We start from the raw sequence: 60948 nt of genomic DNA on the forward strand, positions 1-60948 counted from the left end.
AAAAGGATTCCTGAAAGACGAATAAATACGATTTGTACAACAAAAGGATCGTGCCACGTGTGTGTTATGCTGTGAAAGCGTCGCGTGTCGTACATCAAGACATCATCATCATCATCATCATCATCAAACTAAACAGCAGGTCACGTTTAAAACCTCTGATGAGAAACGTGAAGCTATAAAGAGGGCCGTTTCTGGCTTTGAGGAACAAACTACTTGTTTTAGTCAAATCATTGGAACCAAAAATAAAGCCACCGAACGTAGTTATACAGAACATTGACAAAACCTTCTTTTCACGAGTGATTTTGTGTATTTTAAAATGCTGACTGAGCAATAAGTTTATCCTTTTGAAGGCCATTGTAACCAAACCAGTTCTGACACCACATACGATGTAACATTATGTGGGCACGCAGAGTAACAGTGTAACACGCGACACCACGGACAGGTTGACGACCGATGCACCAGAGCGCTAGGCTGCTGATTGATTGCTTTTACTAATTCTTATTTTTTTTTAAACTGAAACATCTTAATGTTCGTCTCTCCTGTTTTTGGCCTTTAGATGTCGATCCATTAATCCTGTCACTGAGTTTGATTTTGTTGCTCATCCTGCTTGTCCTGTTCATCACCACTTTCCTGTCACATCGAAGGTACGTTAAGGACTGAACTCTAATCCTTCACTTTTTATTTCTAAAGAAAATGCATTTTAATTTTTTAAAGCTGTTTTACTTCTATTAATACCTGTTAAAATAAAAAACAACTCTCTAACTAATGTGACTTAGTACGACTAACGAGCAGCCAGTTATTTTCTCATTTATAGAACCTTTCTACAATTAAAATGTGGTTCAAGGGGGTATTCTTAAAACAAACAGAATGTCAACGCCACACTCGGTCGTGTTCTCCTTCTGTAATCAGTGTTTTCTTTTCAAGGTTTTTGTTGAAGAAAATGTGGCCTCTGATTCCCACTCCAGAAAACAAGTTTGCAGGGCTGTTCACCGTTTATAAAGGCAACTTTCAGGTACGCAGACACAGTAAGCCATGCAAGACGGGGCCCTTTACGCATGGACTACCGGTTTACATTGGCATCACTGGGCTCTTTCATACTGCAGATCATCTTGGCACCTCGGTCGTGTATCTACAACACGGAATCTTAAAGCTACTTAGCAAATTTGGTTTTTAGCCAAGCAATATAATTTTAATTTCAACTCACATCTCTATGGTCACTTATCCTTTACGGACTATCAAGATGACGTGTCCCAGCTGTCTTGCTTTAACATCACATGCTATAATTTGTGACATGTACGCGTATGTACAGCGCCTGTGTGAAGACGGACGCCCAGCTAAGCAGGCACCATAAGCACCAGTCTGTGTTCATCATAAAGCTGCTGCTTTTAGAATTCTGAAATAAAATAACAACCACAGTGGACAGATGGGCAAGATTTCCTGTGATCCATGGGACATTTCATTGATTTTTCTCACAAAAAACCAAATAGGTAGAGAGTTATTCTGCTGCACAGCGAGAGCAGACACAAGCTCCTTAGCCAAATGCCAGGTTTCATTAACAGGCAGAAATGTCTTCTAATTAAGAAATAGGGATGGATGGATGGATAGATAGATAATATCTAATCCTACCAACTACACTAAAATATATATCTATCTTGTGCAATGTAATTTTGTGATCCTGCTGACTATACTGAAATGAATATCTCTCTCTTATATAGTGCCTTTCTAAGTATCTAATCCTGCAACTAGACTAGAATGCCTGTCTATCTAATTTTGTGATCCTGCCGACTATACTAAAATGAATATCTCTCTATCTATTATATAGTGCCTTTCTATCTATCTATCTAATAGATAGATATTCATTTCAGTATAGTCGGCAGGATCACAAAATTACACTACACAAGATAGATAGATAGATATTTATCTTGTGCAATGTAATTTTGTGGTCCTGCCGACTATACTGAAATGAATATCTCTCTTATATAGTGCCTTTCTATGTATCTAATCCTGCCAACTACACTAAAATATCTATCTGTCTTAGTGTAGTTGGCAGGATTAGATCGCTCGATACTCACTCCACATTACATCTGTCTATCTTATCCTTGTGTTTTGCTGATGAAGTAATAAATTATTAAAATACACAAAACAGTACAACTGTTTGGGGAAAGCAGGGAGAGGAAATTGATAAAAATAAACGATAGTACTAAGTGGATGTGAACGTTGTAGCTGTATATCATAAACAGGTGTGACAGGGCATGAGATGTATCACACTTGTATGGTCAAAAAGTCTCAAGTGTAAGAGCAACTCGTTTTGTGCCGATGCTGTAAATAAAACGTAAAGTTTGCTAGAGAAAAATCTAGAAGGACAGAGCAAGTACAGTATATCATCTTGTGTAGACACACTCACTATTTGGTAAATATTTCTTGTTCTGTGTAACATATTTTTCTTATATATTTTTTTTCGTACCAGGAATGGCTTGGGCAAAGCAATGCCTACCTGTGGTGGAGTCCAACGTTCCTCTACTTTGAAGATGTGGCAGTATCGTTGGAGGTTCTCTCCGAGATCAAGCCCATCCTGCTACCCACCAGCAAACCAGTACCAGCCAAACCCTCCAAAAATGAACAGTACTTCCTAAGCAGTAAAGAAGAAGACAAAGAGCAGGGCAGCCACATATTGTCCTTTACAGAAGGCCAAGTAGCCATGAATGAGTTAAAAGACCATCAAGAGGACGTAAGGACAGCGCCTTGGCCGTTCATTCAGTCCAATGGAATGTTTCTGCTCGAGAGTGGAGACCAAGCCCCACTGGAGTCCAAAGATGTCTATGTGACCCTAAACCAAAGCATTCCTCTCGGCCACTCCTTTGTAAACAGTGCTAGCCAGCTGGATAACCCCAGGAGCCAAGATGTTCTTGAGGAAGAACGTCCTCTCCAGACTCTCTTCTCTACGGCTTCTTGCGAGGGGTCGGATAAAGACTCGGCAGTGCAGAGCAGACACAGCCATTCAGTGGACCGGGTATCTTCAGGATCGAGCTTTGACTATGCCATATACGATCCAAGTGGCGATCGTCTGTACCCCAGAACCTGGCCTACAAAGAATCCAGACTATAATTACATGACAATGGCAGATTCTGGTGTATCAGTTGACTACAGCCCCATGGATTTTTGCTCTACTGGTGTGATTCGTGAGCCCAGCCACTGTGTGTATTCCAACATCTGACAAATGTGCCAACACATGTAGAATGGAAATGCCAGCCGTGAAACTGGCTAGGAAGGCATTGATGGGTCTCACAATTGTTAACAAGTCCTTGTGGAATACGAAGCAGAAGTAGAGATGGCAGTAATTTTACGCACGTCCACAAGCCAGCATGGTGTGTCAATCATTCTGCATCATTTTTTTTTCCCCACGTCTTCCTTGTCAAGACTGACTTAAAAATATATGCCAGCTGCATTTGCCATGTTTAACGGGTACTGCCAAGGAAAGCAAGCGAAGAGAAATCCTGCTGCAGTTCGGTCATTTCAAGTGGGCCAGCTTGCAGTCACGAATGTCAGACGTTTCTTACCAAAAGGCAATTCTGAGCAAACCAAAGGACAGCGTTCAACTGTGACAGGCAGGCAGCTAACTGTCGTCGGCAGAAACCAAGCTGCACGGAGTCACCGCTTCTGAAGTCGTGTAGGACGTCCATGAACTCCGTCCAACGCTTCACCATAATGGGAGACGGCACTGGTGTGCATTTTATAAACGAGGAGACCTGATAACACCAAGACACATGGAAGGTTTGTGCAAAAAAAACTCAACTGTCGACCATTCCAAAGTTCAAACAAACTTCACTTCACATCCAGCGGGAGGGAGAAAGAAAACGAGTGTCCTACCAAGAAATGACACCAAGTTGAATTTTCTTGCAGGCCCGTGGTGTCCCGTGCAGGGCCTGAGCTCCTTCACGTAGGCTTCAGAGGACGCGGCCATTTAGCTGGGCTTCCAAATCAGAAAAGGACAAAAAAACAACAACAAACCAACCTTCTGGTGGCTTCACGACACATGAGACAAGAGTTTCAATTTGAGTTCTGCGGAGGTTTGTGTTCTCGTCTCCTCGGGCGCAGCTCAAACCAAGCAGCACCAACAGGCAGCTCAACAGGGTCCTCGTGGTTTGTATTTTTCAGCGGTTTGCCTCTTGTATATACTCTCTTTCTTTAAACTGAGCGTTAGTGGTTATTCTCTTAGAAGATCATTTCAAGGTATAATCCGACCTGAACTGTGATTTTTATAGAAGACATTTTATGTAAAGAACAGTATGCCCCTCTCGTTTGTCAACTTTATTTTTTTTGGTGCTCACATTTCTATACGCTTTGTCAAACTAAACTACATATAAATTCAGCATCCTCTTATGAAATAATTATTACTGTAATACCATCTGCTTTACACATCAATCATTACAGCGGCAGTCGGCAGACATTATTTTACCAGAGCCGCTTATCACAAGCCACATCAATAGCCATTAACTAATAAAGTGGGAAAATCCACGGGTGTCGGCTTCACCAGGCACAGAGACGCTCATTCACAGCTGGAACACCCAGACGTGGCCAAACCCCCGTGTTCAGACACGCGTGGCATGTTGGCTTAGGCACACAATGCCCACCGTGATGCATTCTACTGGCTCACTGGCACCAGGTCCGCGTTTTTCTGTCGTTTCCTTGAGGCGCCCTGTGAACGGCCCCTTGTCCTGTGTGACCCGAGTCGGCGTCCGTCAGTCTGTCTGTAACAAAGTTAATCAGATATCACCCCCCCACACACACACACCTATTTCTGCACTTGTAACACGTTGGGCTTTTTATTTCAAATGAAAAACCGGATGAATTTGTCGCCTTCAAAAACGAGTAACCTGCTAAGTTCTGGGCAGCGTTTGTAACACAGAACTTGAAAGCTAAAGAGCAGAGGCGGCCATTAATATTCCAGCACATACACAGACAGACAAGTCAGGTTAATGAGACACTTTACATTGGCGTGTCGTGCCAGTGTGCCTCGCCACCTCAGCCAGGATTGGTTCCTGCCCTGTTCCGGGTGTTGATTTGGCACACGCCTTCATGCAGTTTCGTTATAATTATTTGTACAGAACGTTATCAGGAGAAGCAGAGGCAGGTTTGGTGGGTCACACGGCCCCCTTGGGGTTTAATGTCCGGTGCCTCAGCCTCCACAGCTCAAACCATTAAACAGAGCGGTCAAGGCTGTGGACTTCACACCCTCGTGCGGTGGGTTCAACTGCCACCACGGACACCGTGTGACCCTGAGCAAGTCACTTCACTTACCTGTACGCCAATCGGAAAACCAAAAAGAAATGCAACCAACCGTATCAATAGTGTCGTAAGTCGCCTTGGATGAAGGCCTCAGCTAAATAAGTAAATGGAAATGCACCTCACCTGTCAGCGTTCACAGGAGACACGGCCAAGATAAAGACAAAGACGGAGGCTGTACTCGTGTGGCACCTGAAAACACTCACAGCCAAAGATTTAAATGTAGAGTATCCATAAGCGGAAAGTGAATTTGTCACAGGTGTATATATATATTATTTTTTTTTTTTTTACAATGATTTGTTTGTATACAGCACTACTTTTTATTTTTCTAATAAATCAATCTTCTTTTCATACATTGTTTTATATTTAAATTTCTGTTTTCACACAGCACTAGGACTTCTGCTATAAAGCAGCACAAGTACACTGGGCACGTTAAAAAAAACAAACCAAACCAAACAAATGGCACAGTGGACGGGCACAACCCAGCGAGAAGGAGCAAAAAAAATAAAACGTTACATCTGGAGGCCCTAGCAGGGCGAGCGTTGTGGATGTCCCGACGTCCTCTTGTAATGATTTACTGCAGTGGTGCACAGCCTCACGTGAATGACCTGCCACTTCTGCCTGAATGGGTTTGTCTGGCACGCAAATCCACACCTTTGACTTTCTGCACAGAACACCGCAGGCCACGTTTCATTCTTAAATGTGTGCCCTGGGGAACTTTATTTAGTGATGGCACCTGCACTTTTATTATAGGGAGGCATTTTAGGGACTCGCACGGGTGGGCAAAGCTGCTCCTCGTGTGGGTTGAGTTGGTGAAGTCGGTTTGGATTCCCTGGGGAATTTAGTGATTGCACCTGTGCTTTAGTCCACCACTGGGTACCCCGCGAATGGGTGAAGTAGGAGAACTTCTAGCCTTGTAACACCTTAGGGCCTGCGCGCCCCCCCCACACACAGCACGTTTGCCCTCTGCTGGGCCGACCCCCACTGGCTGCACACTCCTGCTCTGCCTCTGCTTGGCCAACACCAGTGAATTCATGCAGTGGCAAGGATGACGGATGCTGTCAGGTAAGGTAGTTGTACCCAAGTTTCATGTTAATTACCACATACAAGTAAGAATTTCACAGTTTCCTGTACACGTGACAACAATCCAATTTAATAACCAGTTAAGTGTCTGTGTGTCCCTGTCATTCCAAAAACATTTGAAATAAATTGCATTTGTCATTCCAACAAGATGGCACATCACCAACATTAACACTACTTTTACAAATCCTATACCAAATGGCATGTAACAGAGACATACATACTGCATGTGTCATTCCATCATAAACATTTGCATTAATACACTTTATTATTAAAAATGTTTTTGATGAGCCATCTGTTGGAATGACAAATACAGTCCATTTTATTACTACATTCACAGCATTGCACTGCAAACGTTAACACTGAGGTCGATGTTGATTAGATTTCAACCCGTCTTAGATGGGCAGCTCAGCTAGTGACCCTGTAAACCTAAAACGGTGGTCAAGAATCTACATTTGAAGTGATAGCAAGAGAGAGAAAGAAATTCCAACTGTAAACTCCCAAATAAACATGGTGGACAACCAGTTTTGAATATGATGGACAATTAATTTATTTAATGGCCACTACCGGGTACTTAAACTTCCTGCATGAAAGGATATGATAAGCAAGACCACACTTGCCTTGTATCCTGCTTGTCTGCTTTCTTCCACTCTACAAAAATGAAAAACGAAGCACAAATCAACAAAGTGTTAAGAAGAGCAGACGTCAGTTTGTAAGTTCTGAGTTTCTACACATTTCAAGCGTCAAGTCTGTGAATACACAAAGCTGTTGACTTGTCCGAGCTCACCCAGGTTGCCTTTCTGTGGCCTGTTGTTCAGTTAAACCCCACCCATCTGTTTGAGGGCAGCACAGACGCCAACGATACCGCGGGATGAATGGACGCGATAAGTCTATCTGTGTGCCGGGCACTTGCAGAAGGTTGACTTTAGATCTGGAAGAGGCACCAGGGCTCTGCAGATAACAAAAGGGCACATCCAAAACAAGAGAGAAAATACAAAGACCCGGGGACTACTGGGGAGGACACAGGGGTCCGGTGATCACCCAACTGCTGAAGGAAATGCCACTGCTTACTGCCTTATGCAAGTCAACTACTAGACAGGGTGGTCCAGATCGTCTTGGTGACTTGGATTTACGTGAGGACGATTCCAGTTCGGAACAAAGACGATGCTTCATGTCGTCAGTTCGCACACTTCTCGATGGATTTTTCGGGTGATTTTCTATGTAATAAACTTAAGTTATAGCGTAATGAAAATTGCATAATTAGATCTGGACCATCCTATACATCAAGCAGCCTAACAAAGTCAAAACTGCAAGTTTTATAATGCAATCCTTAAATTAATAACTAATACTAAACATTATTTAATGATTCTGTTTTCATAATGGGTGGTTGGAAAAACACAATAATGTTTGCCAATAAGAGAACAGATTTGTCCCAGCCAAAGACAGCGTTTTAAAAATGACTGGCAGCTGGCTTAGGACACACACAAGTCACTCTCATTAGCTAATCAAACATCAGGGCGGCATGGGGGGAGCGCTGCGGCCATCCAGGGTCCTCCCAGCATGGAGTTTGCACATCTTGTGAGTGTCAGGTGGCAGCAGAGATCACCCAGATTGGGAAGCCGCAGTTCAGCCTGGAGGGTAACGGCCCCTTTAATGGTCACCCACCGGTGTAATCCCTGCAATATCCACCAGGGAGCAGCACGAGCACAAAGCCTTGGAGCTGCATAGGGACTGTGCGGCTTGGCAGAGAAGTAAAGGAGGCACCAATAGGATGTGAAGAGGCACAAGCTCATGTTTAGTGATGAAGGTGGGCAGTGTTGGTGGTACTGACACAGGGGAAGCGGGACAGAACCCCACCTAACAGGCACTGTATGTGTTAAGGGGCCTGCCTGGCCTTTTCTTTCTCCCACCATCCCTTTTATTTTAAACTCTGATACAAGTAAACCTGTCATGATGGTGGCCTTCAGTTTAAGTTGCTGTGACATGTTGGTTATATTTTCCAATTAATAGTGGCATTGATTCACTAAATAAAAAGAGAAATGCCAAGAGGACAGCAGAAAATATGAATTACCTTATAGAAATAAATAATAATGTATATACATACTGTACACACACACCTTGAAAGCCAGTTTATTTCATTTTGGGGTCCAGGACCACCTACCTTAGCAGCAGGAGGCATAAACAGGACGGCAGTCACCGCTGGCCCAGTTAACCATAAGCGTACCGTTAGAGGAGACAGAAACAACAACAACAACACGGACATGAGGAAAACACAGAGACCCCACATAGCCAAGGCCGGGGTCTGGGCCACTAAATGCACTGAAGTGGAGAAAAAGGAAGACCAGTCCACTACCTCGAATCCTTTAAAGTACCGTGGACTGTTTAATACTCGTGTTTGCTTTAGGATAAAGACACAACATTTTATGTTATCCTTTTCCAACCAAAGAGTGCACCCCTCATAGTTTGATTTCTTTTTACATTCATAGAGTGTCAGATGTCTGAAACAAGACCACCGGTAAACATAACCGTAATAAAACGCAGGACTCCATAGATCAGCCACCTTTCATAATAATTGTGAAAAATCGGAAATCACAGTCCAGAGAAACACTGGAATTGAGCACGTGGGCTTTCAAAAGGACAAAAAAATCCAAAAGCCTTTACTCCCGAAACTGAGAGCGTGCAGCCCGTTGTGTTTTGTCCAATTAATATGAAAATGGAAAAAATGTTTAACACGGGCACCTTAGTCAAAGTAGGGGGCAGCAGGATTTCACACGGCCAAAACACACCTGCCTGTCTCCTGAAGTTGTGATGTCCTGCTCAGACACCGCCTGTGTGAACTCGGACTGTTTTCACGGGTTGTACTCCAGTTACTCCCAGCTGGCAGCTCGTCACAGACACGGACCCCGGAAGTGCTGCGACTCCGAGGAGTTGTAATCCTTCTGTAAAGTGGACTCCATGCTGCTACCTGGTGGCCTGTCGGTGAACTGCGGCCGCACAGGCACACATTGAGGCAAGCCAAGAGCCCAAGGATGTCTGCCTACCTTTTACCACCTACTGAGTGCAAAGAGAAACATCAAAGGTTTACCTAACATAAAGTGAACGTGTTTTAATTTGTATTTTATTGAGAGATGAGAAAATCCCACCCAATCCAGAAAAACGAACCATTAGAAAAACGTCAAATAGATACAGTATATGTATATGAATATATACACATACATTTATATAGCACACACACATATATAAAGTATTTTCAGTTCTATGTATGGATATAGCTTCACCGTATTAGCAGTTTTCCCCTTTTTCCGAAGACACTGCACATATTTCCATTTCTCCATTTTGACTGTAAGTAACTCTCCATCTTTTTTCATCTGCCATCATTAACACATGCTTGTTATACTTTGAAGAAAAGGAAACCCACCAAGATTTTTGACCCTCCCTTCCTGATTCTTGGTCCATCAAGCATGTGACTGGGAAGTACCGCTCGATGACTCCAAGCACCTGATCTTTCTGTGGATTCTGTTCCGGGGCTGCCTGAGAGACATTAAATGACACAATGACGTGACAGTCGGCACATGGCTCCTTCCCGGGTCCTTTGTCATGTGTGGAGGCTCTTTTTTGGGCCACAAAGCTCACAGTGTCCAAGAGCAGAGCACAAACACGAGCCGCCGCGTGGAGGGGACGGATGCTGCCGTTGGCCGTGTACAGATACTCGTCAAGTTTGTCCACAACAATGAGTGAAGGAAGGTGCTTCTCATTGTGTAGGGAGGCAATGTAGTGCAACAGATCATTCATTTTTCTTGGATAAATAAACTGAATTCTCTGTCAGGAGACATAAAAGACAAGCACAGGCATTACTGAGAAGAAATAAAACAAAACAAGCTTCGTCCTTACAGCCATCCTTTTAATGAACCAACCTACTCCAACACAGACTGAGAAGAACCAGAGTTAGGGCAGCGTGAGACACAAGGCAGGAAGAGTTCCTAGAAGGGACACCAGTTGGGGTGTTAAAAAGAAAGTGACGATTCCCCCCGAGATTGTGAGAAAGTCGATTCACTTTATAAAAACTGACGTCAAATTACCCAAAACAATTCAAGAGACTTCACCTGTGGTGTGCAGTGCTGGGAGGTGCCATGAGGAGACGGTGCAAGTGAAATGCACCTGGAGTGCCCCTGCACATATGACACAAGACCTGGAAGTAAAGACCCCTGAGCTAGACCTGGGTGGCCAACAAAGAAGGCGGGCCGCAGCACACTTCATGACATTGGCACATGGAGACGCGCTGCATGTTGGTCAAACAAGCAGGTAAGAACATTCACAATGGCAGTAACTCTAATACCATGACATTCATCATCCATCCATTGTCTAAACCCACTTATGCAATGCAGGGCCATAGGGAAGCTGGAACCTATCCCAGCAAGGACTTGGAGCAAGGCAGGAAAGACCCTACACACATCAGGGCCAATTTAGTATCACCTGACCCCTGAATGACCAAGTCAGATCAGTCAAATTTTCCTTCAGCTTTCAATTGTAGTCTTCATTTACATAATTTTAGCAGGTCGGAAGCAGTCAACGGCACACACCTGTGAAGCCAGTCGCGTAAAGTGACAAGCCCAGAGACTTGCGTCAACTTGTCTTCAATTATTGGGGCGGGTGGTGAGAACAGAAAAAACAATGAATGCTCATCTCGGGTTCAAATGTATATAATGCAGTGACAAGGAACAAGGTGTTTAGGACCTGGCAAGCAGAAGAGAAGCTCTACCTGATGTCTCATAAGTTTACATACTACAACAAAATGGGAAAAAGAGATTGTGAGTGAACTTAACGTAGCTCTTAACAATTCTTGCAGTACTGGTGCAATGGCTCCATCAGGCAACCAAAAAAAAAAAAGAGGCCTGCACTGAAAAGTTGTCTCACAGCCACTAACTTAGACATACAAGCCCAGCAGGTTTCTGTCGCTAGAAGTCGTGTAATGTGACAGTGGGCTGTGGGAGGAAACTGGAGCATCCGAAGTAAGCCACGCAGACACTGGAAGAACAAGCAAACCGAACCCTGGGAGCAGCCGGGACTTGAACCTCCGTGTTCACGTCATATAATGTTGAGGAAGGAAATCCGCGTGAATAAGGACAGGACGCCATGCCGAAGGCTTTACAGTCTTCATTCAAACTGGGCTGGTGTGCCACCCAACCAAAACAGCTGGTAAAATTCTCAAAAGCTGAAACCGCAGTGAAGTAACAAAGCCTCGGCAGAATGGCCATCTGTGTTCAGGTCACACGACACGCCGCTCACTTTATGGACTTGCGCTACCATAGAAATGCAAAGCATTTTGCAAAACAAAGACTTGTAATGCCACTTCGACGTGACATTTATCTTACAACTTTCAGACAGAATTTTGAGGACCCTAAAGTAATCCTATTCTTCAATAACGAGGTCTTTTCGCGATAAAAGTTTGAAAAACAAACAGCAACCCCGCCGTCAGTTACTTGCACTCACTTCACAGAAATCACATTACAATGTCACGCATTTCGTCCTCACCAATGCCGCCCCCAGGCCTCTCCCCGTACCTTTAAGCCGTGCGGGTCCTTCGCGCCCCTGCTTCCATGCAGCGACGGCGGGCGCGTCTGCAGCTGGGTCGGTGTAAGGAAAACTACCTTGAAGCCAAAATCCGACGCCGCCAGTAAAGCCGTCAGAAACAGCAGGGACGTTTTACCGCTGCCCTTCTCCCCCAGTAGAAGGCACGAAGACGGCTCCTTTGCACCTGCACAATCAGACTCAAGCACCGACAAGCTGGCGTCCAACGAGCCGACGCTGGAGCGGTTTAAGCAGTGCAGTAACAGCACCGCCATGCCTGACTGTTTACAACTACGTCATCGGGGAGCGACGTCGTCGCCCGGTGTCTGCTCCCGCGCTTTCTTTGCCCCGCCCCCTTAATCCGGCAGCGGCGGCACTTGCAGTTAAAGAGAGGGTTCGTTGAGGTGAGCGGGTTTAAATTTTATTTTCGTTCCATGACACTTGCCATAAAATGTTCGCAGAATTATACTTTAGTAATGCGTTATAAAATGTATAATTAATTGATGAACAGATCGGGAGATTTGTGAGGCACCATATATTGTAGAATCCCGGCCGGGGTGTAGACTGGCGGCTGAGAGGCTTTTGGACTGTCCTGCAGGGAAGAGAAGAGGTAGGGCCTTGAACGGGTGAGACAAAAGGGGGCGGGACTTCTTGAGCAGGGTGGCCAGGTCAGAGGAAATCAGGGCCATGGGAGTAAAAATGGGGGTATGGTGGAAATTTCGGGGGGGTGCAACAATATAACATGGGCGAATTTTTAAAAATGATGGGGATTTTTTTCATGTCAATTTTCTTCCAATGGAAACATAATTTCACACGTTCCACATAAATAATAACTATATTAATAACTTGGTAACTTAAATAATATGCAAGAGAGTTACCCACAAGACATCACGTATTTCCTTATTCAACGTGCAGATGGACTGTGGACAGGATCTCCTCCACATTTCTTCAGCACAGAAAAGTACCCATTGTTGGCATGGCAGGTGTCACGTGTAGTTTTCTTTGCCCTGGTCCGACATTGCTTGGTGTAGATGTCTGCAGGACCTCTACAGCAGCCCCAGCAGTTTTTTGACACACTTCTGCTGAATAATTGTTTGACTGATGGTCTTCCATGCTGATGTGTCACAAGACAGGATGAGCAGCAAGGTTCATGATGGCCCTCAAGTATGTCTTCATTCTCTCCTCCACTACTTACTCCTGGAAGATCCAGAAGGCGTCCCATAACTAACCCTGCCTTCTTAATCAGCTTGTTGGTTTGGTGGTCCTCTCTTGAAGTGGTGTTATTTGCCCAGCACAGCACATTGGCCATCACAGATTTGGATGACATCACTGGCCACATCAGAGGTGCACAGTCTGTTAAATGAACGGAGGCTGCTGTGCCCTTTCTTTTCTGGTCCCTCAGTTACTAGACCAGTCCGGCCTGTCATCGATGAGCTGGCATTCCATATTCAAATGAGAAGCCTCAGAACCAGCCTGCCAGAGCCCCCATTGTGGCGTGGTGTGAGTAAGCAGTCTTTCTAAGGACAGCGAGGTAAATAAGAGGGCAATGAAATGGGCAAAAATCCATCGGGTCGGCACTAGGAAGCGCCACAGTAAGCACATATACACCAGTGGTAAGTTACAGGTCTTCAGCCTGCCATGTCCTTAATAACTGAAGAGCGCGTATAAAAGATCTGCTTAATTCAAAGAGAAACTGTACATCCAGGCTTTTGAAAACTTGTTTTTTTGTTTAAAGTGAAAATTCCTTCGATTTTTTAATCGTTATTTTGTGAGTTGCCACCTTTCATCGGTACAATGACATAAGGAAGGGCTCTACTTAGTTTTTACACCTTATATTGCTATTTTGCTTTAAGCGCGAGTCCGGTCATTTCGACGAACAGAGGCTTCTGTGTACCTCATATCCGGTGAGGTCAGCGCACTGGCTTCCGGGCGGATACGTCTCTGGAGCGTCGTTTCCGGTAAGGTCGACGTTGTTCTATTTTTATTATGCTTTCCCTCCCCTCTTTGAAGATGGCGGAGGTCGTCGTTGAGGAGGATGTAACGGCTGTAATAGCGAATAGAGAGCCGGGGCAGCCTGGGTTGGACTGCGGCTCCCTAAGGCGTTGTCGAGGTCGCCCTCGGCTCCCGGACTCGGACCGGGCAAGGCGCAGGCTGGAGTCTCGAAAGAAGTACGACGTGCGACGGGTGTACCTGGGTGAGTCGCACCGGCTGTGGAGCGAACTGCGGCGGCGGACCAGCCTGAGCGACGCCGGGCTGGCCGAGTACCTCGTTGAGCTGCACGCCAGATACGGCCAGACTTATCGGGACAAATACGGGAGGTGCGTTTTGTGGTGTGCGGTGGGGTCGAGGGCTGGGCCACGGCGCGGTCGGCACTCTAGCGTCCTTTTGCAAGTGGCGAGCGAGGTCGGGCTGCCAGGCATGTCCTGACCCTCGCGCTTGTTTGCCCCTTTGCCCCCGCTGCCAGTTTAGGTGACCTCGTCAGAGTTTGTCACCAGCAGCGGCTTGAGGTGCGTGCGGTGCTGTCCATGGTGACCGACCACCAAGTGAATACGCCGAGAAACAGAGAATCTGAATGAGCCTTGGGAATGGCCGCTGTTTATTTTACTTTTTAAACATAGGATGATTTTTGTGAGTCAAACGGTTTGCCATTAAAAGAATTTGAAAATGCTTCTCTGTGCCTTGCATGCCTACTGGGGGCTTTTGAGTGTGCTTTAAATTTTGCATGACTGTGACCAGTGATGTCTTGGCCTCAGCTGGCCTTTTATGACACTAAAATGGAAAAGGTGAGAGCCACGCATGAAGCTGACGAGGATGGACGAGCTTGTTGGTGCCGAGTGGCCTGTTGTCGTCACCGACTTGATAATGGGCGAGTGTGGAAAGCTCAGTTTGTTTTGCCGAGTATCTGATGTGTTGGGAGGCTGAGACCCCCGCTGACTGGGAGTCACTTTGGTGCCATTTCAGCGTTTCACCTTAAGACCTTCCCTAATTAAGGTGCCACATCAGATAAGAAGGTCGTCGAGTATTCTATCGTGGCTGAGTCTGTGGATGGGCTTGTGCTGCAGTTGAACTGATGTGGGGGTAGTTGTAGTGTTCTGTATCGTTAAAGGTGGGCATTGTGCCCATGTAGAGCGATACCCCAGAGGAAGACCGTGAACAAAGTCTGCATGTCATTTCCACAGGTACAGACCACAAAGATTATTCAGCTCACGTTATTTTCATATAGCACTCCAAGTACAAGCCTTAGAGTAGGAGTACTGTGTGGTTATTGTATTGTTTGACTTGTGCTCTCCCACCACCATTGTTTGAAACACATCTGCTGCCACTTTGCCATCTGTGAGGTCTCTCGTAATCCTGATTGTACCTCCTGGGTCTTTGTCACTTCTCTTATCCCCTTAAGAAGTCCGCCACAGATATTCCCTGGAGGATGTCGGTTAAGTGTTCCTCTGTGTTTCTAGACTTGAAGCAGGAAATGCAGAGCATTCTTAATGTTTGGTTAATTTAGGAGGAACTTCATTTGTCCCAAGAACCACCTCAAACATATTCAAGATGCACAAAAAAAAAACAAAAACCTTGTGACGGCCAAATAAATAAGCCGGCCGTCCCAGTGAGGCGCTATAAAGGCGTATTGCAGTGCTTATGAAGGAGCCCCTAATTAGGAGGGCTGATTAAAGGCTGTGTAGATTGACAGTGTCTGTGCCCAATTATAATTAATATCCCTTTTGGAAAATAGAAATACAATATGGGATTTTTTTCCTCTATTTTATAATTTTACTAATTTGCCCAGTTTAAAGTGTCCTTAGTGGTGTGGTGTTGAGGCATCGCCCGCTGCACGGCAGCACTTTATGGTAAGTGTTAATCTGTACATTAGGTACCCACATTAAATAAATGTAACAATGTACAGCCTTTAATTATAGTATTATAGACTGTTGTCCGTCCATCCATTTTCTAAACCTGCTTATCCAGGGCAGGATTGCAGAGAAGCTGGAGCCTACCCCAGCAAGAACTGGGTGCCATGCAGGAAGGTTGTAGGAGAAGCTGCCAGTCCATCACAGGGCCGATGCATTGACTCCACTATATGCTGGCTACTTTAAATGTGTAATCTCCTTCTTTGGGGTCCGCTTTTCTGTTCCCAGAAGGTTAGGCGAAGCTGCAGGCCTAGGTGGAGACCGTTAGCGAGGACGTGAGAACAGCAAGCCTCACCCTAAGGGTCTCCATGCACATTTTTTGCACCTGGACAGCTTGGGTGGTCTAGCTGAAGGCCTTAACACCAATTGTGTTGCGTATCGTTTGTCATTTAACAATCCCACTTATTTAATCGTATCGGCTGGTTTGGTTGCTGTAGATCGTCGCAGTCCACAGATGAAATCCTGACTGGTGTTCATTCTGTGTGTCTTGTTCTCCCTGTGACTGTGTCCCGGTTTTCTGGCTTTAGTGGTGTGCAGGTTCAGCTGTTTGATGGCTTGAACTCGAAGTGGGCCTGGTGTGTGCGCCCCAGTAACAGATAGGCTTGGCTCCGGTACCCATTGTTGTCAACGTGGGTTCCAGATTCATGCAAGCCCGTTTTGGAATAAGATGTTATGGAAAACGCCTGGGTAAATGATTCCGGTTAATGTTCAGAGTAGCAGTAAATGTTGGGGGAACAGAAGAAGAATGAAAAGATGGTGCAAATGCAAATATTGGGGAGGTTGAATGTCGGTTTTAGGTGCATTACAAAGCTCGTCAATGCCTCCATATTTGTATTAGTGTGTAAAACAAACCCACACACACTTAGTTAAGTAAAACAGCATCTCGGCACACTTCATGGGTATGGTAGATGTCTTTATGTGCTTCTTTGGATTATCGCTCATTGGGGTCACGTCGTGAGGCCTTTTACTACACGGCCCGTCCCCGTGGGCACAGGATAACGGATTTGAAAGTGTGTCTCATTTACCTGAAATCTGTTCTACGTTCATTTGCACTCTCAGGTTATGTGTTTCCAATCACTGTTTTCTTTCTTTCAGCAAGCTTTTGAACCAGGAGTCCTGCCAAGTAAAGCTGAAAAAGGGTGAGAGCTCCACTGACTTGAATACAGTAATCTGCTTAAAGCTTGTGTCCCTGGTGAACGTCGGCCTTACTTGACGTCAGGGAGGCGGTTAAGTACCACTGGGGTAGACTTTAATGGCTAAACTGTAAAGACTTCATTTTTACGTTGGTATCACACGACTGCATTTGTTTGAATTCAGTGCTGTCAGTGAGCCGAGTGGCTAGAGCTGGCATGGCGTCTGATCACTGCAAGTCTGTGTGCTCTATAAGCTGAAACACACAGTCGTTTCCTTGTGCCGGTAATTCAAGTATAGGACATTTCACACAGAAATACAGTTTTCTTGCTGATTTGTAATTATTTTCATTATACACCAGATGCCATTACTACTTAAATGAAATTCATTCCAGTTAATTTTTTAATGGTGTCCTGTCACCTTGTGCTTCACTGGCTTATTGTCCTGAGACGGGTAAATATAATTACAGATTTAAATAATTAAATTGTGAAAACACACACACTAATGCAAAGTAGCCTGGAACTGATTTAACATAAATGGTAACCCCCCATCAATCTTTATACTGTAAGTGAACTTATTGCCAGATATTTATTTGCTGCCACGATAAAAAAAAAAACAAACCCTTCCTGTGGTCTGGAAGGCCTTAAATGTGTTTAACTCAGCGTTGTCAGATGTTGCAGTTGTCCCCGCTTTTAGTTTTCGTGTGCAGCAGTAATTTGAGCCTCTGAACCACTCGTTTCATGAAGAGGTGGCAGAGCACCAGTAATGGCGGTCAGTGCAGCGGGTAACTCTCACAAAGCCATTGCCTGCTGCAGCTTTACTTGCTCTCCAGGGCTTTACACTCATCATTCCTGTTTGTTGCAGCAAAGAAGCACAACGTGAACTGCCTGCGGAGCTTGGTGAGCTGGTACCAGGAGCACAAGCAGACATGCAGCGAGGAGCCGCAGCTCAGACTTTTGGAGCCAATCTTTGGCTTCTCCACCACAGCGGTGTGGCAGTGCGAGAAGGGCCACAGCTACATGCAGCATCTGAGATCTCCTGAAAAAGACGCCACTGACTCTGAGAATGAGGCGGACATGGACGGCACCTCTGGCGAAAAGGCGCTGCAAGCGGAAAAGGGGAGGCCTCTGTGTGCAAAAAAACAAGGTAGGGTAGAAATGTTCCCCTAAATCGTTTGCTGCTGTCTGAAACAGGCCTGGTGGGCTGCAGTGGCTGCAGGTTTTCATTCTCACCTTTTTCCTAATTGATGACCGGTTTTCACTGCTAATTCATCCCTTTATTTCACTAGCCCTGTTTTTAAGGATTCGGGCTTCTGAATTGATTCGTTTCTTCATTAAATGGCAGCCAAACAGAAATGAGACGTGAAACGAGCCGACAGATGAGCAGCTAAACTGGGAACTCAAACTCCAGCCAATCTCTTAATCAGACGCAGTTTCTTGCTGTTAATTCAACCCGTTATTTCATTCCATGGCTTGTTGCTGCTCTCATTCTGCCACCGCAGACATTTCCCAAACTGCTGATTTTTCTGGTTTTTTTTTTTTAAGAACATCGTTAAACTTTTTTGGTTATCTGAGAGATGAACCTTAGTGAGTCCTTCACCTTTCTTTATTTTCAGATATTATGTGATGGGCACAGGTGAGCTGCTCACGTGGCGACTCATTTTATGTCTCCTTATCGTTTGGCTGCTAATTAAGGAAAAAGAAACAACTAAGAGGCCTGAGTTTATTAAAACTAAGGCATAAGAAGTTAATTAGCAGCAAAAAGTGGTCTCTAGTGAAGAAGACGGCCCCTGCGGACCTTCAGGACTGGAGGTTGACACTCGTGGTGCTTTGACTTTTTTGTTTTTTATGTCTAAAACAGCAGAGCTGCTAGACTTTGATTTTGATTCTAAAGCAGGAACTGTAAATAGAAATTATTAACTGTTTACTCCTAACATCCATGGAACAGCCGCTCGCCAGCAGTGCCCAGTTTTGTATACTGGATGGACAGACAGCAAGGCTGGTAATTAGCAGGCTTGTGATGATAGAATATTAAAATTCATTTGTTTTAAGTTCCTCTCTGTAGTGCGTTGCATTATTCTGTTTTTCTTTTCTGTGTGAATGTGACATTGAGTTGCCATATCTTCAGTCCGCCTGTTTAGTAGTTTGTGTTCTGCCACCTTTGACCCCCAAAGCAGCATGGACTCGTCTCTTTATGGCTTCTAAAAGATGTTGGATGCATTGTGTGCTTGTCTGTCGCAGCCGATTGCTCTCCAAGGGGAGAATTCTAAATTAACTTGTCAATCGGCCCCCACGTGCTGAAAGTTTGTGGTGTGGTGGAGTGTTTGATTTGAGTCTAATATCGGCCGCAGATGGTACAGCAAGGTTTGCCTTGGAGCTGAATGTGGCCCGAGCAGTTGTCATACCAATCAGAGTGTCTGTGGTGCTTGTGGTTCACTCCTCGGTTGTCACTGCTGCGCTGTTTGTTTGTAACCCAATTATTTGTTTTTGCCTTTTGATTAAAGTTGTATAATTGTTAATGCCGGCAAATAGTGTGCCGGGCTTTGAATCAAAAAATCCATTGTTGTGGCTAAATTGTTTGTGCCTTTTTGTTTTAATTCTGGCATGTGTGCACATGAAGAAAGTGTAGAGCACGTCAAGAACTCCAGTCAAGAATGTGGAACGTTTGAAGACATTAGAAAAATAATTATCACAGAAGAGACTGAAGAGCAGCAAATAACACTTCTTACCGCCCTCAATGGGCTCCCCAGTAACTGCCCCATGGACGACCAGCAAGTTAGTGCACAGAGACACACCGTTTGTGCAGAACATTGGCACACGGAGCTCACCGTCCCTAAGGAGGCCTCAGGAAAAAGCCTTGAAGATCCACCTCTGAAGCAGGAAAAGACGGGGAGCAGCGGCGAGTCGTTGGCTACAGCATCGGTAGCAGCAGATTTGGGATGTGTCGTACTGACAGCCAGCCAGAATTCGGGGAGTGTGGACGAGCAGCCGGTGCTAGAAGAGGCGACGCAGGAGTTCTCCTCTCTCGCTCCTCTGACCCCGCCGTCCTCCATGCAGTTGGCGGATCCTGCAGAGCTCTATGAGCCGCCAACTCTGAGGACAGTGGTGGCCAGCTGTCAGATTCCCGATGGCGAGGCTACAATCGATGGTTCTCAGGTACGAGACTGACTTTGCTTGATGATTAAAGAGGTAGACGGGCGTATTGTGTGATATGGGGGCAGCCTCGGCATTTTGTAGACCTTTGACCTTTGTCTACCATGCTGAATGAACATAAACGACATGGGGACATACAGCCCAAAGATTCTCTTTTGATTGAGTTCAATTGAGTACAATTTATTTTCCCAAGGTGGGCAAGTGTGGATTTGTATGTCAGGTGGCTCAGTGATGTGCTGACCTTGCACCCCGTCCTGTCCCCTGCCCAGCATTCTTTACAGCTGACACAGCATTGAACTGCCCAAGACTCTGTAATGGAAAATTTGGGTTTATAAAATCGAAATGCAAAGTTTTAGAATGCGGGTGTATCTGTGAAATAAATCTGATTTTCAGTAAGGTAGGGTATTCAGTCTTCATTTAATTTGGATTACTGGCACTCATTTATAAAATGTGCCAGCAGTTTCATCTGTAAAGTCAGTCAGTCATTGTCCACCCTGCTGTATCCTAACACAGGGTCACGTGTGGTGCTTGGTTCGGTCTGCCAAAGCCAATCCCAGCCAACACAGGGCGCAAGGCAGGAACAAATCCCGTACAGGCGCCAGCCCACCGCAGGGTACACACACACACACACTAGGGACATTTTTGGATCACCAATGCACCTAACCTGCATGTTTTTGGACTCTGGGAGGAAACCCACGCAGACACGGGGAGAACCTGCAAACCCAGGTCTCTTTACTGCGAGGTGGCACCGCCGCCGTGCTGCCCCATTTGTATAGTATTCAAATAGTATAGTATTTGGTGAATACAAGAACTGTGTAATTTTTTTACCGCGTAATGTCAGTGATCCCAATTTCAGTCTCCCAGGCTGTGAATTCTCTGGACCACAGCTGGGTCCCCCATCTCCAGACCCCTGCCTCCCCCAGAGAATAACACTATATGCTGTTAGTGCCCTGATTGGTATGCTGCAGTGCTACAGCTGTCACTTAATGAAAACAATGAGCAGCATCATTAGTGGGCGCCAGATGCCCACTATAGGGTTATACCACCAAACCCCAGCTAGATAAACAAGCAAACACCAAGCCTTTATTAATAAAATGTTCTGCCACACAAGAATGAAGCTCTGCAGAGCACCACAAGCATAAAAGAGTTGCCTAAAACCCGAGGCGATCCAAATGATTGAATTCCCAAATCAAAGCCCAAAGCACAGGAGTCAAAAATCTTTTAAAAAGGCACAGAGGAGCACAAGAACTCACCAAGCTCTCTGAGCACATTCAGAATAAACCAACAGGAACTGTGGGAAACCCTCCATATTTCTAGGGTGATTGGCAGGTGGTCCTGCCTCTTGGGGAACCACACACAAAACACAAGGGACATAAGACAGGCATGGACAACAAATCAGATAATAAGCAAAAGTAGCGTCAACATAGGCAAGGGGCCCAAGAAAGACAGGAACCCTGGCCAAAACACGTCCTGCTGTGCTAATTCACTGTTTCTGGGGGTACCACAAGTGCTTTTGCTGAGGGCATAGCTGGCAGGACTGACGTCAACCACTTGATCAAGTCTAAGAAAAATGGATTTTAAAGAGCCGCTTTTAAAATGTCTTGGCTTTTCCTGTGCTCATTAGGTCATCATCATCACAGAGTCCAGCTATGAGGCTTTGACATCGGAAGGCATCCATCTTAATGTCGAAGAAAACGTTTCAGAAGAAATGACGTGCACGGTCATCGAAGGGGTCTCGTACAATCAGGTCTGCGAAAGCGATGCCGATCCTTGTGAAAACATGGACTCCATTGGAAGCATAGGGGGTATTTTATAATTTTGCATTTTTAAAATCCACCCTCCCTACTGCAGAAGGCCATGTGTTGTTTGTCAAACGTTATGTCTTTGCAGCTTAATGATGGCTAAAAGTCCAACTACTGTTTCGACTGGTGTTAGCTTATCATATTGTGTGCTTTTCCCTCTCATTAATAATTGGAATACTTGCACTTTCTCCACTTTCTCATTTTCATTGCAATGTTGATGCAATCGGGAGGATCTTTGCACTTGTCCAGATCTGAGCATTGTAAACGTCTTAATGAAATAAGGACAGGCACGAGGATGATGTTCAGTTGAGCCTTGGAATATGAAGCACATTCAGAATGCTTTGTGTCGTGTGGCCCTTTGATTTCAGGCATACGAGGACCTCCACCTTGTGATGGGAGGACAACTTGGCCTGCTGCAGTGTCTGGTTGGTTTTTACCCCCAAACCCCCCAACTGAAGTACTAGCCTAGGTTTCCAAATATCAGGTTTAACTTTAGAATGTGCAACTTAAATGTTACATGCCTACTGTACAGAACAGAACAGATTTTTTTTTTCTTTTTTTTAATAAAATGCTTAATTTTCACTTTTCATTTTAGGAGTTGAAGACAAATCTCTTCAAGAAAATGCCGTTTTAACAGAGACCAGCATTCCAGAGGTTTTGTCACGGGCAAAGGCAAAAATCGGGTCTCAAAGGTGAAATGTTTTATTATTTATTTATTTCGACTCCCGGGCAATCCTTAATTCTGCATACCTGCCTCAGTAATTGTTTTCTTTTAGTCTTTAGGGTAAGCAGGTTAATGTTGCTGTCCTTTACTTTTAGATCAAAAAAAAGCAAAAGAGGTCCAGTAATCGAAGCTGACGGAATGCCAAAAATGTTTCACTGTCCTTATGAAGGCTGCAGTCTGGTGTACGTGTCGATCAGCAGCTTTCAGGTGAGTACGAGAAGCTTAGGAGTTGTGATGTCGACACTCGGATCTCGGCAGTCCTGTTTTTATTAAACTTCATTTGTTTTGTCTCATTTTACATTTAAACTTAATATTTCAGCTAAAAGACAAATCCCTCCCACTGCACATCCTCAGAAAACAGTCGATAAAAAGACAGAAACACTCGAGACTTTGGGATGAGCACTTTATGTTGACAGCTCATCACCATCCACGCAGTGCAAGTGCCTCTGGGCCCAGGACCGACTGGCTGGACACGCTCGCCTCTGGGGTCCCCACACTCTCTCTCTTTGGTTTCCACACTCTGTCTGGGGTCCTCACACTCCCCTTTGGTCCCCACTCTCTCTCTGGGGTCCTCACACTCCTCTTTGGTTTCCACTCTCTCTCTGGGGTCCTCACACTCCCCTTTGGTCCCCACTCTCTCTCTGGGGTCCCAACGCTCTTCTTGGTCTTTCCCAGTAGGCTTCAGAGTAAACAGTCTGAGTGTCCACAGCATATGAAATGTTAGCTCCACTTTATCACTTTCATCTTATTATGTGGACCTTTCGAGTTTCTGCTTTTGTGTCTAAAAATAAATTGTTTAAAATAAAAGCTTAACTGAATATTCTTCCGGCCCTTTAGAGATAATCTCCTTTCTTGCTGTTTGACTGCTTTGGTACATATAACAGCTAACATTACTTTAAATACTTTTTGTAATATGGTGGGATATTTTCGTATGTAAATTAAACCCCAGATCATTTCACATATTCATGTGTGCCTCGAATTAAAAGGCCTTGCATGTCTGTAAAGCTGTATACGTAAACCTCAAGTCCCAGTGATGTGCTGACTGCCATTCTTCAGGCAGAAGTGCGCCCTGAAATGAGCCACTAATGTGACACGGCATGTGACAGTCACCTCATACTGGCCCTTGTGTTTGCAGCCGAGTTGTTGGTTTCAGATTTCCGCCATTTCTTTTGCCTGTGCACTCCTGCCATGCCGGCTCCTTTATTACTGTTGTGCTGATTATGAAGTTGTTCAGCGTGGTGGTCTTATCTGCCCTCCTCTCCTCTTTTTTTAGAACCATATAAACCTTGTGCACAGAAAAGGAAGGACAAAGGTGTGTCCACAACCAGGCTGTGGGAAGAAGTTCTACCTGTCAAACCATCTCCATCGGCACATGATCATTCACTCAGGTATAATGAGAATCTTCACTTCAGTGAGTTGTTACTCCGTTGTGTTTTCCTTTCCTTTTTATTGTGTTCAGAGCACATTTGGCTCTTTGAGAATTACAGCGCCCTTTGTCCCATTCATCAGTTGTGGTTTTATCCTTCCATGCTTTTTAGGAACGTGGATATCCCACGTGGGGTCCAGAAATGCTAAGGCCCATCTGAGTAGCATTGCCACAGTTGAACATAACATTCATTTGTAAAGTGTGTGGACTGTGTGGTTGGTTTTCATTGAAAATCAAACCGCGAGACGTAATCAGTCAAGGAAGGTTACAAGGTAGCCGTGGTGTTGGCCGTTACTGAACAGATACGTCGGCTCTACCCCTTCAACTTGAGGAAAGGGACGTCTCTGTTGGGTCATCGAGGGAGATGACAGCACACTGGTCCAGAGTCCGTTTATTTCATTGTCTCTTGATTGGAATATTAAAAACCGTGTCAAACGTTCAGAATCCTCACATCCTGCAGTGTTGACTAAAACCAAAGCAGAAAGAAAGTCCACGTAGAAGTTTGTACCATTTTTTTTTTTTTTTTTTCCTCAGGTTTAAGAAGAATGAAAATGGCACACAGCTGGTGCTTTCTATCCTTAAGCTCTTCAAAAATAAATTAATTTTGCAAACAGTTCTGGCCAGCGTCACGCGGGTAGAGTTGCCTTTACAAAAGTAAATAAATAGTTTACAGTCCTTTCCATGAAAACCAGTAGGATCACACAGGGTAGCACATGGGACAGTGACATACAACGAGCGGCTGTGGCCTCAAAGTTAACCTCGAAACAGATTAACTGACGCTGCCATTCTCTGACTGGTAGAAGGCTAGATGGCGCTGTGCCCGGAGACCCCGGGTGTTCACTTTTAAAGTTACATAACTGGAATGGCCACCTCTGGTACAGGCCACATTGTGCTTTTGTTACTTGTTTTTGTTTGTGACAGGGTGGTTAGTGATGTCACCTCACAGCTGAAGAGCACTGGGGTGACGTCCTGACCCAGAGTTCTGTCTATGAGGAGCTCGCCTCGTCGTTCCCCATATGTGAGGCTGACTGGTTCAGCTGGCCCTTCGTGAGTTGAGTGCCCTGTGCTCAGCTGGTGCCACGTTTGGGGTTGGTTCTGCTATAGAACTGACGAGCCGATGTTTGGGTGGACACGAGGCCACAGACTAATGAACTGGTGTACTCCTGTGACAATGCCCTGCTCATTTAAAGTTGTTTGGCATGAATGTCACTCTTCTTATGAAGTCGGTAGACGGATTGGGAGAGCAAGGGGGGTTTGGGGGGTCATGAGGTCACTGGAAAGGGGTGTGTGGCGCTGCCGATGTCTATACAAAAGGACGAAGGCCTAAATGCTCCCTGATGGTTATGAGACATGGACGCTATCCAGTGACAAAGACTGGACTCCTTCATGTGTGTCTCATTAGAGGGTCCTTGGGTCCTGCTGGTTTGACTTTGTGTTGCTCATGGAGTCTCAAGTGGGGCACATGACCTGCACTTTGAGGGAGAGTCAGTTACGGCACTGCGGCCATGTGTCGCCATTACCCAAGGGTGATCCAGCTCGTAAGATCCTCATTGTTGGGGACCCGAGTGGTGGCTGGACCAGGCCAAGGGGTCGTACAAGTAACACCTGGCTGTGGCAGATAGAGGGGCATTTCCAGAAGCTGGGACAGGACCACATGTCTGCCTGGGGGGTTGCCAACCAGGATCCCGAGTTGTTTCGTCATGTAGTGGGTGCCACAATGAGCGGTACCAGTGCAGGCTCCCCGACTTGACTTGCCCTAAAGCTGTCTTCTAAATGTTTACTTTTTCCTTTTAATGTTGTGTATTATTTTCTTGTTGCAAGAGTTGTGCGTCGGGCACCGTTCCTCTTTTTTGTTTCAGCAGGCTGTTCAAATGGTGGTGACAGACTCCTTCAGGACCACAGAGACGGCCGACTGTCACTTTCATTTACTTTATTGCTTTGTTCGGTGAAACTTCTTCATTCCGTGCTTAGCCGTATGTTTTAATCCACCTCCTTCCACTGATTAAGTGTCTCGGGCCTGTCCAGAGTGTGATGCCATTGTTCTTTGTTTCAGGTGTTCGGGATTTTATCTGCGAAACATGTGGAAAGTCGTTTAAGAGGAAGAACCATCTGGAGGTCCACAGGCGAACGCATACAGGAGAGACTCCATTGCAGTAGGTATCTGCAGGACAGACAAAGGAGAGAACACGTGAAGCTCCCACACGTCCTTAGCCTTGATTTGCATTCCACCGTAGAACACAAGATAAAAAAAGGCTTTACAAGCCCTGCCAATTTCACATTGAGGCGCCACTCTTTTAACTGGCATTGTCAAGTAGTGACCTCCAGATCGATTTTCTGGTGCCACTTGTCTTTGTCACTTCTGACTGCAATGCCTGGTGTTTTAAACAAGAACATGACATGAGGATTGTAACGTCTTGCAGATGTCTTTTCTCAAGGTCACTTGTGAGATCAGGGTGTCTTACAGTTATCTGCATACATAATATATTTCTATACAGAAAAGAATCCCCCCCCCCTTCAAAATAGTCCCATTTTTTTTTCTTTACAGCCTTAAATAAAAACACACAAACCAATGTTTTTTCCAGCTTTACTTACTCAATGCCACCTCTGACATCCAAGTGAAAGACATCCCAGCTCCTCAGCGTTGCTCTTTTTGTTGCCTTTGTTGGTTTTCTCTCTAAACGGCTCACGGGGATTTGCACTCTCCGATGTTATCCGTGACTTTTCCACAGCTCCTTCATTCCATGTGCTTCCCAGTTTTGACCCCATACATCTGAATGGTTTGCTGGGCTGCACCTTTTTCTTTTCACAGCAAGTCCCCGTTTTATTTTGCCAACTTCAGACAGGAGCAGGCGCTGTGGTCTTTTGGCAGGCTCCCAAACTCTGCCAGGACATTCCTGTTGTTGGTTTGTTTTTTTTTGTTTTTTTTTTTTAAATTAGGCCCCGGGTCTCCAAATCATCCAGTCAGGTGAGTGCACAAACCTAAACGTGTGCCATGTAGTGTGCCCATGTACCCATTGTTAAGAGTGTTCAGGTCCTTCTGCACCGACACAAACCCCCCGTCTGACTTTGGTCACTTCACTGCCCTAAGGGGTCTTCTGCACCTTTTCATTCCTTAGCCACATTTTTAGCTTGCTGGAAAATGACGTGTATGTAACATGCCTTACAGAGAACATTTAGGTAGGCCTGACTTAGTCATTTGTTTTATTTTAAATTAGGGGGCTTTGCTCGCCAAAATCCCGAAGCCCACCCCCTACTGCCTCCTTCACGTCTCTGCCGCTCGCGTGTGTGGATTTCACTTTCACCAAACGCCAAATCTTTTAATTCTTGTGGATACGCCTCTTCATTGGGAGGAAACGCTACTTCTCCCTGATGGCAACACGAGTTAGATGATCTACAAGTCTCTGACTTAAACTTTAAAGCCAAACAAGATCTCCATACTTCTGTCATGTCACCGATGTCCATATATCTGATTTCTTTTAATTTTTTCCTTTTCGTCAAGATCGCATTGAATTTTGATTCTGTGTTTGGAATGACATCGTGACAACGCCTCGTGTAACTGCCGTGAGTGAATATCGTGTCATTCTCTCTACATGATCTGTGTCTGACAATAGCATTCACACTAACGACAAATGACTGAACTGTGTGTGTGGTTGTAAATGTTTTAGGTGTTGCTGGGACTTTTCCAAATCTCTTTGCCTAAAGTCTTGTTTCACAGGGCTTGAAATTTTCTCTTGCGTGTGTGGATTTCACTTTCACCAAACAACAAATCTTTAAATTCTCGCAGATAAGCCTCTTCATTGTGAAGAAACGCTACATTTCTCTGATGGCAACACGAATTAGACGATCTACAAGTCTCTGGCTTAAAGTTTAAATCCGGACACGCATTCGATCTCTTTTTCGCTGTTCTGTTATTTCACTGAGTAATAATTTCCGTTTGTTTGTGCTGATGCGATCTTTACTCTCCTTTTTTGAGACTTTTGAATTTTCATACTCGTGCTCTGCCTGTGTATCGCGCCAACGTTTTTGAATTCTTTACAACGTTCTACTTTGTCATCTACACTTTGTCTTTTATTTCCAACCCCATGTGGTTAAATCTCTTGTCACAAAGTCTTGTCTCGCGGGTCATAAGTGTCTCTCTGAGAGTCTCGTCTCCTTCTAAGATTTCTTTTTTTTTTTTTTTTAATAATTGAGATACAAGCTAAGCAGTTGTTTTTGACATAAATTAAAGAGTGGTGCGTAAATTAACAGGAAATAACTGTCTTTCTAGTTATGAAAAAGGAAGACCTGGCTGGCTTACATGGCACCTGTAGGCATAAATGGTCAGCAGTGCCCGTTTCATTTGAGTGTTGGCAAGCAGCTGCTCTTCTCAAAGCCACGTGTGGTAAAAGAACAAGGCAGCTGATTTCTGCAGGGCCAACACGCTGCTGTGCCAATGCCACCAGTGACAGTGCTGGCACACCAGATAGAAAGCTAATCACTTTAAATGTTGGCCTCTCATTTCCAAGTACGTCCCCAAAGTGATGTCTACTTGCTTTTCTTGACCTCTTCTGTAAGTCGCTTTGGAAAACCGCATCTACTAAGCGAGTCAACGAAAATGCAAGTAAGTGAATGAATACATGAATGAATGTTGCAGAAGGCCACGTAATCCTGCGTCCAGCTCCAGCCCGCTGTGTCCCTAAATCTGTATTGGCGAGCCCACCGTGTGCTCGATACTCATAGACGGGCAGCACTTACAGCTCTTCAGAGGCTCAATAAATCATATTTAATTATGACAAACCGCAACCCAAATACACACCAGAAAACGTCTTGAGTTGGTAAAGGGAGCGGTCCCAGTCAGGCACTATCCGGGGGTATTGCTGTTGGTATAAAGGACCCCCCAGTCACGTTTCTTGTCACACTTTAGCTCAATGACTGGTTGCCTGAAATTCCTTTGTGACTGAAGGGGGACGTGCAGAATTGTTCATAATGGCACTCTCCTCCTCTATAACCTCCAGGTGGTCCTCATAGTCAGCTTGTTGGCCCCACTTGAAGTGACTTTAGTGGCCAGTGGTGTTCTGTTTCCAGTCAGGACTGTTGTTGCTCACACCGTTCTTGAGCCTCACAAATGGTGGTCTGCCCAACAGGTTGTCCGTTATCGGGACCCCAAAGGCTCCCCCACCCGCATGTTCTTGAGTTTTTGTCATTAATGTAGGCATTGCATTTCAGGTAAGAGTTGTGTGCCATGTCGTGCTGTGGTTTAACAATCTCGTCTCATCCCAACAGGTGTGAGATCTGTGGGTACCAGTGTCGGCAGCGGGCATCCTTAAACTGGCATATGAAGAAGCACACACCTGAAGTTCAGTATAACTTTACATGTGAACACTGCGGCAAGAGGTTTGAGAAGCTGGAGAGCGTCAAGTTCCACAAGCTGAAGAGCCACCCGGAGATGCAGGTCTTGTGAGCGTTTTCTAAAGGACAGAGCGAGGCCTTGTGGCAGGCGGAAGGAAGCCAGCCCCCATCTGAATGGCACTGCCCAGTCTCTTAGCTGACTTGGCCAGCGAGGGTCTGCTGAAGCAGTTGCAGAGGACACTTTTGGGGGGGTACTGGGTTGCTTTTTCCTCCCTGCCGTGCCATACGCACTTTGAACGATTGTAGCTTTTACTTGTGATGGCCTCACAATTGTGTTGTGCCACACGGTGCTGTGCCGCCCTGGTCGGGTGGATGGAGGCGTAAAGTGCTGAATCATGTGCATCAAGTGAAAGGGTGAATTGTTTTCTTTCTGTTGATGTTGGCATCAGTGACAAGTTGTGAATTTTCTGCGGGCAGAATAAAGACAACAGCAAAGTGGAACTGCGTGTGCTCATCAGGACGTGCTAATTCAGTGAATGGATTTGTTTGGTTCTCTTCACCAGGTACGGTTTTGTGCCCCCTAATGTCTGCAGAGCTCCCTGGCAATGCTGGCTCGCTGGATTCTCTTGTGGAGAAGTTTGGGGTCTCGTTTGTTTTTCTTTTGCCTTTGCCAGCCAACACACAATCAATGATGGGTCCCTGGCATATGCCAGTGTGGGTCTGCCTTTCACTGGGAGGGTCTTCGTGGTCATGTACTGTAGCGGCTTCTTCTTTTAGTAACTGGGGAGACCACAGACTAGGAGGGGTTTGATTAGAATCATTCCATGTGGGCTGTGAGATGGCGTCGGCCCTCTGTTGGGACTCCATTGTGTTGCTTTGGCACTCCGTTTATTTGAAATGATCACCAAGCTGGTTAGCGGGTTGGGCTCCGTGGACCCTCACACCGTCCTGTTCATGGGTGGGGGCTTCTGTTGTTCTTGGAGTATCAGATGAACCCGAGGGGCTTCTGGTTTGATCACATGGGTGCACTAGACGTGCAGCTTTTTAAAATCCTGTGCCTGTTGATCTCGTGTTTATTATTTTTATTTTTTTGCCATTTTAACGAAGGCCTGGCTCACTGTTGCCGCTGGCCCTCAGTTTTCTTTTCAGTCTTGACTGACGAACTCGGCCCCCTTTCTGGGTGTTTTTTGAACATCACGTCTGTCACTTTGTTTGTCCAATATGTGAAGGTGTGCAGCGGGGGGCACAGATCCTCAAGACTTACGTGAAGTACGCTTACAAGCCCCCCAGTCTGCTCTGTGTCTGCAGGGTGTGTGTTTAGACAGTCCAGCCATCACTCCGGCCTGCCACTTCATGAAGAAACCAGAAGAAAGACAGTGGTGGGTGGCACCATTTGCAGGTGGCACTCGTAAGCAAAACTCGACACGCGAGGGGCACAGCAGCTGGTCACTCGGAGTACGTCTGAGCTTTAAGCTACGGTGGAAAAGGGAGAGCCCCCCGACTGGTGGGTCAGTCTACAACAAGTGAAGTGGGCACCTCGATGGGTAGTCGGTGGTGGTCTTCGTGTCACACGTGAGAAGGTCCATGCTCTTCCAGAGGCAGGTTTCAATGTTCTGCTCCCTGCGCAGTTTTATCTTCATCACCAGGCTGTGGTGGTCTGTAGTCCAGTCCTGTAGGTGGGCTTCATCACGGGTGGTGTTCAGTTAACTACCTCTGCCTGCTGGTGGGCACTGAGCTAAGTGTGGCCAGCGCCGTGTGTTGTTGAGGTGGCACATCTGCCCGTGTGTGGAGCTCAGGATGTCCAACGAGACCCCAGTCTGAGTCTACAATTGATCTGTCAGGTTTACTTTGTGCCAAATTGGTTTAATGGTCCGTAAACGAAGGGCGTCGCATTCTCTGCTTCAGGGGGCTCGGGATTGTAGGGTCTGGAGAGCAGGACCAGAGCCACCTTTGGATGACAGACCGGCTGTGCCTTGTTTGGCCCGGGGGGCCGTTCATCTTTATAAAATCTTAACAAGACGACGAGACGAGAGAGCCGCCTCAGTGAGGCCTGTTGACCCGCGCTGGCCCGCCTTGTGTCACACACGGGATGTGCAGCGTTGTGCACTGCGGCCCACCGTGGGGGTCTTCCTTCTCTGCCACCTTGAAGGAGTTCTCCATATCCGTGTTGTTTCTTCACAAACGCGGCTTATTTGCATTTGTCCTGTGAAATTGTGTGTTAAAGTTGACCATTTTGTCTAAATTTTAAAAAGTGCAGCACCAGCCCGGCCTTTTCCATTGAGCCCCATGAGGCTCGGATCATCTAAACGTTCACAGACAGGCCGAGTCGGAGGTCGAGTGTTGATCTGCGTCTTTGATGACACGCATTGTAAAGTACGGTTTGTGTTGTCTTTGAAGAGACTCAGCCGTCTTAAAAAGAAGAGCAGCTGCAGCAGGTGGTGTGTCCAGCAGGAGGCGCCCACTCCCTGTAGAGATGAACCCGTGACTACGCCTGTCAGTGGACGTCACGCCATGTGCTGTAATCTCCAGGCTGAAGAGGAGCCACACGTATTCGATAAGCCGAAGTGCCAGGTCTGGGTGGTACGTTGGTCGATGTGGGCTGTGCTCTTCTCGTCCTCCAGGCCCCAAGTCTCAATGATCCGCCCGTCCTGCTTCAGCTCTGGTCTTCCTCGCCGCGCTCCCTCAGCGTTGGTCTTCTCTGGCCGTGACCTTTCACCCCACCTCTCAGAAGACCAAATCCCAGTGAGCTGCTCCCACCGCCGCGTTGGTTTTGTTTTGATTCACACAAGCGAACAGAAAACGTGTTGTCACCTCGAGAAAAAGAGGACCGGGAATGTGCGATAAAACATACGGTGGAAATACGGAAGGCATTTATTCTTTTGTCAAAATTCATAAAGGACACTTTTCTAAGGTTTTGTGCGTTTATTTCCATTTGGAGCCCCGCGCCCCTTATGCTTCGTTGTGAACCACCAGGACTTAAAATTTAGAGAAAATGTTTACCTGTAAAACGCACTTTTGTGTGGCAAATGCATGAACACCGTATTTGTGAAGAAGTAACTTGCTGGCCAAGTCGGTGGGCAGCCCCCCCAAAAGAAGTGTACTGGTGACCAAAGCTGAGTCAACTCGGCCCTCTGTGTTAGAAGGCTCAGTCTATTGATGTGGACCCCCAAGTAGCGACGAGACACCACCCTAAGGTGCTTTACAAATCAGCAAGAATGTGCCAGCGCAGGGCACAAGGCAGGAACCGTCCCAGTCCATCGCAGGGCAGACTCGCACAAGGGCCAGTGCACCCACCTAATCTGCCTGGCCTTGGACCCCCGGGGGCTGCAAACTGGAAGCTCACATGGACGTGGGGAGGACCCCCCTTTGTGTGAGCCGCCCACCAAATGCAGCTCTCTGCCTCGTGCAGTTTGACCTCCATGTAGCCACTAGAGGGCAGCAGACCGTTGCAGTTTGCCTCATTGGCAGCTGAGATGGCTTCTCATTGGCGAAGTGGGGGCTCCCGAGATGAAAGCAGACATGGAGACCCTCGGCCCCCACTGTATGCACATCCATTGACTTGTCCAGGAGATGTAAGGACGAGGATGGAAGCAGGCGAAGGTCCCACTGCTCAGTGTGTGTGACTTGACCTGAACTCTCGTCAGTGCTTTCTGACTCCTTTTGCTCTGCACAGCTGAAGTGCCAGGATGTGATGCAGCAGCGAGTGGACGGCACAGGGCGCCTGTAGAAGTTGGTCAGTGCAGTTGCAGACATGCAGAACCCTTAAGGAGGTTAGGACATCGATGAGCCACCTTAACGTTTGAAAAGCTGAAAGCTGCCAACCTTCTCCAGTGAAGATGGACCTCACAGCTCCTTGGCTTTGCTAGCATTCATGAACAGTTTCCATCCTGGCAGCTCCTCTCTGAGAGCTGCCCGCTTGGTGCTGATCCAGACCCACTAAACTGTCTTGACAATTGCTGTGGAGGAGGTGATGCCACCCAGATCTACCCACTTGGAGTTCCAAAATCCATTTACAGTGGGTGGCACCGATTCTAGGAGGTTGGCAACTTTCTTTTGTCTTTAGGCAGGACGGTGGCAGAGGAGGTTTTATTGTGCAGGTGTGCCAAGTGAGGTGGGGGTCCAACTTGCACCAGTTGTAAAGACTGGTCAGAACAAGCCCAGTTAGAAATGATTAAAACATGGTTGGGGATACACAGAGTGGTGACTGGGCCAGAAACTGAACCCAAGAAGCAGGCGTCCTGACAGTGCAGGGCAAGAGGACAGAGTGGCGCCCGGCTGGACATCTGGACTTTGTCATTCTGCTGCAATTAAATCACTAATGAAATGCAGACTTGCGCCAGTGTCATGGCGCTGGGCATGGTGGGCTCCTCCTGGAGGTTCATCTTCATTTGGCCACATTCTACTTTCACTGATCCTCCTTCCTTTCACAACTCCATTCTTCACAGGGCGTCTGCTAGTTGTTTTGTGCTTCTTCTGCTGTGCCAGGCGTGACGCGTGAGCCCCCCGAGAGCTCCTCCCTGCACACGAGTTTAGGCCCCACCCCGCCTACCAGGCTTGGCTTCCCACCTGCGCCAGTTAGACTTCAGTGAGCACAGCACAGGGCACAGCAGGAGGAGACTCAGGTAAGTGGGGCTGTGTGGGCACCTTATCCGGTGAGCGCAGGACTTGAGGCTTCTGGGCACTGCCCTCTCCTTCGGTGCCAAGGTACTGTAAACGTGTCATAATTCAGAGCCGAGAAAAATGTTTAAAAAATGCTGGAGCTTCAGTGATGCGCTTGGCTGCCTTGGCTTTATGGAGCACCTCGGGACTTGGGAGTGAAGAATGTGTGGAGTCGTCTTCAACAAACAAGCGCCATGGCCAGGAGATCAGCCGGTGCCCTCTTCCAAAGTCCATCGGTGATGGGGGCTTCTAGAGTGGGTGTCACGTGGCAGGTTAAAATTTGAACATTAGTTAAGGAGCAATGGAGGAGCCTCAAGGCTGTAGAGGACTTCAGATCCGCAGTTTTAACCCTGGTCAGTGTTTTTATTAAATATAGCGCCTTGCACTGTGAGTTACTGCAGAAGGCACTGGCAGAGTGAATTGACCAGCAGCACGTCCTGGGTGGCATTGAGTTCAGTCAGTCTGGTAATGTTATACAGTAAGTTGATTTGTATTATATAGTGCCTTTTCACTGAACATTGCATGGCATGACTTACTTCATATAGCGCCTTTTAGCGTGACTTTTACTTGTTCTGACGAGTCTTCACTTCAGGTGGTGCCTCTTAGAGTGACTGGCACTTCAACAAGCACAGCAAAGCACTTGGAGTGCAGGTCAGTTTAATCAGCCTTTACTTTATATAGTGCCTTTCACAGAAAGTCCATTAATCTTTGACTTCAGAAAGCCTCACCCAGTCACAGTGAGTCTGTTTAATTAGTCTTTATTTTATATAGTGCCTTTCACATTAAGTTCTGCAGAGCAAATAGAAATATTAAAGTGGAGTCCACCAGTTTGTCTGTGCTTTACAGAGCGCCTTTCATATTTACGTCAGTCTGTCTTATATAGCGCCTTACACAGCTGCCGGCCTCATTGACTTTGATAGTTCATTACCAGACAAAGCCTCAGAGGATCGGCCCATTAATTAGCCTCTATGTGGTGCCTTTCATACTTCTCACAAAACAGGTACCCCGTTAATCTTTATTTAATATAGCGCCTTTCAAAGCAGTCAGCCTGTCCGTGTCGGCTGTGTTGAGTTTCAGAGGAGTTAGAAATCCAGCCTTGCCTAAAGAAGATCCCATCTCTGTTTGATATGGTGCCTTTCATGGTTGGCCCAAGATGCCAGTGCAGCATTAGCTACGCTTTACATAATATAGTGCCCCCCAAAGTCAGCCTGTTGCTCTTTATTTTTATATACGGCAGCACCGTTCATACCGACTTCTTCAGAAACTTCCATGAAGCTGGCGATTATTTATACCATTTCTTGTATTAGGAATTTCTGATATTTCGTATACCCCTGGGGGCGCCAGATGAAGGGCCCATCAGAGTGGGATCCGTCAGTCCTTCCATACCTGTCATAGTCGGCCCAAGAGGCTTTTGCAGGATTGCATTCTTTAGGTGGTCTTTATATAATAGAGGTGGTCTCCATTTGTATCTAGTGCCTTTCCTATTGACGTACCTCCAAAGACCCCACAGAGTTAGAAATTCTGCTTAAAACCTCAGTCAGTCTTATTTTATGGAGCACATTATGGAGGGCTGGGACTTCTCCTGTCTAGATGACCACCGCTGGACAGTGGGCTCGAGGGTGGGGGTGGGCAGTGGTGGCCGTCGCTCCTGGCAGTGCAAACCTTCTTCTCATTATTTTCAGATGATGACACAAGGGTCAGGCCACGCCCCCTGGTTTGCATGCCATCCAGGCCGCTCATTTACAAATGATAACATCTGTTGGGCATTGGCAGCATTTCCTCACCACACGGCTGTGGCACTGACTGAACAAACTCACCTGACCAGTTGCCACGAGATCCTTGATGACGCAGTGGGGCTACTGGACACTCTGTCACCTCACACAAGAGGCGCGCCAGCCCACCGCAGCCTTAGTTGTTTCTCTTTCCTTAATTAGCAGCCAAACAATAATGAGATACAAATGAGCCAAAACAACTGGTGTCCATCACACAATATCTGAAAATAAAGAAAGATGAGGGTCTCGGGAATGTTGATCTGCTCAGGTCCACAAAACATTTTCACAGGAAAGAGAGAATCCACAATTTCTGAAATGTCTGCTAATGCAACACGAGAGCAGCAACAAGCCGCGGAATTAAAGAACGAGTTTAATTAACAATAAGACTCAGCGCCTCATTAAGCAGCTGGTTGGAGTGAAATTGGTTGGAGTTTGAGGCCCTCACTTAGCTGGTCTCCTGTTGACTCCCTCGCTTCACATTTCATTTCTCTTTGGGTGCCATTTAAGGAAAGAAATGAAGCAACTCAGAGGAACGATGAAGAAATTCAGGGGAACAAATCTTAAAAAAGCAATTCAATTAAAATGAATTCACAAGACGTTAATTAGCAGCACAAACAGGGCAGCCATTAAATAAAAGGGTCCAAATGAAAACCTGCAGGACTGGAGTTTGGGACCCCTGCCCTATGAGACCCTGACCATCATCTGTCTGGCCTCCAATCAGAAAAAAAAGTCACCAATTGGATGTCAAATGCTGTAAGTCACCTTGGATAAAGGGGTCTGTAAATACAATCAGGTATAAAGGGGTCTGCATCAAAGTGTCAGCCTGGTGCCCCTCTGTAAAGCAGTTAACATGAAAGGCACTATATAAGGGACATGTGGATCAAAAGGTGGTGGATAACAGACGTGAAAGGCACTATACATGTGACAGATAGACATGTCTTTGGACTTCGAACCTTGAGGTTGCGGGTTCAAATCCCACTGCTGACACGGTGTGACCTGACTGGCTCCAACAGTCACTTATCAAAAGCTGAAGGTCACCTTGGTGACGTCCTCATCCGAAGAGGACAGGATCTAAAATACTAAACACGTGCACTTGACTAGAATCAGCTGTTTTGGGCCCACCATGACTGTAGGGACCTCTTTAATGGTCCTTCTTTACAGATTTGTCAGGGAAGTCCTCTTCATTTCCCACCACACAGACCCCCTAAACTAGCAGCCTTCCACTTCTGGTGCATTCAAAATATGAATGAATGAACTCCGTGACAAACCACTGTGGGCCAAAATAGTTGACCGCGCCTGTGTGTGTGTGTGGGGGGGGGTATTAGATATTAAAATCTGATGAGCAGCCCACCCTGCTGATCAGAGTAAGTTAAAGTGCCACAGCAGTTAGTGAGATGTCCTCCATAAGCAGTCAGGTCCTCCCATGATGTCTGCAGCCTGCACATAAATGATTAAGTGGCCCCCCTGACCCCCAAACCTTCCTATTTCTAGCGGCCCCAAATCTCTAGAAAGTCTGTGGCCGTGCTGAGCTGGCCCAGTCTTGGTGTGAGAGCAGATCAGAGGTACCCGCTCGTCTTACTTTTTGCCCCCAGGCCTATGCCAGTCTGTGCCAGCTGACGCTGTTCTCCATTTTGTATTGCAGGTGATCTTCAGTTCTTGATGAGCGGTGTATTGCTGACCTGAGTGCCTGCTTTTCTCGTTTCTCTGGTAAGTCCATTTGCATTTTGTTTCCAAGTGTTCTCTGTTCTGTTCCTCTCTGAAAGTCATGTGGGTGTCTCCTGGATTTTCATCCACTCACCCATTTGTGGAGTTGGCATGTTCTCCTCATGCCTTGAGGTGTTTCTGTAAGCTTCATTGGTGATTGTGTGCCGCCGAAGGACTGATACCCCGTTTCTTGCCTTACGAGTGGCACCCTGATGGACTCCAGCCGTGCTGAACTGAATGAAGTGCGTTAGAGAATGTTAGATACCGGACTGTTAGATTATATGCACACATCTCTGGTCCTGACTCAAATGTGCTGGCCGCTTTCTCAGATGGATCCCATCGTAGGTTAATCAATCCTTTTAATAAATACCACAGAAGACTTCATTCTCTTAAATAAATGATCAAGTTGGTCAAGGAGGGGCGACTTTTGGATTAGTATGCCGTCTGTATCAGTTAACGCTGTGCAGTTCCGTGACAAGAAGAGAAGAGTAACGGAGGACCTTAGGCAGCCTGCTATCTTTGTGTAATGGATGCTTTGGGGACGTGTGTAAGAACTGCTGCAGCTCAATAAAGCATCTGAAGCTTTAAAAAAACGAGAGTATGGCCCCATTGGACAAGACGTGTGGGTGCTCCTTAATGAGACAGACTGAACCTCGAGAGGTCGAAGACCCTAGTGACCTACCGTCTTCACGTAAGAGGCGCACGTGAAATGTTCTGATATTGGCAGAATGTATCTTCCTATTTGAGGAGGAACCTTTAGGTGGGGGTGGCATGGTGGCTCAGTGGGTAGCGCTGCTGCCTCACAGTTAGGAGACCCGTCTGGGTTCACTTCCCAGGTCCTCCCTGCGTGGAGTCTGCATGTTCTCCCCGTGTCCTCCCACAGTCCAAAGACATGCAGGTTACGTGCATTGGCGGTCCTAAATTGTCCCTGGTGTGTGTGTGTGTGCCCTGCGGTGGGCTGGCGCCCCACCCAGGGTTTGTTTCCTGCCCTCTGTTGGCTCTGATTGGCTCCTGCAGATCCCTGTGAGGATATAGCAGGCTGGATAATGACGGACTGACAAACCTTTAGGTGGCCTGCTTGCTGGCAGCCTGAAGAAGACGAAGGTGCTAGTTGTGACACTCAAAAGGCTATTTAAGAGAAGTTGAATACAAATGTATGCCATTTAGCAGTCAGCGCTGGTCATGTAAATGAAATGGACTGGGGCTCGAGAGATGGAGGAGGAGGAGGACACGGGTGACCAGCAGAGCTTTCCAAACTGGGTATAGCAGCACAGTGTCATGGAGGGGGTAACGCTGTAATCTGACTTTTAATTTTCAACTTCATCCTTCAGTATAAATGACGCCTATTTTTAAGCTTGAGAACAGAAAAGATTCACTGCGTTGTGAACACTTTAAAGACGAGTCATTCTGAACGCTGGTGCTTTCTACAAGGCAGCGTTGGATCTCATGGCCTGCTCCTTTAGTGAACACAGCAAGCTGGATCTGCTGTACTCCAAAGTCGACGGAAACCTGGCGGACATCAGGGCAGGTCTGACCATCTCACTGCCACCTTCAGCCTGCTACTGATGGCAGCAGCTCGCCGTTATCCAGGCCAGGAGTTCTTTAGTGTGTTGTCCATTCATCCATCCATCCATTGTCCAACCTGCTATATCCTAACTACAGGGTCACGGGGGTCTGCCGGAGCCAATCCCAGCCAACGCCGGGTACAAGGCAGGAACAAAGCCCCGGGCAGGGCGCCAACCCACCGCAGGGCACACACCCACACACACACACTAGTGTTGTTTGCTTATTCTGATATTTATATATTTCTTCTTTTGAGCCTCTGTCAAGTTGTCATTTCAATCTAAAAGAATCCAATCTGTGGTAGGGATGGTAAACGACAGCCTCACAGGCTCTGATGAAATAATCCGAAATATGAAAACATTCAAACTAAAGTTTACCAACGTTGGCGGGCTTAGAGGGTGAACAGCAGTAGAGGAGAACATGTACGCTCTTCACTTAAGAACTGGCCTGCGTGACGTGAGAGCGCTGCACAGTATGGCGTCCCCAAACCTAAAAACACAGCACACCCCTCCAGGGTGAGCTCATTCAGATCCGTTTGGCGTGAACCTCGTGTGGTTTCCAAATCTTTGCTGAGATCAGACGGAGTCTGCTTTTGTGTGTGGTTCTCAGTTCTAATCGCCCATATCTGACCTGAATGTCAGCAGTCTGATTGCGATTTCCTTCAAGGAAGCAGCTCGATTATGTCATGTTCTGTGCATAATGTGACATGTTAAAGTAATTGTGGCGGACAGAAGCGTACAGTCAGTGGTGCAGTGAGAGAAATCGAATGTTGTCCATCTAATTTAAAAGTTCTCCAGTTGTTGGGACCCCCTAACCCTTTCCCACCACTCTTGTCTCCTGCCCCGTATTCAAATCATTTGAATGGAGGTGAAGGAAACCAGAACTGAGATTACTTTCGCGCAGAGCCTGAAGTGAAGCCACATGACTGGCGATATTCTCTTTATGGTGATGCACTGATATTTGATCAAAGTTTTCTTTCCTCCGTGAACCTTTGATTGTTGCGACACACTGATGGTTGAATAACGACCTTCCCCCCCATGAAGATTTGGGTAAATGAGCTGGTACACTTTGTTGAAATTGCAAGTGGTGCCTCATCGGCGCTGGCTCAGCAGGAATCCACGTGTGAATGTACGTAAGCATAAGCTGAACTCGGGTCATGTCGGCGTGGCATTGAGACTTGCTGCAGTAAACTCCAACACGGCGCTGAATATTTTTGACACAGTCTGTCCTCTTTCTAGGTGAGGTGTGGCAGTGGTAGCCGAACTGAGGAGACAAGTGGAGAAATCTGAGCAACGCCGACATCACAGCCAGGAGGTATGTCGATTGATCAAATTCTAAATTTGAGGAAAAAATGCTACCAATGAGCCATCTGACGATTTGAGTTCATTTGTGTTACATGTTGCCTTGTTGCTAAGTCCCTAAGCCTGTGTAAGCAGGGGTGAGAGCGCCGCCTGCTGGTATACTGGTAGGTTGTGCCGTAACAATGTGTCAATTGTGCCCTGTTGGGAGGACCAGAGTGTCCTGTGGCCATTTGTTTATTGATGTATTGGGTTCTTCCTAGAAGTTCGCTCTGTGAAGCTGGGTAGTAGGCAGCTTAGTGGCACAGCAGGTCACTACAAGCCCTCCACACCATTTTACCAATACTAGCCACTTCTATGCCCCTTCAGTGTAGAGTGAAATGCTAACACACGGGTGCCGTGTAGCACAGTGTTTTAGTCCCACTTGGAGTTCTGAGCCCAGTCACTGTCTGTGTGGAGTCTCCATGTTCTCTGAGTGCCCAGTGGAGTTTTCTCTTTAGGCCATGGTTGCCTCCCCCACCCCAAAGACATGCATGTTAGGTTTGTTGGACACTCTGAACTGACCCAGTGTGGGGGTGGGTGTGAGTCTGCCCTGTGATAGGTTGGCATCCAGTCCATGATAGGTGCCAGCTCCCTTTATACTGCAGGCTACATAATGGATGGATAGACTTTCCATGGTGAAGTTTACCTCGAGATGTTTTACTGATATTCCAGCATTTCTAATATGCAAGTCCTGGCATCTGATGACCTAATCAGGGCGTCACAGGGCGCTGGGCTGCACTTGGCATTTACAGCTCAGAACTTCATCCACTAGGGTTAGGGTGGATGGATTAATGGATGACGAATCGGGTCTCCTCAGAGGCCAGACCACAGCCATGTCCCTGCCGCCGCCGCTGCCTTTGTTTATTGTTATACCTCAATGTGTCACCTTCTGGGACACATTAGCGTTGTGAAAGAAAACAAGAAAAGAGCTGCTTGCTGTTCTCGAATGGTCCCCTGTTATCGATGTGTTGGCACGGTGAACGGTCCTTGCCCTGCTGTGGTATTCACAGTGCATTTCCATAGCCGATGTCAGATGGGTGGCGTGGTGGTTAGCTTGATGGATCTTGAGATCGGGCCACTGACCGCTCTGATTGCCCTTCCTATCATTATGTGTGTGCGTCTGAGTGGGCTTTTCGATGGCTGTCACCTGATCTAATGTTAATTCCTGCCTAGTGTCTGATACTTCTTGGATTGGCTCCCCTCATCTTTCAGTTGGACTAAGTGGGTCTGGTTTGAATGTTTGGTAATATTAAATATAAATGGCAACTGTTTGAACTTTTATGCAGCGCCTATCTGGCCTGCTTTTCCTTCTTTTGATCCTACAATAAACGCTTTTTAAAAAGGAGATGACTAAATGTTGCAATGTCAGGGACCACTGTGTCACACTGTCGTCACCTGCGGCACCATTGCAGACAGGATGAGCCTCTCATCCTGTTCTCTGTGGGTGACTCATCTGAGCAGACCGCGTGGCACCGCTCATCTGCACGGCTCAGGGGACGCGACGTGGCTGTTGTGATCGGTAACCCTGGTGATTCTCCAGTCCTCCGTGTCCGAATGCAAGCTGCTTAGCGACGAGGTTGTGGAAATGGCGGCTGCACGTGTAAGGTTATTCTTTCTCGCTCTCTTATAAGTGCCTTTTGACAGCACTTCTGATGCCACCTTGGCTGGAATTCAGCAGCCTGCTTTCTAACCCCTTGGCAGCCCAAAGACGACTCTGTTTTTCAGTCCAGTGAGTGTGGCACAGTGACTGATGACACGATGCCCGCCGCTTCTGCTAGTTCACTTTTCAATGCCATGTTTTCCCCGCCACCTGGCAGTGCCCTGAATTAGAAATGAGAATAACATTCTGAAACCCACTTAATCCAGTTTTGGGTTGTGAGGGGCCAGAGCTTGTTGTGGCAGGTTTGAGGGCAGGGCAGGAGCCAACACTGATCAGGGTGCTAATCCACCTGGATGCCCACTTACATGGGGTCCTTCTATGCCAGGCTGATATGGTGCACATTAGTATAAAGACCCCCAAAATGCCTCAGTAATGTGTTATTTCCCACTTAACTGAGAGGTGCCTTCCTCTAGGATGAACCCAGTGACGGGCACGGCTGTGTGGCAGGCGTCTCACAATGGTGATGGCTGCACGTCTGTCTTACCCAGTGGACATAACACTGACCTCTTTCATCTCTTCTTATCCTTCCTCCATGGCTATGCATGGGCACAAATATAGTGGCTTTTATGGAAAATACAGGCCCTAAACAACATCTCCATTAATATATCATGCAACTGTTTGCTTCGTAAAGTCCTTACCAAGGTGAATTCTACCGTTGCCAGGTCTCAGATAAGTCATTCAGTCCAAAATGGGCCATATTTATTTCATATAGTGCCTTGAGCGGTGAATGAACACCTGAAAGACACTTTGGTGAATATCACAAAGCAGTGAATATCACAAAGCAGCCTGATCTGTGCTTGCTATGCGATTCTTGGCAAGGCGACTGCACGTCAAAAGGATAGCCCAGGAGCAATGGGGACATTTAGGGGACATTTAAATCCATGCTGATGGTCTCAAGCCTGGCTTGTGGGTTACATTAGAACAACCTAGATGAGAACAGGCTGTTGATAGTGACGAGACCACTATGTCCTTCTCATAAGCCATACTTTCGATTTTCAGACCTTGCATTGCGTATTCAAAACACTTGTCATTAGATTGCTTGTCATGGTATCATTATTAAAAATGGACTGCATCCAGAAAAAGCTAAAAATGAAAGCAGTGTGTGGAGGGGTACCGACGGACAAATAGAGGAGTGAGGGGTCTAAAAGACAGATAAAAGATCAGGCAACACATGGATGGCTACACAGACCGATAAATATAAGCAGTGATGGGAGGACACACAGGCAGACTGATGGTCAGATGGTTGGGTAGATTTTTGGTTGGACAGAAAATCAAGATAGACAGATGGATGAGCAGACATTAGGAAGGTTAAACAATCTGAGGACTGAGTGGGTTAGTGAAAGGCCAAGATGGATGCATAACAACACAAGAACCTTGACAGAAGAAAGAAGACCATTCAGTCCATTTATCACTTATTTGCTTAGCTGATAGGTAAGTTGTCCCAATGTCTCCTCCAAACACCTCTTAAAGGTTGTCAAGGCTTCTGTTTCAACTACGTGACTCGGTAGTTTAATCCCAATTCCCACAACTCTTTGACTGGATGAAATGATGAGAGATGGATGTGCAAATGAGAGAACAAATGGACAGAATGTGTTGGTGGACAACAGATAAGTGAATGATTATAAAAAGTAATGGAAGGACGGATGGGTGTAGAGACGACCTACCGACAGATGAATAGAGTTAAAGAGTGATGTTTGGATGGATGGATGGATGTTTTAGTGATCAATTATTTATTAAAAGGGTAAAACAACCAAATGCAGACAAACAGAACAGTGAGCACACAAGTGATGTACTGATGTAAGCCCACCAAAACTCCACTGCGGGCCCCTAACCGCCAGACCTCTGAATGAATTCATGTGTTATATGCAACTAGAAATGCCTGCAATGACACATGAGAGACACAGCCAAGATGAATGGCCCCCTGTGCCCCCCATGTACAACTTGATCAGCGGTGAGTTCCACCTTCAGAATGATTCTGACCCAGCACTGTCACTTGCTAATTTTACTTCCATTAGCTGGGTGGACTTAATGGACAGAGAGACAGATGGGTGAATAATAGGTGAGTGAAGCAACAGAAAGCAAAATAACTGATAAAGAGAGGGCTGACGGGTTGGCCCATTGAAGGATGGATGGGTGAATAGGTGTAGACTTTGAATGAAATGAGTAATGGGTGGACAAGTCCTCCATGATCTACTACTCACTGTAATTAGCTCTGCCTTTTCCCCAGGGCTTACAGAGGATGCTTTTGGCACCCCTGTCTGTACCCCTTAGCTGCTCCAGGTGAGCAATGGGAAGAATGGCAGCAGCCCACTTAACATCTCCTCTAGAGTCAAGGGGCTCTCAGAGACGGCATTCAAGTTCTTGTAAATTCAGGGCTGTTGATTCATAGCCAAGGCTTCTGCCTTCCCTTTGTGTGTGTGTGTGTGTGTGGCCACCGACAGACATGTTAGTCACAAAGCAGAGACTCTGCGGCTGGGATGGTGAGGAGTGTGAAATGGTTCAAGATGGGTGTACACTAAGTGAGATGTAGACCACACAGGCCTTGAACCTCACCCAGGCGGTTGAGCCACTCTGCTCTATGAGGACGGAGCCCAGTGCCTCAAAGTGCCGTCGCTCTAATCATTCTTGTCTTTCATTTGTAGGAAACATTGAGAGGAGAAGATGAGTTGCTTCAGGTTCCTCAAGGGAATGATGTTCATCTTCAATGGCATCATATTTGTAAGTTTTTTCTTATGATTGTAAGTTACTTGTGTGTTGAGCATGCTGAACTGCGTGGCCTTTGTGAGAAGGAGTTCAAAACAGAAGGGCGATGGCGTGCTGGTGGTGCCTCACTGTATCGCTCCATGCTGTGCAGTGTATCCTTGCTTGCTTGAGTCCTACTCATTCCACAATATCTTTGTAGAAAGACATTTAGTGGCTCAGTGGTTAAAGCCTCTTGCTCACCTCTCCAGATCAAATTTCTAGGGTCCAGTGAAAATCGATCTGTAAAACGTCGCTACTCTCATCCGCACAATTGGTGAGTACAACAACCAGTCCTCGAAACGTCTGTGTCCCTTACCTGAAAGATCTCAGAATACATTTGTCATTAACAGACAAACAAAATAAGGACATCCATGTCATCCATATTATGTGTGGTAGCACAGTAATTAGTGGCCTCACATCGTGAAAGTTCTTTGGACCCCCAGTTAAGTCCAATGTGCCAATCCTCACATTTTCTTAGTCTAACTATGGTGTAGTGTGCACTTTGACGTAATTTCTGCCATTGGTCACATTATTTTTGGACCGTCTGATGTATACTGCTATCGTCATATCCATCTCCAAGGCCACTTTAAGACCCCCTCCACACACGGCCCTGGATGATTTCATGAATAGAGTTCCCAAGCAGAGAGTAGATCTCACTTAATTTCCACACAGACACCTAATCATCTCACTCTTGAAGCAATTGGGGGTGCACAGCATGAAATGATCAAGCAGTGAAGCTGGGCTTTTCCCCCTTGGTGATTGTTCTGTGCGGACACTGGATCGTTTTATTAAGTAGGGTTTGGGGGAGCAAGATGAAACCGCTCCTTGCCATCATGAGCCTCTAGGTGTGCACCCAGAAGGCCCTAATGGCAGATTTCCATGTTCTCCATGTGTCTTTGTGCCTTCTCTCCAGGTATCTCAAAGACTTCATATTAGAGCAGTTGTTTGTAAGTTTGAAACCACTGTGTGCGGGTGAATGGCAACTCTTGGTGTGGATATGTGCCATAATATGTCCTGTGATGAGCTGGTGCCTCATCGAGACATGGCCCCCTATCTTGTGCCAAATCCAATTGGAACAGACATGGAAACATAAACTGTGGTGGGCTGGCGCCCTGCCCGGGATCTGTTCCTGCCTTGTGCCCTGTGCTGGCTGGGATTGGCTCCAGAAGACCCTCGTGACCCTGTGTTAGGATATAGCGGGTTGGAAAATGACTTGACTGACTGGAAACATAAATGGCGAGTTTGTACAATATAGATAGATATTTTTTTTTGTTTCCAATGATGATTGGCCAGTCAGGGTCCTTATTCAAGAACTACAGTATTGCTGACAGTCACATGGAATGTCCTGTATATTTCTGTTAAATAAATGGGAGGGCAGCTTGAACCCACCGCATAAATGCTGTCTGCGTCCTCCTCCCAAAGATGTGCCTGCCTGGCTAACTGGCCATTCTAAATCTGCCCACTGTATGAGTGAGTGCAGGTGTGGACCCTGTGATGGACCTCAGCTCCATCCAGACTTGGTCGACCTTACCCAATGTGTACCCAATGCCACTGCGACAGAATGTGGTGTCCTGCAGCCCTGAAATGGATTAAGCAGATTAGACAATACTGGATTGAGAAAGTATTCAAACACGTTATTGTGTTGTAGATTAAATAGATAAATTGGCCATTTTTGACCATCAATCTACACATAATAGCTCATAATGACAAAGTGAAAACATGTTTACGGAAAGGTCTGCAAATTTATTAAAAATCAAAAACTGAAATCTCTAATTCATTGAAATAAATATTTAGTACTTTGTAGAAACCCCTTTGACAGCAAATCGTTGAGTAAGTCTCTACGAGCTTTGCAACCCTAGACTGAGGTAGCTGATCCCATTCTTCCTGGCAGATCCCCTCAAGCCCCATTGGACTGGATAGCAAGTGTCTGCAAACTGTCATCTTCAGTTCTCCTCTCACATGTTAAACTGGGTTTACGCCTGGGCCAGTAGAGAACGCTAAGAGACTTATTTGAAGCCACTCCAGCATTGTCTTGCCCGTGTGTGTCAGGTCATTGAACCACTGCCCCCGTCTGAGGTAGTGTACACACTGGAGCAAGTTTTCTTCAAGGACCTTTCTGTACTGGGCTGCATTCATCCTTCCATCAATTCTGACCAGTCTGCCTGTCCCTGCTGCCCCATAGCCTAATGCAGCTACCACCATACTCCACTGTAGGGATGGTAATAGGCCAGCGATGAGCAGCGCCTGGTCTTTACACATCGTGTTTGGAGTTCTGCCCAAAGAGTTCAATTTTTGTCAAATTAGACTACAGAATCTTTTCCACTTTACAATAAACACCAGAGTAATGGAGTACTGACGAGATGGTTGTCCTCCTGATAGGTTTCCATCTTGGCAGAGGACTTCTGAAGCTCTGTTAGAATAACCATCGTGTTGTTTCTCACCTCCCTGACCAAGACTTTCTTGGCCAATTATACTCAGTTTGGCCAGATGACCAACTCTAGGATGAGTCCTGGTGGTTTCAAACTTCTTCCATTTCACAATTCTTGAGACCACTGTGCTCCTGGGCACATTCAAAGCTTTAGAAGTGGTTTGATGCCCTTGCCCTGATCCACATTTTGATTGAGATGTTCTTCAGAGAGATCCTTGGACTTTTGATTTTTGTCCTGACATGCGGTGCGCTTTTCTAAACGAAGTTCAATCAATTCAGTTGGCCACAGGTGGACTCCAATCAAGTTCTCGAGACATCTCAATGAGAACAGAAGCAAACAAGAAGTACCTGAGCACAATGTGGAGTGCAACCGCAATCTGGACACTTTAATGAAGAAGAGATTTCAGTTTTTGATTTGTAATAAATTAGCAAACCTTTCTGGAAAATATTTTTTTTCTTTGTCATTATTGTGTAGATTGACCAGCAAAACTGGCAAATGAATCCACTTAAAGTCCAATCTACAAAACAGTAACGTGTGCAGAACGTGAAGGCGTCTTTAATTCTTTCTCAATCCACTGTATGCGTTACAGGACATCCGTAAACTCGTTCACCTTCTCCTAAAGCGTTTGCAACTGTTGGCTTCAAGGACACCTGCCCTTTTCAATAGACCACCAGTTGTACCAGGCCACCATCTGCCAATATCATGTCATGGACGTTGGTAGATCTAAAAGCCAAAAGAATAAGTGAAGCCCTCCTGAGCACAAGGGGTGACAGAGCAACCTTCCGTGTACAGATTCATGAGTGACCAGCTCTTTTCTTTGCCCTTTTACAGGTGGCTGGCATCATCATTCTGGCCATTGGAGTGTGGGTGAAAGTGGACAGCAGCTCATTCCTCAAAATCCTAACTATCATAAAAGTCGGGGGCCTGAGCCAGATTATCAATGTCGGCTACCTCTGCATTGCCCTGGGCCTTTTCCTGATGATTGTGGGCTTTCTGGGATGCTGGGGAGCTCTGAAGGAAAACAAGGCTCTGCTCATGCTGGTGAGTGGTGGTCAGACCCAAGAAATTCGAGGAATTGTGTTTGATGGGAAACCTCAGGGGCCTTGGGAAAGCAGGGCTGTGCTGCTGGCTCACGGCCAGTCCTGGGGGAACATTTGCATGAAAATATCAGACAAAAGAGATAAGTGTGAGGCGTAGTCTCACCATCACCCTGAAAGGCACCATTAACAGCTCATGTGCCACATACAGGAAATACTTTCTTTTTCTTGCTCATTACGTAGGAGATGGACTCGTGGAGTTAAAGTGCTAATGCCACTTGTACAACATTTTATAAAAAGCGCCTGACTGACACCTTGCTTTGCTTTTTCTCCTCAGTTCTTCGTCATTGTCCTTTTGATCTTTATAGTGGAGGTCACTGGAGGCGTGGTGGTGCTGGCCTTCTCGTCTTTGGTAAGACAACTGATAGCATGTTTGGAATGTCTCTGCACCACAAGCCATTGTCACTTTGCTTGTCTGAAGGGCCTCCCTGTAAGGTAGACGATGACTCAAGCAGTCGAGTGAGCGCTGACATGACTCTGCAAATGTCTCCATAGTCAGAATGTTTTCACAGTGCTTGCTGGAGTCCAGTTATAGATCTCCATCTGCCTGCACGTTCACCCAGTCTATCTGCAAACCCTACTTCCATTGCTAGGCGGCACGTTGGCGCAGTGGTAGCGCTGCGGCAGCACTGCGGCCTGGCAGTTAGGAGACGTGGGTTCGCTTCTTGGGTCCTCCCTGCGTGGAGTTTGCATGTTCTCCTCGTGTCTGCGTGGGTTTCCTCTCACAGTCCAGAGACATGCAGGTTAGGTGCATTAGTGTGTGTGTGTGTGTGCCCTGCGGTGGGCTGGCGCCCTGCCCGGGATTTGTTCCTGCCTTGCGTCCTGTGTTGGCTCCAGCAGACCCCCGTGACCCTCTGTTAGGATATAGCGGGTTGGATAATGACTGACTGACTACCATTGTTAATCCATCCCAGAATCATCAGTCTTCTCACCCATCTACATCTTGGTTTGTTTGCCTCCATCAATTAATCTAATAGTCCATTTATCTATCCATCCTTTCATCTATCTATCCATCCATCCAAGCAGCCTACCTGTCCACCCATCCATCACCATTCTCTCTCTCCATAAGTGATCTATCAATATATCTGTTCATCCACTGTCAATCCATTTATACATTCACCCATTCATCTCTCTGCCAATCCATAAGTTCACCCATTCATCTCTCTTTACATCCACCTTTTTTTTCCTCCATCTTTCTTTTGTGAGAATGTTGAGATGGCAGAGCTGCGTAGACCAAACTCCTCGGTGTCTAACAAATCAGTCCATGGTGTGTGTGTAGGATTTTAAACTGTAAGATCTGGTCCAGGGCCCTAATTGGTCACTTCTCAGTGTGCCATGGCCAGTAGGAGTTACCCACAAGGCACAATCCTCTCCAAGATCCTTAAGCCTTTCTTAGCATCCTTGCAGTATACTCCTCATCCTGCTAGCCCAGAACGCCTCTAGAGAAACCCTGCTTATGATTCTTGTACCCTGACGAGCTCCCAGCTCATCTCACGTGAATCGATTTTTAAATGGAGGCTTCGTCTTTAGGTTATGGTAGAGTGGCGCCCCCTGTTGTAATAAAATAAAATAAACCAGCAAGCAGATACAGCAAATCATGAAATGAAAGAAATGTTAGAAAAAATAATAAAAGCAGTATGTCGGTTATAAAAGAAACAAAAAGGCTGTGATTTAAGAGATGAATACAAAGTGGACCGGAAGAGATAAACAAAACACACGGCCAGCTATCAGATATCAAGTAGCTCTTGGGACAAACTAATACATGAGCCGAATCAGATTAATGGAGAAAGTGGGAAGGGAGACTTAATGAAGAAGTGGTGTGAAAAGGCCTGCGGCTGCCGACGTCCCAAGTGTTTTCCATTTGCTGATCTCCCAAGCCCTAGACCACACAAGTTAGTCAAAAAGCAAACAGAAATGTGAAATGTGGACCATGCAACCTGCTGGTGCTAGGTGTGTAATATCAGGTGGGACATAAACTTGAAGGTACACTCGATTCACTTCTTAGCTCATTGTCTGCATAGACCCTGGCAGACATACAGTGGTGTGAAAAACTATTTGCCCCCTTCCTGATTTCTTATTCTTTTGCATGTTTGTCACACAAAATGTTTCTGATCATCAAACACATTTAACCATTAGTCAATTATAACACAAGTAAACACAAAATGCAGTTTTTAAATGATGGTTTTTATTATTTAGGAGAAAAAATCCAAACCTACATGGCCCTGTGTGAAAAAGTAATTGCCCCCTTGTTCAAAAATCACCTACCTGTGTTGTATCACACCTGAGTTCAATTTCCTGATTACTGCCACACCTGTTTCAATCAAGAAATCACTTCAATAGGAGCTGCCTGACACAGAGAAGTAGACCAAAAGCACCTCAAAAGCTAGACATCATGCCAAGATCCAAAGAAATTCAGGAACAAATGAGAACAGAAGTCATTGAGATCTATCAGTCTGGTAAAGGTTATAAAGCCATTTCTAAAGCTTTGGGACTCCAGCGAACCACAGTGAGAGCCATTATCCACAAATGGCAAAAACATGGAACAGTGGTGAACCTTCCCAGGAGTGGCCGGCCGACCAAAATTACCCCAAGAGCGCAGAGATGACTCATCCGAGAGGTCACAAAAGACCCCAGGACAACGTCTAAAGAACTGCAGGCCTCACTTGCCTCAATTAAGGTCAGTGTTCACGACTCCACCATAAGAAAGAGACACGGGTCAAAAACGGCCTGCATGGCAGATTTCCAAGACGCAAAGCAAAAAGAACATTAGGGCTCGTCTCAATTTTGCTAAGAAACATCTCAATGATTGCCAAGACTTTTGGGAAAATACCTTGTGGACTGATGAGACAAAAGTTTAACTTTGTGGAAGGCAAATGTCCCGTTACATCTGGCGTAAAAGGAACACAGCATTTCAGAAAAGAACATCATACCAACAGTAAAATATGGTGGTGGTAGTGTGATGGTCTGGGGTTGTTTTGCTGCTTCAGGACCTGGAAGGCTTGCTGTGATAGATGGAACCATGAATTCTACTGTCTACCAAAAATCCTGAAGGAGAATGTCCGGCCATCTGTTCGTCAACTCAAGCTGAAGCGATCTTGGGTGCTGCAACAGGACAATGACCCAAAACACACCAGCAAATCCACCTCTGAATGGCTGAAGAAAAACAAAATGAAGACTTTGGAGTGGCCTAGTCAAAGTCCTGACCTGAATCCAATTGAGATGCTATGGCATGACCTTAAAAAGGCGGTTCATGCTAGAAAACCCTCAAATAAAGCTGAATTACAACAATTCTGCAAAGATGAGTGGGCCAAAATTCCTCCCGAGCGCTGTAAGAGACTCATTGCAAGTTATCGCAAACGCTTGATTGCAGTTATTGCTGCTAAGGGTGGCCCGACCAGTTATTAGGTTCAGGGGGCAATTACTTTTTCACACAGGGCCATGTAGGTTTGGATTTTTTTCTCCCTAAATAATAAAAACCATCATTTAAAAACTGCATTTTGTGTTTACTTGTGTTATATTTGACTAATGGTTAAATGTGTTTGATGATCAGAAACATTTTGTGTGACAAACATGCAAAAGAATAAGAAATCAGGAAGGGGGCAAATAGTTTTTCACACCACTGTATCTCTTACATGGAAGGAGAAATGGAGACTGAGCTTCTCCGTTACCTTATCCTAGTCCAGCTTTCCTCACCTCTCAGACCAATAGGTTAAGTCGACTGACTCCCTACTTCATTCCAGTCATTCACTCCGTTCAGCATGACTCGGCCTCATTCCTTCCCCTGCATGATTGACCTTTCAACTCCACCATCTGTATTTCCTCAGGCTAGCTGGACTGGCTTGTAAATTCCTGCTTTGGAATCGCAGCTAAGGAGCTCCTGTAGAAGCCAGCAGGCACGGGCATCCTCAGTGCCAAGAAGGCACTCGGAGTCTCAGGACAGGCAGCAGAATCGAGATTTATTGTACAACGCACACACAGACTCACTTCTGATGGAATGAGCGAGCAACCATGGGCAGCTCTTACATTTATTGCAGTTCTTATCACACAAGTCATTATTCATCCTCAGCTGCCTCCTATCATCCCCCTGTTCTAGTCCTGCCTCTAATTGATTCCACTCTTATTTCTCAGCTAAGAGGGTGTTAAACCCGCTCTGTCCATCATGTCTGTCTGACAAGGCTTATCTTTACTCCCTACTGGCTCAGCCGTCACCACCAATATTTCTGGTTGTAAAGTTTCTCTCTAAAAGACGGGCCCATCATTTCCAGTTCTCCTGCATGTCTAACCTTTGGCTTATGAAGTGTCGGTGGCTTCTATCTTATACAGATTAATACAAATACGTAGGCATGAGCCTTTTTAATCCTAACTCTTACACTGCATTAAAATACAATACTTTTCTCATGTGCTTATAATACTTTTGCAATACGTGTAGATGAACAATTTTAAGAATACACTTTTCTGTACTACTTGCGTTAAAGGTCCCATCTGATAAATGGACTGACTTAAACCTGCATATTGCTAGGCATTAACAATAAAAATATTAACAAGCTATATGCTACATTTTATTCTCTGTTACATTAGTTTATTCTGGCCTGGCTCCGAATGGCCGACCACAACTTTGAACGGGATTGTACGGTTTTGAGTTTATGATTTTCATCTTATTAGTGCTGATAACTAAATGCAGTCTGACTGATTCATGGTGTTTAAATATTAGAAAGCATCACCAAATGCCATTCAGTTTCAATTTATTTGTATCCCTTTTTTCCTTTTCAGGCTGAGGTTCTTGTGGAGGGAATTGGGGTGGAAGCCAAAAAGAGCATTAAAATTGACTACGGCAAAAATGCAGATATCACGAAAGTCTGGGACTCCTTAATGACAGAGGTGGGCAAAGACAGACATAATGGTATCAGGAGAGTAATTCTGATTAGATGCTGGTGTTGTTCATTTTTGATATTTGTTTTAATTTAGCTTTTATGTTTCTCCTTAGCTGAAGTGCTGTGGATTTGCGAATTACGATGACTTCACTGACAGCCCTTTCTACGTCAGTACCAAGAACTATCCCCCTGTTTGCTGCTCTAACTCAACCAGCTGCATTCAGGCCGATGCTATGTTATCGGTAAGACAATCGCTCGCGGAGATGCCCTGAGATGGAGTTTTGTCTTTGTGATCACCATATACCGGTAGTTGCTAGGGGGTGCAAGATCCCTGACAGCCGTTCATTCATTCCTCTCCAGCCATTTGGTTTTATTTTTATTATCTCCTTAAGGTAAAGGAAGAACAGAAAGTGCCAGAGCAGTACACAGACAAAGGGCTTGGCTGTGCCGGGAATGCCTTGCCCTTTACCAGACCTGTTATTTGTCCCACATTCTGTTTTATTCTGGACTCCCTCCTCCTGTGCTGTCAAGTCTTTATCCCCAAACCACAGCCTTCCCCAAAGGCTCACCTTGCTGATATGAGGGAGCACCATTTTAATTTTCATCTTGGGCTTCCTGTATACTTGCAAGTCCACAAGGACCACTAGGTGACCCCGGAGAAGGCCATGAGTTCCTGAAAAGGCCAAATTTCCCTGGCTGTGTCCGCACTACTATGTTTTCATTTTAAAAATTGCATTTTAAACAAAAACGCTCTCCATCCACACCAGCCTTTTCACATCATTTATGAAAGTGTTTTTGTCCATACTAGAACATTTGAAGATGCATGTGACATGTGTGCGGCTCTGACTCCTTTAACCAGGTGGCACAATTTTAAGCCAGATATGCAGTCGCTACTTTTCTTCAGTTTTGTCATCTCCTGTGCGATGTGAGAGGGGTTGTTATATCGTCCGATTGCATGTTACAGCTGGGCTGTATTGGAAACATTTCTGGCATGTCTGAAATGTCAGTCGTTTGTCTTGTAGTGTTAGAGCCCTCACAGCGGATATTCTGATGTTGCAATCAAATTTCCCAAAATTCATTATTCGGCAACCGTTGCGAGAGTCGATTGTACACGTATAGTCTGGGCACCGACATCATGGCTTGTTGATCAGACAAAGCGAGTTTGTACAGCTTGAGCACACGCTGTATATGACTGGTGACATGCAGCGTGAGAAGTCGCTTGACTGTGATTTCTAAAAATGCACAAAATGCAATTGAGATGCACAGTGGTAAACAGCACAGCTCGTGCCATGGAATCCGCTCCTCTATGCCTACTATGTCTTCAATGAAGAGCGGCAAATCGGGAAATGAAATGTCGTAATGAGCAGAAATACTATCAGGGTTGAGCCACACGATAAGCACAAACCAATCAGAGAACACACGTTTTCGTCCATCCACAGTGACACTTGGTGCTGCCGTTTTTACAAGTATTCAGCTCTGGAGACCATTTTCCGAAGTATTTGTTTTTTTGGGTTGAAAATGCTGGTGTAGTGTGGATGAAAGTTGAAAATGGAGACAAATGTCTGAGTTTTTAAATCAGAACGTAGTAGTGCAGTGTGAAACCTTTGTGCAAATGCTGCCTTGAAATGGGTGCAGAGAGGGGCTTCTATCCCAACTTAGGTGATTTAGTTACTTCTCCCATGAGCTGAGGTCATGAAAAAGGAGAAAGAGCAGCTGGGACACCTTGACTAACCCCTCACCTACCAAGTAGTGGCAAGATGCCCATGCTCTTTAAAGTTCTGAGCTATGGTGACCTGCAAGGACATAAACAAACTGCTTCTCCCAAGTGTCCTTATGTCCTCAGTCCCTTTAATAACAGCACCTATAAAGAATGGCCACCAAACAAGAACACAATCATCAAAACCAGGGACTTGTGTTAGCGTTAATGTCGGAAAAATATTTGTAGATTATAAAAATGATTAGCTATGTAGGAAATGTTTCCTTGCTGATTCCCCTCACGACCACATCAGTGGTCTCTGGCCTCATCCTCTTGTTAGTCTCCCTCTAGGTGGTCATCTGAGACACTCAGTAACATGAACAGGACTTGAAGCCCCCAGCGGGTTCTGTCCACCGACACTCCAAGTGCTATTATGGGTGCCCCTTCCCTGATATGGTTCCATAAAGCCCCTCCCTTAGCACACTTACCCCTCCTACAAACTCCTCAGTGAAGCAAACAAAGGACTTGAGGTGGCCTGGTTGTTCTACTAGGTGAGCCCATCGACGTCTTAACTACACTTCACTTAGCCTGCACATATCCTGTCTTCACTTCCTTTTCACTCCACATATCTTGGTGAGGCTCAGCTGGACTGCCCAGGCCACCATGTCCTCATCAGTAACGTAAGCATTATGTATTGTATGTTAAAGGCCAATATTATGTGTTGGTATGTTGTTACAGAAAATTAGTGGCTGCTACCTGTCCCTCCTGAGGTTCTTAAAAGACCATGCGATGGTGCTGGGCGGAGTGGCCATGGGCATCGCTGGACTGGAGGTAAGAATGAGCAAGAACAACAGTGTGGGCTGGGGTGAGGTTGGCCAGAGTCTAAATGACAAATGAATTGACATTTGCACAGAATTGAGTGGTTGGATTCCTGGAGCCATCTTATGAAAGGTGACAGTATATAAGAAAGATCTAAAAGGTGCACTCTGATAGATTTGAAAAGCACTATAAGACAGATGAATATTTAAGAGATGATAGGAAGACAGGCAGGTACAAAAGACACCGTATTATAGACGAATGGATGGATAGATCTGAATGGTGCAATATAACAGCAGGAGGGGAGAGCTATTCTAGGCACAATAAATAAGGAACATTATATTAAAAGTACCTTAAAACAAAGATATCAGGTGTATAAAATGAGAGATGGATATGAAAGGCACTATATAAGTCAGATTCAGCATATGTGAAAGGTGCTATATAACACATGGATAACAATAAAAGACACAATAACCCAGAAAGACCGATATGAAAGGCATCATATACAATAGATAGGTATGGCACTATATGATATCACTATAATATTTATCACAGTTATTTCTTAATATTTATCACAACTAGGGGGCTTTGCTTGCCAACCCCCCCCCGGCCTGCGGTACACGCCATCCACTTCACGTCTCTGCTGCTTGCGTTTGTGGATTTCACTTTCACCAAACAAAAAAATCTTTGAATTCTCGCAGATACTCCTCTTCATTGGGAAGATACAATCCTTTTCTCTGATAGCAACACGAGTTAGACGATCTACAAGTCTCCAACTTAAAGTTTAAATCCAAACAATATATTTGATCTCTTTTCACTGTTCCATTATTTCACAGAGCAATAATTTCCATTTGTTTGCGCTAATGTGATCTTTACTATCATTTTTTTGAGACTCTCATATTTTAGTGCTTTCATAATCTCTAACCTGCTCTGCAGGTGTATTGCGCCGACGTTTTTAAACCTCTTTATAACGTTCTACTTTGTCATCTACTCTTTGTCTTTTATTTCCGGCTCCGGGTGTGGTTAAATCTCTTGGCACAAAGACTCGTCTCGCGGGACATGAAAGTGTCTCTCTGAAAAAGTCACGTCTTGTCCCAGGATTTTTTTTATTATAATAGAGAGATATATTTTAAAGGCATGATATGATAGAAAGATAGGCAACTACAAGAGACACCGTATTATAAGTAGATGGACGGATGATGGATAGATAGATATGAATAGTTCTGTACAGCAGTGGGATGAAAGGCACTATAAAATACGGATAATAGGTGTAATATGTACCCTGCGATGGGCTGGCGTCCTGCCTTGCACCCTGAGTTGGCTGGGATTGGCTCCAGCAGACCCCTGTGACCCTGTAGTTAGAATATAGCAGGTTGGATGATGGATGGTGTAATATGTATGCACATTGATAGGTATGAAAGGCATTATAAACGACAGACAGATATGAGAAGCACTATAGGATAGAGATGGCAATATATTATAGATGAAAGGCATTACATATAATGGATAATTATGAAGGTGCTATTTAACAGATTTGAAAGGCACCAGATACAACACATAGATATGAAAAATGCTGCATAATACATGATAGTTAAATATGATAGGTAAGCATAAGATATAAAAGATGACATATATAATGAATGAATATGGATGGTGCTATATTGTGCATAGATATAATTAAAGCAGACTAAACCAGGGACCAGAGAGGTGGCTCTCAAAAGCACCATTTGTTAAAATAAAAGTGACTATATAAGATAATTAAATATAAAAAGCACTATATAAGAAAGACAAATATGCAAAATACCTTATAATTGAAAGATGCAAACATTTTAATAAGGACACCATATGAATTTTGGATATACAGTAAATGATACCACAAATACTGAACTCTGTATGAAAGGCAACATATATTTTTCATTTATAATCCCTAACCAACTTAAATGGATAATAAAATACTCCAGTCGATATGAAGGGCACTTTCTTTGTATTTGGCAGTATAAGAAAGGCTCTGTATCTGTATTTGAGAAGCTTAGACAGATCGATACACATGAAAGGTGCTCCACTACAGGAACAGATTCCCACAAAAGGTAGACAGAGATGTGCTCAAGGCCACCGATGGCCGAGCCCCCCTTGTTCGAGATGGACTTCTCTGCAGTGTATTAGCCTGACAGATTTGATATGACAGCTGGACCTGTTCCTCATTATGAGATCAGAAACGTATTTCCATCTTGGTCTGCCCTGCTCCTCCCAATGCATATTCACCAAAGTGCTGTGAACAGATTGCACGCTGCTGCTGTCCTTGTGTGGAGGTGGCAACCAAGGCGATACTGTGATACTGAAGACAGCAAACAAGAGTGGGCTGATGCACCTGCGTTTCATCTGCTTCTCGTACGAGACAAATGAGTGCAAAATGCTAACTGGCAGGATTCCGCATGGGAGAGGGTGAGCGAGTGTGAGGGAGAGAGAGAGAGAGACCTTTATGACAGGGGAGGCCCCTCGTATTGGCGAGGGGACCTCAGCATTGAGGGGCTTGGCAGCATTCAGTCCTGATTAAGGTCAAGCACTGCAGTTTAAGACGTCCAGCTAGCAGCTCCTTTGGGTTCTTCTGACCACAAGCTGGAGACATAACAGGAGCAGACTTGAACCTGCAGTTTAGTGCCTGTGTGGGTCCCCCTGTGCCTGAATCCAAGAACCTCAGCCACTTTGCACAGTCGCTTTCGCTAAACAACCATATGTGAATGAGTCAGACAGGTGTCAGTCCCCGTTAGCGTCAGCTAGCCATATATGCCCGTGGGAAGGTGGAGATCTAAGATGCCACATGTACTCTTCTGCCAGTGCTCGATGGTTTGATGTTTTTTGGGGGTACTACATACACACAACGGTGTCTTACTAACTCTCCCCTGTTTGTGTCTTGTCATTGCAGCTGGCTGCTCTGGTGGTGTCAATGGTGCTCTTCTGTAAAATTACTCCCAGATGAGTGGCACAATACGCCTGAGGAAAACAGAAAAAAACAATCGTGTGCTTTTAGATGTCTGTTAGAAAAACTACAAAGGTTAACATCTATCAGTCCTATGCCTTTGTAGGCATCCATTAATATTCCTTGATTTTACCATCCGTTAGTTTCTAATTAGAGAAATTATGGAAAGCTAAATTAAATCTATATTTTTATATCTTATGAAGTTAAAGAAAACGTTCCGTTTTATGGATTGTGAATAAAAAGTGCGTTGGAGTCGAACAGATTGAAAAGAATTCATGTAAACATTGCCAAGTAGTGCTGACTTCAGATGATGAATCAGGGCCTAGCTTTATCCTCCACAAGGTCTCCCTACACCCAACAAAGTGGTCCCATGGAACGCTACCTTCTGTATCCCCCATGAGACACAACCTTTGAATGTTCTCTGCATTATCACCACCCTAACCCCACCAAGATCCAAGTATGGTCACCCAATTTGAAATGGTTTAGGCAACTTGAGGTGACTCTGGAATGATCATCACTATGAACCCCTTTGAGATGCAACAATAGGATGCTTTTGGAAACCCACTTTCTAACCATCTTAATGATTTGGCTGTACAATGTATTGTGTCGTTTGCGCCAACATTTGACATTTCAACTGTGAAATGTTCTGTGCAACGTGACCAACAAGCACCCATGAGATGCCAGCTTTGAAATGGTCCATGAGGTATGGTTATCCCACCACCAAACCGTTCAACCTTGCAATGCTTCTTTGCAACTTGCTCACTCAAATGTTTCAATGGAATAAATCAGTGGAAAGTACGATCATCCTGCCACCATGGGGTGTAACTTTGGAATGTTATATAAAGCATCAACACCGAGCCTACTGAGATTCCCCTTCAGAATGGTTTCATTGGATTAGTCCATGTTTCAGTGGAATAATCCAATAAAAACAGGATCACCCTGCCACCATATGGTGTAACCTTGGAATACTAGCATGATCCCACGGAGATTCCGCTTTGGGATGGAACTCTAGGCATCCTTCAACCATGGGATTCAGTCTTGAAATGTTCTATGTAAGGAATTTACAGAGGTGATACCTTAAACTGTTCAAGGCCTTCTTTTATTTAGCCATCATGAGATGCAGTTTTGGAATGCTGCTATGCAAACTGATTGCCACAGACATAATGAGATGCAACGTAGAACAGTGTATCCCATTAAGGGACAACCTTGCTGTTCTTCATGGAACATGATGACCTTAAACCTGCCGAGATCCAACAATGGAACGATTCAGTAAAAGTATGATGAACCTGCCATCAAGAGTCTTCAATGAGATCACAACAAACCCATAGAGAATGTTCTATGTAGCTCAGTGCTGCCATGAGCTTCACCCTTCGTATGTTCCATGCAACAAGGTTGACCTACACCCATTAATGCACAGGAATGTTCCATGAAAATTTGGATCAACTTTAAAATGTTTTGTGTGGTGTTTTAATCCCACATTTGGCAAGATGCATCATTCAACATACTGTATGGTCACCTCTCAACCAACAATATGAAACCCTACTATGGCATGCTCATCCCAACCCTGTCATGAAGCATGTTACCACCTAAAACGAGACGTGCCAACCTTTCAGCATCTCAGACCCTATTAAACCAAATCCTAAGAAAGTTCACTCGTCGTCATCAACCTCAGAACGTTCCATAAAGATTTTGATTGGCACATCCACCCCTGCTCTTGCTGAAACAATCCTGCAAGTCCCCATGCAAGTTATGCTCACCACCTTCCTCCTAGATTTGACTTTACGAAATTATTAAAATATCATGTCTAATTCATATCATCACAGCCTTAGACTTTTCCAAGCCACCAAGCTCCATTTAGATGTGAATTTAAATTTAAATCTTAAACACCACCCTTGCCCTGCGGTGGGTTGGTGCCCTGCCCGGGGTTTGTTTCCTGCCTTGCTCCCTGTGTTGGCTGGGATTGGCATTGGCTCCAGCAGACCCCCATGACCCTGTAGTTAGAATATAGCGGGCTGGATGATGGATGGATGGAACACCACCCTCACTGCCACCCTCCAAGAGATGTGACTCTGAAAACGCGCATGCCAGCTATGATACCCTAGATGTGACCTTGTAAAACTGATGATCTCCCCAAACCTTGTACAGTTCTAATAACGTTGCCGTCTTTACGAGGAAGTAACCTTGGAAAGTTCTAGGCAACCCCTTGCACTTAGATGTGAACTT

The 60948-nt window shown here is 45.6% G+C and overlaps 4 protein-coding genes across 5 annotated transcripts in view; 3 read left to right on the forward strand and 1 right to left on the reverse strand.

The window, feature by feature from the left end:
* LOC120541179 (erythropoietin receptor-like) overlaps positions 1–4042 on the forward strand; it is a 22561-nt gene extending 18519 nt beyond the window's left edge. The window contains exons 6-8 of the mRNA XM_039772572.1: positions 557–644; positions 925–1012; positions 2468–4042. Of these exons, the coding sequence (XP_039628506.1) occupies positions 557–644; positions 925–1012; positions 2468–3214 (923 nt within the window). The 3' untranslated portion in view covers positions 3215–4042. The remainder of the gene's footprint in view (positions 1–556; positions 645–924; positions 1013–2467) is intronic.
* Positions 4043–9465: 5423 nt separating this feature from the next.
* swsap1 (SWIM-type zinc finger 7 associated protein 1) lies at positions 9466–12234 on the reverse strand. Its single transcript, XM_039772583.1, has 2 exons — positions 11925–12234; positions 9466–10182 (listed from the first exon to the last, which is right to left on the reverse strand). Exons 1-2 carry the CDS (start codon positions 12204–12206, stop codon positions 9646–9648), a joined length of 819 nt encoding a protein of 272 aa, XP_039628517.1. The 5' UTR covers positions 12207–12234; the 3' UTR covers positions 9466–9645.
* Positions 12235–13912: 1678 nt separating this feature from the next.
* znf653 (zinc finger protein 653) lies at positions 13913–29900 on the forward strand. The gene is made up of 10 exons (XM_039772571.1): positions 13913–14249; positions 16932–16975; positions 17832–18113; positions 19587–20122; positions 21744–21924; positions 22517–22613; positions 22741–22852; positions 23919–24033; positions 26125–26224; positions 29334–29900. Exons 1-10 carry the CDS (start codon positions 13918–13920, stop codon positions 29509–29511), a joined length of 1977 nt encoding a protein of 658 aa, XP_039628505.1. The 5' UTR covers positions 13913–13917; the 3' UTR covers positions 29512–29900.
* An 84-nt stretch (positions 29901–29984) lies between these two features.
* tspan35 (tetraspanin 35) lies at positions 29985–60656 on the forward strand. 2 transcript variants are annotated; one of them, XM_039772591.1, is made up of 10 exons: positions 29985–34021; positions 37473–37537; positions 40336–40411; positions 44740–44815; positions 48100–48309; positions 48643–48717; positions 53136–53243; positions 53350–53478; positions 55671–55763; positions 58672–60656. In XM_039772591.1, the coding sequence occupies exons 4-10, from the start codon at positions 44759–44761 to the stop codon at positions 58723–58725; spliced, it is 726 nt and encodes a 241-aa protein (XP_039628525.1). In that variant the 5' UTR covers positions 29985–34021; positions 37473–37537; positions 40336–40411; positions 44740–44758; the 3' UTR covers positions 58726–60656. The 2 variants fall into 2 exon arrangements, with proteins under 2 accessions (XP_039628525.1, XP_039628526.1); XM_039772592.1 differs by lacking the exon at positions 29985–34021 and having other exon boundaries at positions 36383–37537.
* The last annotated feature ends 292 nt before the right edge of the window (positions 60657–60948 follow it).

This window comes from Polypterus senegalus, chromosome 12 (genome assembly GCF_016835505.1).
Source record: "Polypterus senegalus isolate Bchr_013 chromosome 12, ASM1683550v1, whole genome shotgun sequence".
In the NCBI taxonomy this organism is placed as follows: Eukaryota; Metazoa; Chordata; class Cladistia; order Polypteriformes; family Polypteridae; genus Polypterus; species Polypterus senegalus.

Excerpts from the sequence above, each read along its gene's own strand:
- swsap1 (XM_039772583.1), bottom strand. The coding sequence starts at position 12,206 with ATGGCGGTGCTGTTACTGCACTGCTTAAACCGCTCCAGCGTCGGCTCG. Across the intron at positions 10,183-11,924 it reads AGGACCCGCACGGCTTAAAG|AGAATTCAGTTTATTTATCC; the intron begins GTACGGGGAGAG and ends GTCTCCTGACAG.
- znf653 (XM_039772571.1), top strand. The coding sequence starts at position 13,918 with ATGCTTTCCCTCCCCTCTTTGAAGATGGCGGAGGTCGTCGTTGAGGAG. Across the intron at positions 18,114-19,586 it reads TCTGTGTGCAAAAAAACAAG|AAAGTGTAGAGCACGTCAAG; the intron begins GTAGGGTAGAAA and ends GTGCACATGAAG. Across the intron at positions 22,614-22,740 it reads GCAAAAATCGGGTCTCAAAG|ATCAAAAAAAAGCAAAAGAG; the intron begins GTGAAATGTTTT and ends CTTTACTTTTAG.
- tspan35 (XM_039772591.1), top strand. The coding sequence starts at position 44,759 with ATGAGTTGCTTCAGGTTCCTCAAGGGAATGATGTTCATCTTCAATGGC. Across the intron at positions 44,816-48,099 it reads TCTTCAATGGCATCATATTT|GTGGCTGGCATCATCATTCT; the intron begins GTAAGTTTTTTC and ends GCCCTTTTACAG. Across the intron at positions 48,718-53,135 it reads TGCTGGCCTTCTCGTCTTTG|GCTGAGGTTCTTGTGGAGGG; the intron begins GTAAGACAACTG and ends TTTCCTTTTCAG.